The sequence below is a fragment of the Panicum virgatum genome, chromosome 3K, assembly GCF_016808335.1.
Source record: "Panicum virgatum strain AP13 chromosome 3K, P.virgatum_v5, whole genome shotgun sequence".
Classification (NCBI taxonomy): domain Eukaryota; kingdom Viridiplantae; phylum Streptophyta; class Magnoliopsida; order Poales; family Poaceae; genus Panicum; species Panicum virgatum.
This window is the reverse complement of record NC_053138.1, coordinates 32,212,576-32,280,959: the sequence shown is the minus strand read 5'-3', so window position 1 is coordinate 32,280,959 and position 68,384 is coordinate 32,212,576. Positions and strand designations below refer to the sequence as shown.

The following is a 68,384-nucleotide window of genomic DNA, read 5'->3' as shown; positions in this document are numbered from 1 at the left end:
GTTGAAAATATACTGCTTGCCATGTGTAACAGGACACAAGAAGTATCATTGTCTTCGACTGACAGCTTTATCCGTGGTCGTTGCTAAATTGACCTTGTGAAGTGAAGTTTAAAAAAAAAGGCCTTGTGAAGTGATCCACGGCCTCTAGAAGTAGGACTACTTAACTGTTGCTTGTCCTCTGTCATCTCCTCCCCCTCCAGCAATGTTCTAATTGAAGAGTCACACAGCCACCCAACACATGTGTTCTATCACCTTCTCCCCCAAAAACTGCCACACCAACAAACAGCGATTAATCGAAAAGTGTATTCTGCTAATTCAAAAACTGTCGTGTTCTAATTGAAGAGGAATCTATGCTTTTTTTCGTTTGTTTTTGTAATAAAAAAGTGTTCATTTTTAATTATACCTTGATTTTTCAAAAAAAAAAACTCATTGCTTCAAGAAAGAAGATTGATAAAATCAAAAGGCTGAGAGTCATATTAAAGAGTATCTTTCGTCAGAAAAAACATCATATCCAGAGGTATCAATGTCAAGACAACTTTGATAAGCCTACTCCTGCTCTAGCTTCACTGCAAAACAAACCCGAGCACTCTGCCTCAAAAAAAATAAAAATAAAAATAAAAATCCAGCACTCGTGTACTCGACGGGCAAAACAGGGGCAAAATGGGAGGAGCGCCAGCGCCGCACAGCACGAGCAGAGCGCGTGCGCGCTGGTGCCCGGTCACGTGCGTCGTCTTCCCTTTAAAACGGGCAAATCGATATCTCTTCCAATTCAAGTCGCAATCTTCCCCTTCGGGCCTGCGACTCTTCTTCGGCGCCCCCCGTCCCTCCCTCTCCCGCGGAAAGCCACAAACCCTAGCGCCGGGTTGGCCCGGGAACGTTGCAGGTATCCCTCATTCTCTATCGGCTCATAGTGGAGATTATTATGCGTTCGCAATAGGAATTTATTTGTTTCGCTCTTCCATTGATTTTTGTCACTGGAATTCCCTTGCGAATCCTTGTGCTGTTTCCAATCTCTCAGGGGGTTTTGCGAATTCTTGTGCCGTTTCCAATCTCACGTAGGGGCTTTGCGTTTATTTTCGCACGGTTCCGTGGTGAAATTCCTCTTGTATTTTTTTTCCCTGAGACTTCTGTTTCGGGGAATGCTAGCAACTAAAATGTGTAGTCGGCCGCGCTCCGTTTTCCCCTCCGGCGAACCGAAGAGAACAAAGAAGGGAAATGGCGCTGCAGTGTATAATCGTCGCTGCATACTGAAGTAGGCATCGGTGTGGTTTGAGTTGATTCACGGGCGCACTCTGTGGTGCAATGCATTGAATTTTGGGCATGTTATGGTTGAAAAGTCGAGGCTCTAGGTCTTCTATATAAGGGGAGAATATGCAAATGTCGACAATTCCAGTCCAGCCAAAAGAAAAAAAAAGTTCTGCAGCTTGGTTGAAATACAAATACTTCAAGCAAAAATAACATGATGCTGCCTACGTATATGTTTTTCTTGAATGAGGATCACATATCTGCAGTTACCATTTTCTGTTAAATTAATTGAACTCATGCACAATGTGTACATCTCTTAGTTTTCATGGAAAAAGGTTGCATTCATGATGTTTGATTCTGGATTTGTGTGCTATCCTATACAGGCTAACTATGCTTTGATGAAGCATGGGTTGTTTTGAAGAAGTTACGCAGGAAGGTCCTGGAACCAATCAGCACAATGATGAGCGCTCCATATGCTTGCATCCCTTTTATGATCTATCGCACGTTCCTCCAGCCACTTTCATTTATCTCTTAAAGGACTGCTATACATACGGTATGCCTACAAATAAATTACATGTTTCACTTCCATATTTCACTATCTGTATTTCTTCATCTGTTGGAATGTTAGCTGCAGATGGTTTTATTTCGCTTTAATACCAGATCTTCTAAAAGAGCTTGTGAATCATCCTGTTTTATATGTTGCTAACTACTGATTTGCTTGTATCAGTTGCTGTGAAATCTGTAATTGATGAGATAAATGCTAGGAATATCAACTGTTTTTTAGGACTATCACAATATTGTATCAATGTTGGCTGATGGTACACATTCTTGCAGTGTTATTGTTACGCTTATCATACTTCTGAGGTTATGAACTTTTGTTACTTTTTAATTCAGGTACCAACAAAGCAACCTCAAAGTTTAAGATCCTTCTGCAGCTGGTAAAAGTGGCATTGCATAATGCGCCTCAGCCAGGGCCATTCACATATGCTATCCAGTGTATGTATATTGTGCCACTGCTGGGGAAAACTTATTCTGAAGGTTTCAGCCATATGTTGACATCTTCTTTAAAGCACTTGAAATCTGTTGAATCCGTACAGAAAGATTTTTTGGAGGCAAAGTACCTTGCTGCACAACTTGTTCTCAATATCCTTGATTCTGTTGTACCCCATGAGAACCGCATATTGGTTAAGCTTCTTGAGACATTTGAAATTGAGTTGAGAGATATGGCTCATGCTTTGTATGGTTCAGAGTTGGATGATGATCTAGTGAAAGCAAAAGAACATCTAAGACAGTATGTAAAATGCTTTATGGAATCAGAATCCAATGCAATCGCTGTAGCTCTGATAACACGATTTTCTATCCAATGCTGTGATGAGTCCTTTCTCATAAAATTGATTGAAAGCAATCAATTAGATATTGCCGAGGAGTGTGCTACTTTCATGGGCAAGGAAATGATATCTTTGGTCATCCAAAAGTTTCTAGATATGAAAATGCTAAAGAGTGCGAACAAGTTGGTGAAAGAACATGACCTTACAGAAGAGTTCCCAGATGTTAGCTATTTGTACAAAGAGAGGTGATTCCTGTTGCTCAATGCAAAGTCACTACAAATATGCTCTTTATCAAACTTCTAGAATTGTGAAAACATTTTTTTTTTGCAGTTTAGTAAAGAAGTTGGCTGAGAAAGGGTGCTGGGATATTGCTGAAGCCCGGGCCAAGAAGGAAAAAAAACTTGTGGAATATCTGGTAACGTGCATCCACATTATCACAATCAGTGTGTTGCTTTATTTTACTAAAATGGCAGATTCATATGGTCAAGGTGTGGAATGTATATGCCCTTGCATTTTGTTTTGTTGGATGAAGTGACTATTTGTTGGCCATGCATCATAGTTCTTAGAATATTATCCCTATCTATATTCTCTTGCTAATAATCATCAACATCATAAAAAAATAATTTTGCAGATTTTCTTGTGTAGGTATATTTGGCCATGGAAGCTGGTTATATGGAGAAGGTTGATGAGCTTTGCCAGCGGTACTCCCTTGAAGGTTATGTCAATTCTTTGGGTAAGCTAACACCTAGTAATGTAGGAAGTTATGTATCCAGAGACATATTCTGTTAGTAGCCATTTATCTTTGTAGTGGTTAATTAACAATAGTTTATGTTGTAGGACCACCGATTTATTCTTGCATTAGCTGTGAAAAAATTTGCATTTCCTTGGGATTGTATAACATCCACAAGAAAAACCAAGTTACATGACTTTCTGGTTAAAACATCAACTTTAAATATGGGTTATCTAATAAAAACAATTATTATGAAGATGTGTATTATAACCCACTCAAAACAACATTTAACAGTTCATAGAAGATTTCAGTATTTTCCATCCAATTTGCAAGCCTCTCAAAATGACATTTGACACTACTTCTGCATAGATGACTTAGCACCAGAAATCCGGCTTACAGATTGACTATTCGAATCATGCTAACTTCTTTAAAAGGTTGTTTCTTGAACTGAAAACATTTAGAAACAAAAGTTTCACTGCTATGGGGAAATATCACTAGGACTGGAAGAGGAGAGAGAAAAAGCAATAGAGTGTGGATGTAAAATTAACACAAATGTTATCAAAAGGAGGTGGTGATGAAGTGTTTGAATTTTACTCATCTTAACTTATTAACATGCTGTTTAATCCCAGAAGGATTATCTTGTTTATGAATGAACGGATTCAGTCGATCTAACATTCCAATTATGGCTTGTAGTATATTGCATTTTTGTTGGTATCCCCTAGTGTAGTTCACTTTATCTGACCTTAACAATGTTCGAACCCATTATGAGTTATGAAAATCACATTTAGGAAACATTCACATGAATACATGATTTGCTGAAACCTTTTGGTCTATTAGTTACATTTGTATGCTTGATGTGTTTTAATTATGTACGAGGCAGTTCCAGAGAAGGTATTTTGCGGATCTGATTACTTAGATCTGAAGAAATTGGATGTACAAGAAATTGTCTGGGTCGATGAGATCAATGGGCTTCTTAATGCAACAAGTTGTATTGAAGCTTGTAAAATTATTGGCATGGATTGTGAGTGGAGACCAAATTTTGAGAAAAATAGCAAACCTAGTAAGGTAAGGAATACCTTGGTTTCAATTGGTGTAAGTTTCCATGTTTGTTTAGTTTTTTCAGGTATAACTCTGATTTGTGTTATACAAGTTATAGCCAAGTGGCATTGGCCTATGGGTGCGTCAAATCCTCGCTAATTAGTTGTTCCTCAAGAAGTATGGCTGAGTAAATTAGGTTAAATGATCGTTTAGGTGTATCATGTGTCACTGTAGGTGGTCTAGTTGTTACTCACTTTTCCATTTCATTCTTTTGTTGCTGCTAATTGTCTGGAAGCTTTATTCCTTTGGTACCACTGTATATTAGTTCTCTCTTCTGTACTTATTTCACTGCAAATTAGCTCTCCCATTTGCTGATTTTAGCTCGTTGTCAGGTCTCAATCATACAAATTGCATCAGATAAGATAGCCTTCATCTTTGATCTGATTAAGCTGTATGAAGATGACCCAAAAGTATTGGACAGCTGCTTCAGGCGAATTATGTGTTCATCTAATATACTAAAACTGGGTATGTTATATGTACTTTTGTCTTCCCATATGATCTTATTTAGAAAATAGCATTTTCTTCTTGGGCACTTTATTGAACAATAACTTACCTTTTTGTACATTGCACACTAAAGGTTTCGACATTCAATGTGATCTCCATCAGCTAGCTCAATCCTATGGTGAATTGGAATGTTTCCAGTCCTATGAAATGCTGCTTGATATGCAGAAGTTGTTTAAAGGGGTTACTGGTGGTCTCTCTGGATTGTCAAAGGTAGATAAAAATACAATCATCATACAATAAAGTGGTTGTGGTTAACTGTTGTACATCTACTTTTGACATTTTCTTCTTTGGACTCCATCTTTATGTATTCTGATTCTGAAATGCTTTCAGGAAATATTAGGAGCTGGTTTGAACAAGACACGACGAAATAGCAACTGGGAGCAACGGCCACTGAGCCAAAAGCAGGTCTGCTGTCATCATTGTTGAACTCCTTTTCCTTGTTTCCTTAAAACAGTCGTGTGTAGGAGGGATAGAATTGGTGTAATGGATGTATTGTATTAGCTTGAGGCCTCGGCCGGTATATATAAGAGTACAAGACTTGGGGTGCAAGGCAACCCCACCGGATATGTATGGCAGTCCGGATACAATATCTAAACTACAAAATATACTCTAACATCCCCCCGCAGTCACAGCGGGAGCACTGCAGACGGTGAGACTGGAGGAGAAGCCGAAGGTAGGAACCGACGGACTGACATCTCCCCGCAGTTGTAGCGTCGGCGCAATGCGGATGCTGCGACTGGAGAGAACCGGCGAGAAACTCATGCGGATGGTAGCCCTTTGTGCTGATGTTGAGATAGCCGAGCTGAAGGAGCCATGGTCGAAGATGTCGTGCGTAGAGTAGCTGTGGTCGACGTAGAGCTGTCGAAGTTGCCGAAGACGAGGTAGCCGCACATGAAGCCGCGGGCGCATGAGGAGGCGCCATGGTGGTGGCGTAATGGAGAAGACGCCGGAGACGAAGATGGCGACGCGTCGAGGCAGTCGTAGAGGGAGCAATGCCAAAGTCGATGCAGTCAGGCCATCGGGCGACACATGCCCGAGTTTGCCAGGCTCGGGAATGCATCGGGGACGATGGCACGCACCGGTGTTGCCAAGACCAGACGTGCGAGGGAGAGTGCACCACCAAGACGTCGTTGTCTGAGGGACCAGCAGAGAAGGCCTCCACGACGGTCGTAGGCGCAGAAGAACGGCGAGGAAGAAGATGCCGATGCAGCCCGCAGTTGCTGGAGTAGACGAAGGGGTAGAAGTGGACGGCGACGATGGCGACGAGGTGGTGCTGGACGAAGCGACGAGGTAACCCCGGACGATCTAGCGCAAGGCCTGATGATCTGGAGGACGCGGCGGCGGAGCTCCAACAGCTCGGTGAAGACCATGTGCGCGCAAGGCGCGCACTGACGTAGTCGTAGACGATGTCGAAGATGCGGTCGAAGTGGCCGGCATGGACGAAGTCGAGGACGTAGTCAGCGGCGGTGAAGATGCAACGACGAGGAACACCACGGACTGTACCGTTGCTGCCCGAAGAGGCGAAGCAGCGACCACCCTCCATACTCGGGGAAGAGGCGCGCAATACAATGACGGACGTCACGGGAGCCAGGTGGATCGCGCATGTCGGCTGATCAAACCGAGTATGCGCATGGAGGCGTCCCGATCGGTGGAGGCGACGACGAGCCGGCGAAGATCGACGTGCGGACGAGGCGACGAGGTGGGCGGCACAGATGGGCGTCCCCTAGGGCACCGTCCATGTCGCTATGCCGCATAGTCGAAGACGAAGAAGAGGCCGGTGAAGTCGATGCTGATGTCAAAGTAGAGGCGTGCGGTCGACGGGCGGTGGGCGACTCAATCTCGAGCAGTGCTCGAGTAAAAAACAGAGGAATTACTAAAAAAACAAATCAGCAGCAACTCGTGTAGCACCTCTGGGTGCGCGTAGCGCAATCCTCTCAATCTCCTCTTTTTCCTTCTCTCCCGTCACGGTCAACGACCGCATCTGAAGCGGAAGAAACAGAGTGAGAGAGGGATGGCGGACGACGATGAGAGAGGCGAGCGGCCGGCTCCCTGTGGCGGCGCTGGAGGTCCTGCGCCGGGTGGCTCCCCGCCGGGAGGGGCCGCGGAGGGGTGGTTGAAGCCGGGCGGCTCCCTCCCTTGCGGCGGCTGGAGCCCGCGCGGGGAGAGGCGGCTGGAGCCCGCACGGGGAGAGCCGGCGACGAGGTGTAATGGATGGATTATATTAGCTTGAGGCCTCGGCCGGTATATATAAGAGTACAAGACTTGGGGTGCAAGACAACCCCACCGGATATGTATGGCAGTCCGGATACAATATCTAAACTACAAAATATACTCTAACACTGTGATCCATATGAGTGTCACCCAGTTCTAGGTAGGAACAACTGGTTCGTAGTATTTGTACACTATAATATGTTAGCTTGATGATAAATTCTTCTCATACTAAGCTTTCCTCGTAAGCTTTGCTTGAGGAACCACATAAGCTGGGCTAAGAAGGAAAAATAATATTGTTAACTATTACCTTGAAAAAAAAAGTCTGGCACTCGTGGATCGCCCCCTTGTTATCATGTGGTAACCATATTTGCTTTTATTTGATTCTGGGCTATGCATAGCTTCATGCGAACTGGGAAGCATTAGTTTAAATTAGGTCCAACCTGCTCTATTTTTTGTTAACACAAAACGGAGCACATATTTGGTAATTTATCCTGTTTTGAAGCTCCATTGCTAAAAATAGATGTCTGCATGCATCTGTTTTGTAGAAAGAGTATGCTGCTCTTGATGCTGTGGTCCTTGTGCACATATTCCATGAACACATCCGGAGGCAACCACAGTTTGGTGTATCTGAGGGATGCAAAGCCGAATGGAAGTCTCACGTTGTAAGTTCTCATCCTACACACCTGATGAAAATAATCCTGCTCTTTAATGTCATACTTCTGGGCATCTACTGATACAGCTGTCTTTTGCAGGTTTCCCGAGTAAACAGCGCGCGTAGGCCATTGCGTTTCTAGGAGTAGGTTAGGCAAGGTGGCTAAGATGCAGCACCTTCTTAGATAACTTTCAGAGGTTAACAACAATTTGGTTCCGAAAGAAGTTTAAGCTTTGAAGACGGTACATGTAGCTGTTATTAGTACTTCACTCTGTTGCCCTTGTATATAGTACCTCCTTGACTGCTTCAGAGTTTTTCCTTTCCTGTTGTGTCTCATTCAGGCTCAGTACAATCATTTTGGTGTTTCGAATTAGTGATACGGTACACTGACACAATCATGTATGTATTGTACTGAAGCCTAGGGCGACAAAGTCAGACAGTTCTTTTCGCCCTCTGAAGAAATTTGTTTGGCAGGGGCACACATGGACATTGCAATCACCCAAATTCAAATTCTTGCCTGCAAAAGAGTTGGTAAACCTGTCCGGCTAGTTTCCTCAAAAGGGCTGCTGATTTGGATGAATTCACCTGAGTTTGTCTAAAGAAGGAAAGTGATCTCAGCTTACAAAAAGCCAGAATTGTTTAATTAGAGGAGATAGGGACGTGTTATTATTTCTGAGTTATTTCATATCCGTGTTGTCAGCTTTCATCCCTCGTGGCATATCCGTGTTGTCAGCTTTCATCATGGAATCGCTAGAAAAAAGAGTGGTCATTGTTCTTTACCCATCTTTGCATCCAAGAATCCTTTTAGTTTTCGCTTCCAACTTTCTTTACCCCCTCTTTGCATCCAAGAATCAGAATTATTTTTGTTGCCTGTTGCAATTGCAATCTTTGCTTATGAAGGTCAAATCCACTCCATGGTTAAACAAGGATCGCAGTGAGTGCTTGTCCGTAGGGTGGGTTGGGGTGGGGGTAGGGTGCAGCAGCAACCAATCAAATAGGGGTCACGTCTATTTTGCCATGGAAAGAGTCAGTTTCTAGACGGAAATTTAGCCTTGGACAGCGACAATGTCTAAAACATACTCCACTCATAATAGGTGTTCATCTTTTATCACAAATGTCCACCATCATAGTATGAGATCCATCCAATATAACAATAGTACTTGCATTATTTTTTTTTTACACTTCAGAAACATTGATGATCAATAGGATGCGCTAGGTCGTCGTTCGTAATTTTCAAAACTGCACCTTATTCAAAACACGTTTATAGAACTGTACAAACTCTGTGTATATCATAAAACCTATAACATCTGATCATGTAAAGATGATTTCTAAGACAGCACAAAGCAACTGCATGTAGGCTGAAACTTTTGTTGGAAGAGTCCTATTTAGATGAACGAAGGGAAATGAATTGTGTACTTTCAGGGCTAACGAACCTTAACATTCTAAGACACTCTGTGTCATTCAAACGTCAACATGATTGTTGAGGACAAAATCATTAAACATATCAAGATTATAACTTCATTAAAACCTAATTTTTTATGAGGGGTAAAAATCCTTATTGATCAAAAAATTTTAACATTTTTTCGAAGAGTTTAATTTCAACAGATAAGAGACATTTCTATCCAATTTTAACAGTTAGGCCTACATGTAACATGAAATCGCCATTTATTTGTGACAGGGTCTTCTGGTGATTTGTTAGTAAAAATAAGGCATGATGACTGTGCACATCTCTCATAGCGTACAATCCATTTCTTGATCCGAAAAAAAAAATAACACGCGGATGTGAAATCGAAATTGCTTCTTATCCTCTCGCCTCCCGGAGTCATCATCGGGTCGGATCATGGACGTCCATTTCCCGCCGCGCCGTGGTCCCGGGGGCCCATCTCTACCGCCCACTTAATTCCACTCCAGCCTGACCGGCCCATGATCCACCACGCCAGCCCGGTAAGCGGCGACCAGACATCGCCGTGGGCCCTGCCTTCCGAGGAGGAGCTAGTACTCTGCCTCCCGAGAAGTAGCTAGTAGCTGCGACGTCCAACTCTGGGACTCTGGGACAGGGGCGGAGCCAGGACGTCGTTTTTTTCATTGTTAGGGGGGACTAATCATACAAATTTCTATAAAAATTTAATCAAAATTTAAATTTGTAATGGAAATTTGGGGCTCATGGGGGGCTAGGCCCCTGTCCGCCCCCCCTTCTCTCTGCCCCTGCTCTGGGACACTCATGTATGGCCCGCATGGCAGCGACGCGCGGGTAAGGCCTCGGCCCCCGGCTCGGTTTAGAGCTTTTGCCCCAAAGTCTCAACACGCACACGCAATGGGGGAGTTTTCTGCAGCTTCTGCTACTCCAAGTAGCTGGAAAAGCTAGAAGCTCCCCCAAACGGGGTTGCTTCTCCCACCAACGAACAAACGCAGAAGCTCATTTTTGTCTAGCGACGAAAAGCTCGGCGAGAGGAGCTTCTCGAGCTTTTGCTCGTCCCGTCGTCCGCCTCCTTCCCTCCCCTCCGCGCCGACCACCGCCACTCCTCACCTCCCCTCCACGCCGGCCATCGCTGCCCCCTCCTCTCCCTTCTGCTCCGGCCGCCCCCCCTGAGTCCTCTCCTCTGCCCCTTCGCCACCCCGAGCTCCCTCCCTTGACGGCTGACGGTCTCCTTTCCTCCTCCCTCGAGGTCGCCGCCCCCCCAGATCTAGCGCGCGGTGGCGCAGGGGCCGGCAGGGCCTGAGCAGTGCGGCGGTGCTCGGGGCTCGGCGGATCTCGGCGGGGTGCGGAGGGGCTCGACGGGCCTCGTCGGGGTGCGGAGGGGCTTGGTGCGGAGAGGCTGCAGCGCCCGCGTCCTCCCCTCCCCTCAATGGCCATCGCTGCCGCGTCCTGTCCTTCCCTCGACGTCCACCGCCGCCATATCCTCCCCACCCCTCGACGGCCGCCGCCGCGGCATCCTCCCACCCCCTCGAGATCCGCCGCCCAGTCCTCTCCACCCCAGATCTGCCGCTGCCGTGTCCGCCCTCCCCTCGACGGCAGATGCCGTCCCGTCCTCTCCACCCCTCGAGGTTCGCCGCCGCCCCGTCCCAGAAGCTTTGGCTAAAAATGAGGTTGCCAAACAAGCCTCTTTAGCTTCTCCTAAAAACACTTCTTGTACTAACTGGTGGAGTTTTTCCCAATAACAGTTTTTAGAAAAGTTGCAGCTCCCCAAACAGGACCTAATACTTGGTCTCCATGACAACAGGCCCCCGAGCCACACAGCCGCCGCCGTCGAGACCCAGTAGGCGACTGCTCTCCCGGGCCCACACCCAGCCGCGGCGGCCGCACGTGCACGCCGGCGCCGAGGGCGCAGAGGGGGGCGCCACGCAACACTGTGCAACCCTGCCTACACAGGGTCCGGCCAACTGACGGTTGGGCCCCGCTGGAACAGGGCCCCGCGTGCCTGTGTAATGTGACATCTCGCCAGGGCCCCACCCACGGCCCCGAGGAAGAGGGGAAGCAGAAGCGAGGGTGCCGTGACGTCGGGAACGAGAAGCGGCGACGGAGAAGCGAGGCGAGCGAGCTTACAAATACAGCGCCGCCGCCCACCCACAATGCCCGCCCCGCCCGCCTCAGATCCCAAACCCTAACCCTAGGCGGCCGTCCAGGGGCCCCTAACCGCCGCCGGTGGCCGGCGGGCGGCGCGATCGGGACCAGCCGACGCGGGAGCAGCGCCGAGGCGCCGTAAGGAAGGAGAGGAAAAAAGGCGGGGAGCCCGAAGCCCTAGCCGTGCGGCCGAGGCGCGGATCGGGGAAGGGAGTGGAGTGGAGGGGGGCGGAAGGTTGAGGGGTGGGCGAAGCGAGATGCCGGGCGACGCTGCGACCTCGCCGGCGCCGCCGCCTTCGTCAGCGTCCTCGTCCTCGCAGCAGCACCACCACCACCAGGGCCCCGCTTCCGCCCGCGGGCTCCTGTGCCACGCCGTCGCCGGCGCCTCCGCTGGTACCCTTGATGCTGGAACTCTTATCCATTTCGTTCTAGTGTGGGGTTCGGGGCATTTGATGTGATTTCTGGCTTGGGCGCAGGTGTGGTGGCGGCGACGTTCGTGTGCCCGCTCGATGTCATCAAGACGAGGTTCCAGGTGCACGGCTGTCCCAAGCTAGCCACAGGCACAGTTGGAGGTGTGTATTTCCTCTGAGAAATCCGTGTCAACTTTGCTTCAATTCGTTGCTCTACAGTTAACAGCGAGTTGATACTGGATATGTTGAGGAATGCTAAGGATGAAGGAGAATTGGCACAGGGGTGTGTGCGCAGGGAAAAATGGATTGTCTGCAATTCTGCATGGGGGAGTTGGGGGAAATCATAGTACTCCTCTCTGAATTTTGTGCTCTGATTGGTCTGGGATATCCATTGGTTTCTGTCGTCTTGTTGACCCCGTGAGATCCAAGAGGAAGTTTGTTTAGTAATGGAGGACTGCTTAGTTTCCGCTTGTGGTGTCTGATGACCTAAACTGTCCAAATTTGGCGGAATTATTTGGTAACGGATCTACATTTGGGGTTTGTAATGGTTCAAATAGCTTGTTTGGACATATATGTCATCCTTAGGTTCTGTTGGTTGGCTTTGTATACTTGTATAACGGTCATTTGTTAGCATCTTGCATGAGTCAAAGTGCAAGGGTTTCCATGTGTATGGGACAAGGGAGGCATAACGCTTGTGCTGCATCATTGTGAATTTACGAAACCATGCATATTGAGAGTGGAAAAGGCATGCAATCATTCATAGTGGTTGTACTTTTCGCCCATGCACGTGAAAGACTCAGAGAACAGGCAGACATTTGAAAAATGTGTGCAAGACTAGAAGTTTGTCTCTGTGTGGGCATTATGTGTCTATTGTTTGCTTTACATGATGCTATGTCTTGTTTGCCTTATATGGAATTATCTTTGGTTACGTTTATGGGTCAAATAGAGCATAATCAATATTTCAAAGCCTGGTGTTTCTAAGATAATATATTAGAGTTTCGCTGATATTATATTACATAAAACTAAGGCCTAACAGGCATTCTGTGAATGGCTGAATGCAAAAATGTTTAGACTTCGAGAATGCAACCATGAGTGCTGTGATCAGACATGTTCTCATGCTGGCAGATGATCCCTTACACGTGAGAAACGTTCTGGTGGTTAATGGTTGATGTGATCTTGCTTGTTACTACCGAATTTGTATCTATGGAACTGGAATTTTTATGCTTAGCACATTATTTACACTACATCTTTATTCTGGACTAGAATTATTTTTTGTTGTACAGGAAAATGCTTCTACATTACATTTTATATTAGCTTCGAATGCTGAGGTTATATATCCTGTCAATCATTACTAGGTAGTGTAATTATTGGGACCTTACAACAGATTGCTCAACGGGAAGGTTTTCGGGGAATGTATCGTGGCCTCTCCCCTACTATTCTGGCGCTATTACCAAACTGGGCGGTGAGTATTTACGTCTTTTTTTTTATGATTAGTATTTACCTCTGTACTGGCTGCTTTAAGCACATTATACACATGCAAAGTTTCTGAACACCAGAGTACAAATAAGAATCAGACCCTTTTGTGATTTTTCTGCGTGCATGCATATCATTGCAACTACTACCTGCGTACAGGAAGTAAATCAAATGCCTATGTTCTTCTATTAATTTACAGTTTTCTCTTGGGCGCAGGTCTATTTTACTGTATATGAGCAGCTCAAAAGCCTGCTTTCTTCCAATGGTTAGTTCTTTACCCTACATATGGTTTTGTAGTTCTTACCAGCATTGTTTCTAAGTGGTACCTTTATTGGTTTTGTAGATGGAAGTCAACTCTCTTTAGGGGCAAATGTTGTTGCTGCATCATGTGCAGGAGCTGCAACGAGTATTGTAACAAATCCACTTTGGGTTGTCAAAACAAGATTTCAGGTATACTATTCTCTTGTAGAAAATTGTTTTGACATGAAAATTTGGATAATTGGTTGCTTATTAGGTATTCTAAAATCTCTTATGGTTCTATTCACCTTCTGATGTTCTGATGGGTTCAACACTCACTTAATAAATTCAGTTCAAAATTTAACAACCAGTAGCTGAGATGTTCCTAAGATGTGGCTTATGGCCTGCTGGTTCGTGCTGTTTTGTTTATCTTTAATGAGAAGATGTCAGTTCATGAAAAAGAGGATGTATCAGGTGCACAAGAACATTGGTTCTGATGCACATATGCATATAGTCAATCCCACCCACTGGTTCCAATCTGAATTTCCCAAGTGAGGTAGAAATTTCCTCATCCTCTTGCCCAGCTTTTAATTGGACTAAAGCAATTTGGGGCTAAATCAGCTTGAGAGGGATGAGATGTTTTCCATTTCCCACTTCTCACATGGGCCTCTTGTGCTACTGATACTCCATGAAAAAATATGTATAGTTGTGTGAACCTCCATATTTTGTTAAAAGACAAAGGAGACAAAAAAAAAGTCTCTTAGATATTTAAGATATAAAGATTAATGTGTAAACAGATACTATAATTTTAAATGTAGCATGACATATTGTGGATGCACCATGAGAGGTCAATTTCAGAGTTAAGAATTTTTCTGCCTTTCCTGTACCTAATAATCTATTGCGAGGCATCCATACTTGTAGATGACATTTGTTGGCACATCAATATGTTTGTTCCTTTTTATAGACCCAAGGAATAAGAGCCGGGCCAATCCTGTATAAAGGTACTCTTGCTGCCTTGAGAAGAATAGCACATGAGGAGGGCATACGCGGACTATACCGGTAGGTCACATGGAAGTTTGCTTTTCTGAAGAAACTATACTTTATTAAGCAAAAAATCCATATTACCTCCCCAATTATTGTAAACATCAGCTTTTCCTCCCTCAACTACAAAACAAGATACAAGTCCTACCTCACCTCTTAAAACCAGACACATGACCTCCCTCGCTGTTTTCCTCGGTGTTTTTTTCTATTTTTCTTTTATGTTTATTTTGGATGAATTTGAAAAATCGTGGTAAATCACAGAAAAATCATAAAATGGAAAACCCAATTTTGTTGGACTTCATGAGTATATCTATCCAGTGAACATAATATGGTATACTTTAGTACAAAGCTTTTGCTGTAGCTTTAGATATATATACTTTTCTGTAATTAATTCATAGCTACAGTTACGTGGTTCAATTATGGCGAAATTTTTATGGTGGGCTAAACATTATATGCTTGAGCTGCAGTAAAAAAATCCATGCTCATTGGATCATGTATGCCTGAGTTATAGATTTGTCTAGGTTTATCTAGATTAATGTATAACTCAGTCGTACATGATCTAATGAGCATGGAATTATCTTTAGTATAAAGTTTTTGTTGTACTTTTAGATCTATGCTTTTTTGTAATTAATTCATAGCTATTGGGGTCCAATTATGATGAATTTTTTAATTCATAGCTACTGCATAGATCTACTCTACTCATGTGGAGTTCAACAAAATAAACATAAAAGGAAAAGAGAAAAATCACTGAGGGAAAACAGGCAGGGAGGTCATGTGTCCAGTTTTGAAAGATGAGGGAGCAACTATGTCCGATTTTGTAGTCGAGGGATGAAAAGATAACTTTTGCAATTGTTGAGGGAGGTAAAATTGACTTTCCCTTTATTAATTGTTGATTCTGTGGCCTGATATGCTTGCTAATATTTTCTTTCCAAAAGTGGTCTGGTCCCTGCCTTGGTTGGTGTCAGTCATGTTGCTATTCAGTTCCCTGCATATGAGAAGATTAAAGCTTATCTGGCGGAGCGAGGTATTATTCTTAACCCATTTTCTTTTTGCAAGCTTGAACACTTCGGTTTTGTTTGTGTCGAGCAGATCAAGTGGCCTAGTTTGACCAGTGACTGTTGAATGCTTTAACAGATAATACTACTGTTGAAGCATTGAGTTTTGGTGATGTTGCTGTTGCTTCATCTCTGGCTAAAGTAGCTGCATCAACTATGACATATCCTCATGAGGTATTAAGTCAGTCTACAAATTTGATCCCCAATAAATTAATATACAGGTCCAAGCCAGATAAATGTCATGTGTCCATGCTCATCATTATATCTAGGAGTTCATCACTCTGATAATCATTACAGGTTGTTCGTTCAAGGCTGCAAGATCAGGGAGTACACTCGGAGGCTAGATACAAAGGTGTAATAGACTGCATCAGAAAGGTTTATTACAAAGAGGGTGTGGCTGGCTTCTACCGTGGATGTGCCACAAATCTGTTCCGGACAACCCCTGCTGCAGTGATAACTTTCACCAGCTTTGAGATGATCCATCGGTTCCTCCTTGATCTACTCCCTCCTGCACCTGAGCCGCACATCCAACCACTGAAGCATTGACCATACAATAACCGTACCCTGTCCATGCTGCCAATGGAAATTAGGAAGCCCAGTAAGTAACCATCCAGCAATGCTGTTTACCAAGTCCTCTTGCTCGTGTAAAAGAGAGAATTCTTTTTCCCGGATATGCAACAGGTAGCTGCCATTCAAAAGTTGAAACTTATAGTGTAGGGGCGGGGATTAACATCTTTGTATGTAATAGATTCGTTAGCATGCATTTGGGAGGTATATGTGGTGATGTGGGTATGTTGTCTTGATGATGATGAAAAAGAAAAGAATTTTTCCTTCGAATCAATGAATAATTACTATGTTCTCTTTGACTTATAGGAAGTCGTGGTCCTCTCATCCGGGGGTTCATGTTGATTTGTCAGAGTTTGTGTTAGATTTGGTGGTGACCGGCTGGCTGCAGACGAAATGGCGCCCCCCAATCAGTTGTAGAACTGCTAGCAGTATTGCCTGCTGCATACTAGCACCTACTCACTACAGCCTTGGGGTCATGTTGATTTGTCAGAGTTTGTAAGCGCTGCGAGCAGTAAAGAGGCATGTCTTCTCATAATCCCAAGCAACATAATCACTACAGCCTTTCTATGGCAGATTATTTTTTGGTATCTAGATTATTTTTTGGTATCTCCTCCGATCACATGGATAAAAAAACCTCTGCACTGCTGTTTGGTCCCCATGTATTTGACACATGATCAATCAAGTGATTTACTCTACTTAGTCAGCACAAAGAGTAGTGCCACCAATCCGATATGTTACACCACTTTCAGTAATTCCAGCCCATGCTCAACTGCTCACTGCTCACCACTCACCAACAATTACAGTATCCAATAAATTTTCTCGATGGAAATACTTGTGTCCACAACTCAGTGAGATTCTGCGTGCCTATAGCCTGGTTAAGGAGATCTAAACAATCAAATTCAAACGCATTCGTATTCCCTTGCTGATCCAACTATTTCTTCAATTCTAGACTTAATTTTGCTTTTGACCTTAGCCTGTATACACGATTCAGTGAAGGCCTCTTTCCACCAAAATTCAACGTTTTATGGAACACATGAAAGAGTGGCCTGGACCGGTTTACTGGTCAATCTAAACCGGGGATTTTTATTCTGAAGAGGAAAAGAAATACGAAACCGTTGGGTACATGTCACATCGAGAAGGAAACGCGTTGCTGCCAAGTTGCTAACGAATTTCCTTCCGAGACCAAAACCTGCCCCGTTCTTCACGGCCTTCTTTACTCCACTCGCCGCGCGTACTAATTTTGAATGCTTGTTTGTCGTCTGCCATTGTTGACGTCAACAGGTGTACACATCGAATTAAAGGAAGACGACGACCTTGATCAACTGAACTAATTAGGCGCCAACACATTTGGGCAGAGGGGAAAAGGTGCTCTAAACATAATTAATCGAACGCTCTCAGCAGGTAATAATACAGTATCATTAGAACGATGACATTTATTTATACATCTAAAAAGCAAAACCAAGAACAGAGCAAGTAAACGACAGACGACAAACAGTTTGACTGACGCCGCGTTGGTGGTCTCAACACTGAAGAAGAATAGTTGGGTAAATTGTTAGGCAATTTTTGAACAGGGCTGCTCCCCCCCTTCTGGTAGTAGTTTATAATGCTACTTCTCTAAGAAGCTTTAACTCTTTAACCCAAGAACACGTAAGAGACCTCAAGCTTAAGCCCAGCTCGAAGGACGACAGCATCAGCAGCATACAGCATCCATGGCTTCCGTCCTCCTCCTCCACGCAAAGCTTGGAGCTTTCGTCTTCTCCCTGACCCTCCTCCTCTCCTCCGCGCTCGGTAACCATCATTCCATCAATGGCCGTATTGGTATCTCTTAGCAAGGTTCTGATGGCTGGCTGTTGATCCGATCGAACTCCTCCCTGGCAGGGGCGAGGGTGGTGTGCGAGCAGCTGACGGCGGAGCTGTGCGCGTTCGCCGTGTCGTCCACGTCGCGGCGGTGCGTGCTGGAGAACACGCACTGCGCCGGGCGGCCGACGGCGTACCAGTGCCGGACGTCGGAGGTGGTGGTCGAGGACGCGCGGCTGGCGGGGCTGGTGGAGACGGACCGCTGCGTGCGCGCGTGCGGCGTCGACCGCGCCACCGTCGGCATCTCCTCCGACTCCCTCCTCGACCCGCGCGTCGCCGGCGCCGTCTGCTCACCGGCGTGCCTCCAGGGGTGCCCCAACTTCGTCGACCTCTACTCCAACCTCGCCGCCGGAGAGGGTAAGCGCTCGATTCTTACAATTGGGATGCTATTTATGCGGTGGGCTTTTTGTAACGAGCGCATAATTATAACCCAAAAACTTTCTGAATTTGATAAAAGAATAATGGATAAGACCGTTTTTTGTTTATGTATATAATTTTTCATGTTGGTTGAGTGCTCAAAGTAAACGGTCTTAATTTTTATTTTCAAAATTACCTAGGCCAACTGTTTGCTCTATTGGTAATACTATATTTTTTCGAAAAAAAATTGGTAATACTAGACTGATTAGACTTACATTGATTTTTTTTAAAATTACTGTTGGTAAAAGTCTCACAGATCCTAAACTAGAGCCATTTAGCTTACACTAGCAAAATGCCCGTGTGTTGCTACGGGTGAAGTTATACAAATACAACATCTATTTCAAAATAATTGATAACTTTAACTTTTACTATTTATAATTTGACAAACAATATCTCTTTAATTATAAAACTATATGTAAAGGGAAACAAATATCATTGGATTTGTGATAAGAAGTACTATATCGACATAATACACTTTCTATCTATACGTGCAGATATTCATATAATAGATGTACGATTAAACTTTAAACAGTAAAGTCAAAGTTGCTAGTTATTTTGAAAACAAAGGTTGGTATATTGATTAGCTCTACCGCAACAATCTCACTGCCGCCGCTGGGCTCCTCGGCGAGCTCCTCCACGTAAGTGAAGAAGCGCCGATGAACCTACCAAAATTGGAGGATAGGAGTTGTAGGCTTGCAGTTGTAGCCGGTTCCCGGGCCGGGCACCGTGGAAGAGCCCTTCTTTTTCCTACTCCTCTCCATCATCTCTTCTTCCGTGCGCCTCGTGCTGCTCCTTGAGAACTTTGTTTGGCTTCTTTACCATGTTGCGGGCCTTTATATTGATGGGTGATGGGCAGGGAGTCATCGACTTGTATCAGAGTCGTTGTCGTTTTGCTTTGTCTCCACCTACGATGAGCTATGCCGGAACCATCGATGAGGTCTGGTTTGCAGCCGTGTGGGCTCAAATGCAATCCGAATCGAAGAACGTTTTGTAGTTAAGAGAGTGCGATCAAAGACGGCGTGGGACGTGTTGGAGTCTGAATTGGACTCGGCAACGTGCGGCAGGAGTGAGATGCAAGGGAATAGATGGGGACAATGTGATTGATGTCCACATGTCGGTGTCTAACAACGGATCAAAAGTCAAAGCACCGTAGAAACGGTCCGCTCTTTATAAGTGGGTATAGATTAGGATCCTAGTGGAAGATTATGGCTAGCCAAATCGAGTCCTAGACTCAACATATGCGCTCACCTTTATTTACTCTGCAATTAAATTCCATGTAGGAGTGTTAAAAAAAATTCCATGTACTAGGAAACAGTACAGGCATCACCCACAAACAACAATCCACACTCATCATCACTCACAAGTGTGCTCATCATCAACTCTAGCACGACACGACACGACACGACACTTATCTATCGGAACACAAGAAACAGCATTATAATTCATCAACAACCTTTAATTTGTTCGAGGTAACTGGGGCACTATATATCGTCGATCGCCGATTCCTCACCATGAGCCCCTAGCCGACTTTGGGGACCTGTGCCACGTTGCCGATCTTGTTGACGAAGACGCGGACGCGCTTGATGTCGAAATCGGCGGTCACGACGGAGCCGACGGGCAGGACGATGACATGCAGGCCCGGCCGGTCCGCCAGGATCTTCCGCTTGGCCACCTCGCCCGGCAGCCCCTCCACCTCCGGCCACGACGTCTTCGTGTTGTCGGCGGCCATTTTCGACCCGAACCTGCAGCTGCTGATCGATCGGCGAAGATAGATGGCAGCAGTTTCAGGGAGAGCCGGCCGGAGAGGAGCTGAGCACGGTTGGGTTTGTGCCTGGAGCTTGGTGTGTGCTTTATATATAGGAGACCAGGTAGCTAGATCGATGTGGATCGATGGGATCATGGCAGCTGAGACGGGGACTTGCAGCTGCAGGCATCTTTCGATTCGCATCGGATGCTGCTTCAACCATGCGGGGCGTTTGCGTCGTCGTCGTTTGGTTTGAAGCTGACATTTGGTGCGAAGAGAGGAAGCCCTTCGATCTCTTGGCATTCTCCGGGTTCTGCTAGCTCTTTGTGGGCTGTCGGACGCGGCCGTCAGCTTGCTTGGGCCAAGTCTGTGTGGCCGGCCGGCTTTGCAAAACGAGAGCACAGCTCCGATCCACAGTTAACTTCTAGAAGAGAACGATTCTTTGCAAGTCGATTGGCAGACATGGACATTGGGGAATACGATCTCGTATCTGAGCTAGACAGCCCTGGGGTGCCTGTTTGTCTTTTAATGAAGTTTTTTTAGGGCGTCTTTTAATGAAGTTGCTGCTTTGCTTGCTTGGAAGCCTTCATGTTTTTGCTCATGAGAGGGGGGTCGTCGTTCTCATCCTCTCTGTTCCGTCCACAGCGCGCGCATGATATCCATCGCACCGTATAAACATGCTATTACATGCTAAAACATACTAGATGAATGAAGATTGAACTGTTCGCTGTAGCCTCTGTTATTGAAAAACAATACGCAAATTGTCAAATATTAGTGTCCGCTTTTCAGAAAAATATGCAAACTGTTTTTTGGTTGAGTATTTCCCTCTGCTCCGTCCCTGTAACTTCATCCTAAAAAAAAAGCACTCAGCACTCGATCTTTGACCTAATTTTTAGAAAATATGAACAAACACAGAATCAAAACATGTCTTATGATCCTTTTATTAATGGAACTAATTGGATGTTATAAATATTGGTGATTTTTCTATAAACGTGATCAAAGTTTGAAAATTTTGATTTACACCAAGTTAATATAAAGTGAGCTATAATTTGAAACAAATAGAGTACTGTGGTGTATATGTTAAGGTTTGTAATATTCAACTTAAACAAGGAAGTAAACAAATTGGCTTGGTTTTACACATGTGGAACAAACGCTACCCACTGGAGAGTTCCATTTCATGGTTGCCATGTTAATTATCTAAGGAGATTTGGCTTGATGAAAAAACTACTTCTCCAATGCACAATTTTATTTCCCGGCTTCCCTAGCATCTAAGTTTTGCATATGAAACAACTTTATCACGATGGAAGTTTTATTTCATTTCCAAGACATAGCTAGGTAACTGTGTATATATCAAGTTTCATCTCGATGAAACCTAATTCTTCCGCTATTCATAAATCTCTTGCCATGTCATTTCTCATTTGGTATCTCATTTAATGAGATTGAACTCGGATGAAACCACCATTGGGAATGGTCTGAAACTAGAAATTATTTATGGTTGATATCACTTGAGACCATGCATAATATTGGTAAGTACATGCTAAACTAATTGACTCATAAAATATTATTATATTTGAAATGGCAGGCGTAGCTTTCTCAGAAATGTGTGAGGTACACCGCGCGAACCCTCGCCGTGCCATGGCACAGCTCCAGAGCTCCGGTGAGGCAGGCGTGCGGTTGGATGCTGCTGCTCCTTCACCAGCTGCGCCTCCTTCAGAGTCAGCTTAATCTCTAGATACACGTATGATATTAATTCATAGATAAATTTATTACACCATAGCTCGCTGATTGGAGAGCTGTATCATTTTTACGTGAACATGTATTATTAATTTTTGTAATAACTTTAAAATTACTTTCTCGCCTCTCAGATTACACCATAGCTCTTGTTTTCTTTTCTTTTTAATGAAGGTCATTGGGCTGCGAACTATATATGCATCATCTGGTAAGTTTTCTTATGTTGGAACCTCTCCACCTAGGTTCGAGTTCTCAATTCAGTTCGGGTGCTCTTATTTTTCTGGATTTGTTCCGGAATTTAATCAGCACCATTTTTGAGTGGTAGACATTGCGCATGTTGACAATGAGGTGCTTTTATGGTGACTTCATCAATCTTAAGATTTGCCGGTTCAATTTCTCGAAAATACTTATAAGAATATAATGTGTACGTGTATTCATAAGAGTGAGTGTAGATGCATACATTCGCAAACCTAAAGTCATTAGCTGAAGCGTGAAACTCGTCTAGATGGCAAGGCACTAAAAACTAAATTCTCATATACTTCGAGAGTGGTGAGCTGTCAATGATGTGGCGTTGGGATTGGCGGCAGGTTTAGGTTTGGGTTGGTGAAAAATGTTCATCCCAAGTATGTTTCTTGTCATGAAAGTGACTCTAGCCTCTGGATGAGAGCACCTGAGTAGTATCCAGCAGCCAGCAGGCTTGAGTTCAACTTCCATGCGAGCAAATTAAACGGGCCTGAAATAAAAAAAAACAAAAAATAGGTTGGGACTTCCCCTACAGGCTTGGGTAAAAAATAGTATATTTCTCATCCCATTATTCCCTCAGTCAAACAAGGAAGACCGCACCACTAGTGCAAGAATGGTGGAAAGACAGAAGTTAGCCTAATGAAATTTAAACAGGAATGGATCACATGTTAGATTTTGGGAAGATACGTGGTTAGAAAATACAACACTGCACGGGCGGTGTCCTAGTCTATATAATATAGCTCGTCGTAAATAGGATTTGGTGGCATAGGTTTTTGACATTTATCCGTCAAATATATGTTGGTGGAGGGACGTTAGTGGCACTAATTTGGTAATTTGGAATGACTTCATTCCACAAATCTCAAATATTGCTCTAGGTCAGAGTGAAGATGAATTCCTATGGACTCTACATCAGAATGGGGAATTCTTGTGTAAAGTACAAACGGAGAAAATGGTACATATGCAGAGGTGTTATTCTAACCAAGAATAATCTAGCTAAGCAAAATTGGCAGGGCAGTAAAACAATGTTACATTTCCCATAAGGATGAGACGATTCAACACTTATTTCTTGACCGTTGTCTCGCTCGTATGTAGGGATGAAAACAAAGCAGGCAAACGGATATCTACGAATACAGATAATTATTATTTTTGGATCATATTCGGGTACCGATAGTCTAAAAGGTGATGTATATATTATAGATCGCATATTGATTTACATCTAATATATATCAATATAAGATATCCATTTTTTATTATCCAAATTCAGATACGGATTGGATCTTAAATAGCTGGATTCAAACACATATTATCCATTTAGCATGAAAACCCCTTTGGGTCGGATAGTCAGTCAGAAAGTACACGTAGCAACCTTTGGCCTCTCACATCCACGAAGTGTGTCAAATATGTTTGGCTAGTGATTGAAAGGACTCACCAATGAACTAAATCGCTCATGTTACTCGAGGTAGCGGTTGCTTGTTGGTCTTTGTGGAGGCGTTGAAATACAATGGTATTCGAAAACAAACATTCTTCGTTTTTTATGTTATCTACACAAGTTTACAGCGGCTTCATACTTCACATTGTGGCATGCTTTTTTTTAAAAAATTTTGATTGGATAAGATATAAGTTATTAAAATTTGTAGAAGTAACTTTTTTGCAGGTGTAGAAGTAATTAATACATTTTATGAAATTCGCCAATTATTTCATATCCGGCCAACAATTCAATGAACCTTATTGAAGCAAGTTTTAAGCTTTTTACGACAATTTGAAAATGATAGATTTAAGATATTGTATGACAATGGTGATACTCTGATGTACATTCAACATATTCTTAAGCTCTGATTCAACAATATATAAAAGCGGAAATTCAACAGCTTCTATAAGGAAATTCAACATTTCACATGTGAATATTAGATTAGTATATTTAAAATGTTGAATTAGTTTAGTTAAAATGTTGATTTTTAAAAACTATAAGATATGTCAATATTAGAGCTTATTATGTAGGATTAATTCTCAGCAATACATTGGTTAAAATCAATTGAGAAAAGGATTTACCAATACAGTGGTTAAAACTGATTCAGAAAAGGATTCACCGTGTGAGAGGAAAACTACTTGAAGCTCTAGATAATAAAACCATAAAAGCTGTTCGGTCTGCAACCCCATTAACCCCCACATCACACCCAGCCAACCCACGTGCGACACGTGCCAATGCTGGTGCTCCACGCGACATGTAAATAAAAGAATTTTTGGGATATTTTTTTTAAATCAGAAGATACATATAATAGAATTGGCATTTATGATCCGAATTCGCAGTGAACTAGAATAACCAATTGTTATCTGAACAAAAATACTCCGTTTCCAAATACTCCTATCTCAAAATAAATGTAACCGACCAAGCACGCAAATTAATGCTAGATGTAAAATTATAAAAATACATCTTGTCTTTTGTGGAGTGGATGATGTGTTAGTTATCTTTTACGAAAATCTTTCAAAAATTATCTTGTCTTTTGCGGTAGGTAGGTTAAAAGTTAGCAATTTTTCTGGGATATAAATTTTAAACTCTATAGTTGCAATTATTTTAGAATGGAATGACTATTTGACAATTTTGACCAAGACACGAATACCAAGGCAATTCATCTTTTAAGCATGAAATGACCAAAATTACCCTTGTAAAAGTATCTTTTAATATTTCTAGAATATTTTTTTGAAAGGCATTTCTAGAATATTTTTATAATACTCTTGTGAGGAAAAAAATAGAAAATTATATTTCGGAGAACGTGAAATGCCAAATATTTTGAAACAAATAAAATGGTCAAAAGTGGGTTAGTACTAACTCAGTTTCAGGGCCCTCACTTTAAATGGATTGGCCCATTATCACACTGTTACGGCCCATGCATAGAGCCTGACTGATACGGGCACCTTTTTTAAAAAAATCTTTTCAAAAAAACTTTTTCTTTTTTAAAAAAGAAACAAATTCCATTCTGCGCCATGTACCTTTCGCAGTTTCGCGAGTCCAGCCGCCGTCGCTCACCTCAGTCAGCAGTCACCTCCTCTTCCCACTCCGGCGCCGCCGCACCGGCCGCCCTTCTCCTGGCTCCACCATCCATCCCCCCCCCCGCCCTCCTCCTTGTGAATCTAGGGTCCAATGAGCAACCTCGCGTGACGCCCGCTCCACCGGAGTAAGATGGCTTCGCCGGCGGGCCTACGCCCCGCCGCGCCGCCGGCGATACCCGGCGCCGCTGCGGTGGCGGCGTGCGCCGCCATGGCCGCGTCCTACGTCGCTGTCCTCTACGCCCCGACGGTCGTCCTCCGCCTCCCGCCCCCGACCTCGCTTCGTTCCTTCCTCCACCGCCGCTTCGCCTGCGCCGCGGTCGCCTCGACCGCCTCCGCGCTCGCCACCGCGGCGCTCCTACGCGTAAGAGCCCTTCCTCTGCTCCCGTCCAAACCCCTCCCAAAGCCCTGGCTCTGGATCCCCGGACCCAATCTCAAATCCCCATCTTTTCGTCTTCCTCCCCTTTTGCCTCCCAGGTCTGGAGCCTAAGCGACTTCGCTGATATGCTCGCGGTGTTCGGCATTAGGAAGGATCACTTGGTAAGCGAGCTCTCTTTAGCGACAAGTTGCAGTTTGGTAGCTCGCTCGTCAATGTTGAGCTCCTAATGCTTGTTTCTTGAACTGAAACACTGTTTCTTCTGTAGCTTCAGGCAGTGCTGATTCCACTTCTCCTTACATCCCTAGTGTATGCTGGGTCGTTCATCAATAGACTGTGGCTTCTTGCGAGCTTGCGCAGCGGAGATGGTGATGAGGTGGGGATTGGCTGCACCAAGAGGCTTGTGCTGCGGATCCAAGCCGCCCTTGATGATGTAATGGTTTGGCGGAACTATGTAGTGGTCTGTTCCTCTCCCCCTTTGCACTATTGTTCTCTACTTCTTATAATTCTTATATACAAGATCCTGTATACCAGTGATCTAAGATTTCTGAGTGCGTGGCCCAAGATTGGTGTGGCAAATTGTTGACTCTGAGTGTAGGACTATAATTACCAGCTAACAGTTACTACTGATAAACACTTTGATTCCGTCTTTTATAGTAGTGATGTTGTTCAGTGATGATATTTTGATCAGGCACCTATTACCGAGGAGCTTGTGTTTAGGGCATGCATGATACCACTTCTTCTGTGTGGTGGGTTCAAAATGTCTACAATTATTTTTTTTAGCCCAGTCTTCTTCAGTCTAGGTAAATTTCTTTACATTTCTGTAATGTCATACTAATTTTATGTTTGGAAAGGACCAACCTTACATGTTTCATAATTAACCTGCTGTTCATGTTGTTGGATTCCTTTATATTAGTAACTGAACCTTTGTGTTGACAGCACACTTGAACCATTTGTTCGAACTACAACAGCAGGGATGCAATTTTATGAGATCTCTACTGATTGTAGGTATTTTTCATTGCATCTTGTTTTTCCATCAGTATCTTCCAGCCATGGTATGAGAAGAAATTTTTTGAGCTAGATTAACATAGCACATAGCAGTGGTGTCAGAATCTCAGTTTTGGACCTGTATTTCGCTAATTTTATTGTTCCTGAAATCAAAGAGAACTATAACATGTTAGTTTATTTTGATTGTTCTTCAGTGATACAAGTTGACCTTTAAATGAGTTGCAATATGGTCTCAAATTTTCACTACTACTGTACTGCATGCCTGAAGAGTGAAGAGTCATGTTATTTGGTTCGCACTATGTAATGGGTTACCATGGCACTAAGCCTATGATCCTCGCTTGTTTCACAAATAGTAACTTCTCGTTTGAGATTGTTTAGAATTCAGTCTTCGGGACTGATTGTACTGTCTAAAACTAGAAACCTACTTGTTCAGAAAAAAAAAACTAGAAACCTGTACTTTGACCTTTTAGTATGCTTGGAGAGCAAATTGGAATCTTCCAATACATTAGTCTTTAGTTCTCCACATCTTTTCTCAAACCTTGTCATCAAGTTTTATGGTTACTTCTGTTTCATCAGTTGTTGACACCTGTTTGCTGCACTTTCTGAGCTTGATTTAACTTCTTACCTTCCTTCTCAGGTGTCCAGTTAGGCTACACAGTAATCTTTGGGTGGTATGCAGCATTTTTGTTCATTCGAACAGGTCCCACTCATTCCCCTTTTTTGTGTTTTTGAAGATGGAAGATTGGTCATATGTATGTTGTTTGCTACATTATGAACTTGCTATCGCTTCTGGAATTGCTTTTCCAGTTGCAGAATTGAAGTTTCCATGTTTTATGGTAGACATTTTCATTCTTGGTCCATCCTAGTTCATGCTGGATCAATCATTGAATAACCATATTTGCACTGTACTTGTCATGATTACCAGCGATGTTTTAGTATGATATTTCAAATTCCAGAAGATTGAAAAGCAACACCCATATCATATCAAAATATTGATTTCCTCATTGTTTTTTGAACCATATCTTGGTACATTCGACTAAGCTTATGGATTGTAACCTGAAAAGTTTAATTGTGCTTGTAGTCCAATTTTGATTTGTATTTATGACGTGATGGATGGTTAACTACAGATAATTGTGTTTTTGAACCATATTATGATTGTAACCTGAAAAGTTTAAAAAATGAACTACAGGGAATCTGTTATCTCCTATTGTTGCTCACGTCTTTTGCAATATGATGGGTTTGCCTGTTTTCTCATCACCACGAACAAAAGGTGTGTATATGTATATACTCCTGTTTTCTTTCATAAAATGAAATAATGTTAATGTTTGTAAAGTTGCGTTCAACTTCTTATGTTGTTTGGTTGTTTTTTCTGTCACAGGAGTGGCATCGGTAGCATTTCTGGCTGGTTCAATATGCTTCTTTTGGCTCCTTTTCCCTGTAACAAGTCCTGAACTGTACAACACTAGGTTAGATCGATGCAGATGCTGGCATGGTTTTTGCAATTGGAAATAGCGCAGAACTAGATGGAGAACAATGGATTCTGAGCCTAACTTGAAGGTACTAACCATTGAAATCCTCAGCTTACAGCAGCCACTGCCGTCAGATTTCCCATTTCATAATTCCATATGGGTGTTGTAAAACATTTTTGTAGATATTTTTCCCTTGTGGGCTAAGAATTTAGACTTGTAAAAAAATTGCATCTCATCACTTGTTAAATACGTACTGACCAGGAAGTCCCCGAGTCAGACCCCTTTTCAGAGTGGAAATTCACCCTGTTGAGCTGCTTTGATTTCTGTCGCTTCATGCTGCGGTGACTAGAGTTTGTAGATGCTTTATGCTGGATCCATCTAGAGTTTGTAAACAAGGAACATGTTTCTTAGTTACTACAGTGTTAATTTTAAAGAAACACTACATCCATACGGCATGAGGGTGGAGACGCACGGTAGAGTCGAAAAAGGGTTCAGACTTAGTAGGACTAAGATCGAGTACATGATGTGTGATTTTAGTGTGATTAGGCATGAGGGTGGAGATGTTAGCCTCGATGGGCAATGGTGGCTTAGAAGGATACTTTCCGGTATTTAGGATAGATGTTACAAAAGGATGGTGACATTGATGAAGATGTTAGCCATAGAATTTCAGCTGAATGGTTGAAATGGTGTCAAGCTTCGGGCATCCTCTGTGACAGGAGGGTGCCACAAAAGCTAAAAGATAAGTTCTATAGGACAGAGATTCGCTCCAAAATGTTATACAGTGCTGAATGTTGACTTACAAAAAGGCGACATGACTAGCAACTGAGTGTAGCAGAGATGCGGAGGTTTTGCGGGCACACAAGGAAGAAATAGAGTCTGGAACAAAGTTATTCGAGATAGGGTCGGGTGGCACTAATTGAGGAGAAGCTTACCCAACATCAGTTGAGCTGGTTTGGACATGTCCAACAGAGGCCTCCTAATGCGCACTAGTGGGGTTCTAAAGCGTGCTGATAGTGTAAAGGGGTGTAGACCTAAACTGACTTGGGACGAGTTGGTTAAGAGAGACCTTAAGGATTGAAATATATCGAAAGAGGTAGCTTTGGATAGAAGGGCCTGGAGACTAGCTATCAACATGCTTGAACCGTGACCTTCGTGTCTTTTGAGTTCGTGCCAAGTCCATACGGCAAAACTTTCAATTGTTATAACTGGGAATGGACGTTCTATGATTCCTACTTTGGGTACTGAAAAGCATGGTTGCTTTCATGACGTTCAGGTTATTGTGTTGAAATTATAAATCATGCTGATGCTGAATATATTATTCAACGTTCCAGCATTAACTAGGTTAATGTCTTTGTTAATGGCTAACTGCACTTCAGTTTCCGAGTTGGCAAAAAGAGGCATATCTTTAGGGCATATTAACGGTTTGAAGAAAATTTGAAGTCTTGCAATTCTACTTAGAAACCGAAGTAATTTATCACGTTCCCGATCTTTGTTGGCACCTAGGTCTCATTTCTCAACCAGTGCTTTTCCTTTTCTTGAGTTTTATGTCTCAGTTGCCAACGCTCTTCATGTACAGGGATGTATTTGCAAGAAGATGAAAATATGCAAACAAACTTGTGTGATGAAAAGAGGTAGGAAACAAAGCCAAGTGAAAAAAAGATTGTTTTTTTAGGTTAATATAATTGTTGTAAGCAAGTTGGTTGAATTGGGTGAAGTGATTAACGGATGATAATAGTGTTATCCTACACGTTAAACAGTTATTATATAGACTAAACGGCAATTTAAACAGTTTAAATGGTCATGATACGGCTAAAGGGATGATTAAACGAACATAGTGTGCATGTAAATGTGCTAAAATGGCCGTGTAGGCGAACACTACGCCAGGTAGAAGATTACACGCAGTTCGGTTTTGGCACTACGCCATGTAGAATTTACACGCGGTTGGTTTAATTTTGGTGCTTTCCCCGTGGTACTTCATGGTAAGTTCTATGTCCATGAGATAGACAAAGCAGGTGAATGTCCTGTCAAGGGTAGTGGTGGCTTTGTGGTTTCATAGACGTGAGACATGGCTGCTTGACCTAGAAACTTGTAAGCCGTGCTCCATGGCTTAGGGCCTGTTTGGAACCGCGAGCCACAAAATCGCTGCGCTTATAAGCGAGAAGCGGCCGGGGACTCGCTTCTGCGTTTTAGGTGCGCGCAGTTCACTTTTCGCTTTTTGCTGTTGCCGGCGGTGGGTTGAAGCGCGTCCAACGCAAAGCGTTTGGTGGGATTTTTTTGTGTCTTCTGCTTATAAGCTGAGCAAACTCGGTTCCAAACAGAGCCTTAACTGCCACGTATAACTATAATGAAAATATTCCATCGAAGAAAGTTAAATTAATTTTTGACGATCCTGCTAGAATGTTTATGTTAATTTGCATTTTGTTGGTGGCCGTGACCATAGATGGGCGGATCACCTTTTTTAAGTAAGAGGCAGCCTCGCCCAGCCCCATTCATTAGAACAAAGCATAAACCGTTTGTATAGAATTATAGGTTCAGAAAGCAAGCGGGTTCAGTCTACTAGAGCCACCAGCCCGAGCAGAGAGCAGGCCCACAGCCACAGAAAGGAAAACAAAAAGTGAATCAAGTACTGGAACACAAGCTTAATGCAGGAGCAGGTGCTACAACCGGAAAAACTACCAGCTCTCCAGCTTCGGCAGACGCAACTTGAGTTTCTTCATGAATAGTTGAGTTCCAGAAAGTTGCACCATTGGGCCATTTTGTATCATGGGCATTTCTGGTCGAATCACCTCTCGGGAACATTGGCTCCAGGCCTCCAGCTCCACAGATCACAATGGCAAGGCTGCAGGACCTACTTGGGGCAGAAGATTTGTGTCTCAGAAGGGCTCTCAGAAGGGCACACGACTCACTTCCTCTTTGGAGTTTGAAAACAGGTTCTCTTTCTCCTCCTGCGGTGATCGAAAGAAACAGGTGGTTTGCTTTTCGGCGGCATCGGTACATGGTACGTGTTCAGTTGAAGCTGGTTGTAGTTTCTGGGTTGAAGCTGGTTTGCGGTTTCAACTAGACAGAACCCCACAGGTGCGGCAGCTACTGAATTGACATGAAACTCAGCCAATCATGACAAATCAAGTGCCAGCTTTCCATAGCAACTGAAAAGGCGCGTCAAATACAGATGATGAGTTCTCAAACTCATCATGCACTTACAGTTCTAAATCAGGATGGAAATGGATCAGGCCTAGAGAATTTGCCAGTGCTCAACACAATAAAACCCCATAGGTGGTGCGAGAACCTCTGAAGATGGCAAACAGGCTTGCAACCTGGTAGCCCATCACATCACATTGGCGATACCTCAGTTGTGCCCAATTGATCGCTATCCATGTTGGCCTATGTACTGTAAGATTCAGCTGGACTGCATTTGCTGCTTTTGGCTTTAGAATGTGTCTACTGTCAAATCCCCAGCATCACTGGTGCACTACCAAGGTTGTTTCAGCACACATGGCGGAACTGCACTTTGCAGATCGATCTCTGTTCGGTTAGATAGCATATTGACAACCTGCTTTATGGATGGCCTCTGCTGGGGCGTGGCTTGTGTACAGAGCAGTGCCTTCTTCCCACAACTTCCATGTCTGCAATTTAACCCACGTAATAAATTCAATATTTTTTCAGAGGAACAGAAACTCGTATATGCTGAAAGTAATGTGTAAAGTGTGAACACTGTTATCAACACGTAAAGAGAAAAGTTAGTACTTATTAGCCTATTAGGTTTGTGATACTTTAGTCCATCAAGAGTTGATGCAAGCATGGCAAATGCTACAAGGTTTGCAGTTTCACATTTTACGGGAGGCAAGAAGGAAAAATGAGTTACTCATTCCAAAAGAACATGCATATCGGGCCCCCAAATCGACTTGCTGCTGCTTTGACCGCTTACCACTTCAAGAAGCAGCACTCCAAAACTATATATGTCTGCTTTCTTGGTTAATTGTCCCCGTATGGCATACTCTGGTGCCAAATAGTTACTGAAGGAAAATTATACATTGGAGTGTTCAATACAAGTATATGTATATTAGTAAACTGGCTGCAAAAAATGATAAAGTGGCTGACTAACATGTCTTTCCTTTCATCACTAAACACTCGATTAAGATCAGCATAGCACAATGACAGAAATTGACATGAAATACACATAGCTTTCATTGTAGAAGGCTAGGAGCAAGTAAATACAGCAAAATGTTTTCTTTCCGTGAGGAAGACAGCAAAAGATCCAGAGAGGCACTAACATTGTTCCTGCAACATGCGTCGTAATGTGAGCAATGCTATCAGGAAAAAGCTTGGCCAGTCCAAAATCTCCAATTTTAGGTAGCAGATTTTTATCAAGTAAAATGTTGCTAGCCTTGATATCACGGTGGACAATGCATGGTTGTGCTTCCTCATGAAGATATGCAAGGCCAGAAGCAGTTCCAATACAGATAGCAGCTCTTTTCTTCCAGTCCAACGGAATACATTTATTCTTTGGTCCTAGTCACAATTCACCAAAGTAAACTTAATTAATATGGATTTGCTGATTTAGAATGTAAGATTTCAATATTGAACTTACCAAGCAAAGCATTTGCCAAACTATAATTCTCCACATACTCATATACCAATAGTCTATTATTCCCTTCAACGCAGCAACCAAGTACCTTGACAAGGTTTGGGTGCCTGACGTTTGATATGACATTAATCTCTGTCAAGAATTCACTAATTCCTTGTTTTGACTCAGCTGAAAGCTTTTTTATTGCAATTTGAGTGCCATCTTTCAAGTTTCCCTAAGTGAGGAAGAACCATCGTTAGTTGTTCCAAATTTGCAGTTGCAGGTTAGTTGACTACAATATTTGCAAAGTTCTTCAAAAAAGGTCTTTTGAGTAGAAGCAACAGATACAACAACAACAACAACAACATAGCCTTTTTTTCCCAAGCAAGTTGGGGTAGGCTAGAGATGAAACCCGAAAGAAATAAGTTCAAGGTTCAGGCACATTGATAGCTAGTCTCCAAGCGCTCCTATCCAAAACTATCTCTTTAGAGATATTCCAATCCTTAAGGTCTCTCTTAACCAACTCATCCCACGTCAGTTTAGGTCTACCTCTACCCCTCTTTACATTATCGACCCGCTCAAGAACCCCATTACGCACCGGCGCCTCAGGAGACCTTCGTTGGACATGTCCAAACCATCTCAGCCGATGCTGAGTAAGTTTCTCCTCAATTGGTGCCACCCCGACCCTATCCCGAATAACTTCGTTCCGGACTCTATCCCTCCTTGTGTGCCCGCAAAACCACCGCAACATCCGCATCTCTGCTACACTCAGTTGCTGCACATGTCGCCTTTTTGTAGACCAACATTCAGCACCGTATAACATCGCCGGACGAATTGCTGTCCTATAGAATTTGCCTTTTAGCTTTTGTGGCACCCTCTTGTCACAAAGGATGCCAGAAGCTTGCCGCCATTTCAACCAGCCAGCTGGAATTCTATGCCTAACATCTTCATCAATGTCGCCATCCTTTTGTAGCACCGATCCTAAATACCGAAAAGTATCCTTCTAGACCACCACTTGCCCATCTAGACTAACGTCTCCCCCCTCATGCCTAGTCGCACTGAAATCGCACATCATGTACTCGGTCTTGGTCCTACTAAGTCTGAACCCTTTCGACTCTAACGTGCGTCTCCACAGCTCTAACTTCCTATTAACCCCTGCCCTACTCTCGTCAACTAGCACCACATCATCAGCAAAGAGCATACACCAAGGGATCTCACCTTGTATATCCCTTGTGACCTCATCCATCACTAAAGCAGTAGAAGCAACAGATAAAGCAAGAATTTTTAAACAATGCATAAGTCCTGGGTCTCACCTTATACACTGCTCCGTAACCTCCACGGCCAATGCAATTCAACATGTGAAAGTTTCGTGTGGCAGCCCTCAACTCATTTAGAGAAAACATTTTCACATTATTTCCAGCTCTTGATAATACACGACCTGCAGTTTTATGAGAATTGCACCATCATTTTCTATTAAGCAAAAGAACACTAATAATAAAGAAATGTCAGCACAGAAGTGCACTGAAATAGGACGATAGTCACTAGTCACTTTGGTTAATGTTATTACATTTATGACTAAAATCCTCAATGATGAGTCATCAATTACAAAACACATCTGTTAGATGTATATGCATCTTATGCATTTAGTCACTAGTACAAGGTGCTCTTTGCACATTGTACATGACCTTATCAGCCCCATTGGGCATGTCAATACAACTTCTTTCCTCGGTCTAGCCCTCTCCAACTTCAGGCATACTCTGATGCGACCTGCTCATTGTGTCTTCCTTGGATCCTCCTTGATTGCTTGGAAAACCAAGAAGCAAACAACAATTTCCCATTCAAGTACTGAGGCTGAATTGAGGGCTATGGCGACTGTGGCAGATGAGGTCACCTGGCTCCGGTGGCTCCTTGAGGACTTTGGTGTGACGATTTCTACACCAACTCTATATTCTGACAACACTGGTGTGATCAATATTGATCGTGATCCGGTCAAGAATGAACTCACCAAGCACATCAGGGTTGATGCTTCCTACATGCGATCGCAGATGCATGATGCGGTTGTGCCCCTTCGCTATGTCCCTTCGGAATTCCAGTTGGCTGATTTCTTCACGAAGGCTCAAATAAGGGCGCAGCATGATTATTTCCTCCCCAAAGTCAGTGTTGTAGACCCACCATGAGTTTGAGGGGGGTGTTAGATGTATATGAATCTTATGTATTTAGTCACAAGTATAGGGTGCTCTTTGCACATTTATCAGCCCGTTGGGCATTGCGATACACTGAGTTGCTCATTTGTAACAACATCTTTATATGTTAGCTTGAATGCTTAGGAATAAAAAAGTTTATCTTTGTGCATGAGATATAGAAAAGTTTATCTTTGTGCATGAGATATAGAAAAGTTTATCTTTGTTCTCATATTCCCTAATGTCTTAAGCCACAATATAGTTAGAAATATTGAATACGAAATTGATCGTGGAGATATAAATTGCACGAAAAGTGCTTAAGTATAAGTGAATTGCCAACATCGTCCCATCAGCTTAAGCTTTTGGGTTGAGCTGGCTGGTCCATGCAACTCAATATGGTATCAGGGCTAGAGTTCTGGAGTTCGAATCCTGGCGGGCGCGGTTAAATAAAATATTTGCAGCTGACTTCTAATTTCCACGTTTGAGGCCTGAGGGAGCCTCTGTACGTGAGAGGGAGTGTTGAAGTATAAGTGTTGGAGTATATTGAGCCCTTGTGTATATAGAGGCCCATCTAGAGGCCCATGTATAGGTATTATATATACCCACCCTTCTAGAGTTAGAGGAATACAAGCATTATTCTCTCATACATGGTATCTAGCCATCTGTTCCCTCTCCCTCCCTCCCTCTAGTAGCCGCCGCCGGGCCCAACCGCCGCCGGCGCCATGGCCGGCCGGCCGCCTGCGCCCCCTCCCCTCTCCTCCTTCCCTCCCTCCCCTCTCCTCTGCTACCGGCTGTCGATCTCCTCTGCTCTGGGCGCGAGGCCCGCGGTGCCCTGGTCACCTACCGCTGCTTGGCCTGCGGCGCCCTGGCTTCCCGCCGCGGCCCTCGCCGTCGTCGAGACCCTCCCCAACCCACTCCTCCCGCCGCCGGCCTTGGAGGCACCGGATCCGCCTGCCTTGGGCACGGATCCGGGCGCGGGCCTGGCAGCCGCCGCCGCCGATTCGACTGCCCTGGGTGCCGAGGGCGCCGCCACGGGAGGTCCTGCTACCGCCGCCGCCGCCCGGGGAGTGAATCCGACGCCCCAGGACGCCGCCGCCGCCGCCCTTGCCGCAGCCCTCGGCGCGGATCCGGGCGCAGGCCTGGCTGGCGCCACCACCGCCGCCGATTCCACCGCCCGGGCGTCCCTGGCCTCCGCCGCCACCGCCCCTGGTGCTGCCTCCCACGCCGCCGAGCACGCCGCGCAAGCCGTCGCGCCCGCCGCGCAGGCCGCCGCCTCCCTCGCCGCCGCGCAGGCCGCCCAGGCTGTCGCGCCCAGAGACCCCGCGCGGGCCGCTGCCTCTCTCGCCGCTGCGCATGCTGTCGCGCCCGCCGCGCACACCGCGCCGGTCCAGGCCGTCGCGGGCCCTCGTCCTCGGCCCCAGCCGGCGGCCATGCTCGCCGCTACTGCTCCCCTGTTCGCGCCGTTCCGGACACCGCCCGCTCCACCCAGCCAGCAGCCGACCTGGCCTGGGGGGTGGGACCAGGCCGCACTGGCGCAGTCCTTCAGCGCCATGGGGCGGACGCCGCCGGTCTGCACCGAGTGGATCGCCGACTCGGGTGCCTCCTTCCACACCACCCCACATGCCGGTATCCTCTCTTCTGTCCGACCCCCACACCCCTCTTGTCCTTCTTCCATCATGGTTGGTGACGGGTCTTGTCTTCCTGTCACCGTCGTGGGTTCTGCTCCTAGCTCTTTTTGTCTTCCCAATATCCTTGTTGCACCTCAGATGGTTCATAACCTTCTTTCCATTCGTCAGTTTACAGCTGACAATTCTTATTCCATCGAGTTTGATTCTTCTGGCCTCACTGTAAAGGATTCGGCCTCCCGGCGTCCGCTACTCCGGTGTGACAGCACGGGGCCCCTTTACACCCTTCGTCTTCCTTCTTCCGCTGCACCACTCTCGTTTTCTTCTTCGCCCTGGCCGTCTTGGTCTGCCGCTTTTGCCACGACGCCGTCTTCCACCACCTGGCACCGCCGTCTTGGTCACCCTGGCCGCGACGTTCTGGCCCAGCTCAGTCGTAGTACCGATGTTCCTGGTACTAGGGCTCCTGCTGAGCCCCTCTGCCATGCGTGCCAGCTCGGTCATCATGTTCGGCTCCCTTTTTTCATCTTCTTCGCATGCGACGCATGCATTTGACCTTGTTCACTGTGACCTGTGGACCTCTCCTGTACTTAGCCTTTCTGGTTATAAGTACTATCTGGTGGTGGTCGACGACTTCTCGCACTACTCTTGGACGTTTCCTTTGCGCGCCAAGTCTGAGACTTTCCCCACCCTCCTCCACTTCTTTGCCTGCGTGTCCACTCAGTTCGGCCTCACCGTTAAGGCCGTCCAGTGTGACAACGAGCGGGAGTTTGACAACTCCACCTCCCGTTCCTTCTTCCTGTCTCGGGGTGTTCAGCTGCGTATGTCTTGTCCGTATACCTCTCCTCAGAACGGCAAGGTTAAGCGGATGATTCGCACGACGAACGACGTCGTGTGCACCCTTCTGATCCAGGCTTCTCTGCCCCCGCGCTTCTGGGCTGAGAGCCTCCACACCGCCACCTACCTGCTCAACCGCCTTCCATCCACTGCTTCTTCTGCTCCCACTCCACACCACGCTCTCTTCGGTACCCCTCCTCGCTACGACCACTTTCGGGTCTTCGGGTGTGCGTGTTACCCTAACACCTCCGCCACCGCTTCTCACAAGCTGGCGCCCCGCTCGACTCGTTGTGTGTTCCTCGGGTACTCCCCTGACCACAAGGGGTACCGATACTTTGACCTCATCTCTCGCCGCATTCTGATCTCCCGACACGTCGTCTTTGACGAGTCGGATTTCCCCTACTCTACCTCCTCTACACCTTCTCCTGACCCCGAGCTGGAGTCTCTGTTTCCGACTGACTCGGTGGTTCAGACACAGTTACCTGTCTGTCCTTTTCCTGCAGGTTTTCCCGACACGCCGGCACCGTTTCCGGTGATCCCTGCTGCGCCGAGCGCGGCCCCGGTGCCCGCGGTCGCGCCACGCGCGGTCCCCGGACCTCCGGTCGTGCCGCGCGCGGACCCGGTGTCTCCCGCTGCGCCACGCGCGGCCCCGGTGCCTTCACCTGCACCTGCGCGGTACGCTCAGCCGGTGCAGGTGTACCAGCGTCGCTTGGTGCCGACCCCGACACCGTAGCGGTACGCTGAGCCGGTGCAGGTGTACTGGCGTCGTTCGGCGCCGCCTCCTGCTCCGGAGGCTCCTGCGACGCCGACGCCGGAGCCGTCGCCGCCGCCGCCTCCTCCGGCTCGCTCTCGAGCCGAGCCGGTGGTATACCACCCGTCAGTCATCCATCGGGATCCTCGGCATATCCATCCCATGGTGACTCGGCGGATGGCGTCTCAGGCCGCGACTCTCTCCGCCACCGAGGGAGAGCCGCGGGTATCTCCGGTACCCTCCTCTGTCCGCGACGCCTTGGCGGATCCTCACTGGCGTCGCGCGATGGAAAAGGAGTACGCGGCTCTTCTTGCCAACCAGACGTGGGACCTCGTGCTGCGTCCGTCTGGTTGCAATGTGGTGACTGGCAAGTGGATCTGGACGCATAAGCGTCGGGCTGATGGCACACTGGAGCGCTAGATGGCACACTGGAGCGCTACAAGTCTCGCTGGGTTCTCCGGGGGTTCACTCAGCGGCCTGGTGTGGACTATGATGAGACCTTCAGCCCAGTCGTGAAGCCCGCTACGGTGCGCACGGTCCTCTCGCTTGGACTCTCGCGCTCTTGGCCTGTGCACCAACTGGACGTGAAGAATGCGTTTCTTCACGGCACTCTGTCAGAGACTGTCTACTGCTCTCAGCCAGCGGGATTTGTGGATTCGAGTCGTCCGGATATGGTCTGTCGGCTCAACAAGTCTCTCTATGGACTGAAGCAGGCTCCTTGGACTTGGTACTCTCGGTTCGCCACGTTCTTGCTGACATTGGGGTTCACCGAGGCCAAGTCTGACACGTCTCTCTTCGTCTTCCGCCGTGGGGATGAGACTTCCTATCTGCTGCTCTACGTTGATGACATTGTGCTCACAGCCTCTAGTCAGCGGTTGCTTCAGAGTGTCATCTCCTCTCTGCAGCAGGAGTTTGCTATGAAGGATCTCGGCCAACTCCGCCACTTCTTGGGCGTCACTGTTGAGCCTCGCCTGTCTGGTCTTCTCCTGCATCAGCTGCAGTACGCACTCAATATCCTAGAGCGGGCTGGGATGACTGATTGCAAGCCCTGCTCCACTCCTGTCGACACTCAGGCGAAGCTGTCTGCTGATCTGGGTGATCCGGTGGCTGATTCTACTGCCTACCGGAGTCTGGATGGTGCTTTGCAGTACCTCACCTTCACCAGGCCGGACCTCACCTACGCTGTCCAGCAGGTCTGTCTCCATATGCATGATCCCCGGGAGTCACACCTTGCTGCGCTGAAGCGTCTCCTCCGCTACGTACGTGGCACTGTGGACCTCAGCCTGGTGCTTCACCGCTCGTCCTCTGCTGAGCTGGTGGTCTACACCGACGCTGACTGGGCTGGCTGCTCGGACACTCGTCGCTCCACTTCCGGATACGCCGTCTTCCTGGGCGGCAACCTGGTCTCCTGGTCGTCCAAGCGGCAGCCGGTTGTCTCCCGCTCCAGTGCCGAGGCGAAGTACCGGGCTGTCGCTAACGGCGTAGCGGAGGCGTCCTGGCTACGACAGCTCTTGGCGGAGCTCCACAGCCCGCTCGCCAAGAGCACGCTCGTCTACTGCGACAACGTCAGCGCCGTGTATCTCTCCACCAACCCCGTCCAGCATCAGCGGACGAAGCACGTGGAGATCGAACTACACTCGATATTGAAGAATAATAAGAAGAAAGCCATATGTTCTCTTTTTTTGAGACAAGTACATACCCAGTACCATGTTTTTTGCTTGTGGCTTCCATTGGGCCCATTTCTTTTATTTCTTGTTGTTCAACTGAGGACTCAACTCCGCCTATGCTGACTGGAAGTCTCTCTCTCCTGAGTCGTCTCAACATAGCCGGTCCCAAGCCCGAGTAAAGGAGGAGGGTTGCGTTAGGTTTTGGCAAACCATCATAAAAAATGCCACTCTAATGGATTTGAAACCCACAAGAATCTCGTTGGGGCGTAACCCTCTTAGCGACGCGCTACATCGGAACCCGGGTGTGGTGATAAATGGGCAAGGGCCGGGTCGCCATCCCCCCAAGGGCGCGTCGTATCATGACCTGTGTACGATGATAAGTGAGCAAGGGTCGGGTCGTCACCTGTATGGCACGCTACATCTACGCCCGGGTGTAGTGAAAAATGAGCAAGGGTCTTCGCACTTCCCTCGACGGGTGCGAAGGGTAAGGAAGCTAGCCGAGCCAACTAGGATTCGTATAGATAGCTGGAACGTAGGGTCCCTAACGGGTAAGTTGCGAGAGCTAGTTGATGTAGCAATTAGGAGGCGTGTAAATATTCTATGCGTTCAGGAGACTAAATGGAAGGGCCAGAAGGCGAAGGAGGTTGAGGATACTGGCTTCAAGCTTTGGTACACGGGAGCAACTTCGGGTAGAAATGGTGTAGGCATCTTGATTGATAGGAGCCTTAAGGATAGAGTCGTAGAGGTTAGAAGGCAAGGCGACAGGATTATCCTAATCCGGTTGGTAGTTGGAGATTCGGTTTTGAATGTGATCAGTGCCTATGCCCCTCAGGTAGGCCTTAGTGAGAGCACCAAGATGCAGTTCTGGGAAGATCTAGATAGCATGGTTAGTACCGTGCCTACCAGCGAGAAACTCTTCATAGGAGGAGATCTCAACGGCCATGTGGGTGCGACTAATATAGGGTTCGAGCGAGTGCATGGGGGTTTTGGGTATGGTAGCAGGAGTCAAGAGGGGGAGGATGTGTTGAACTTCGCGTTAGCCTACGACTTGTTGATAGCGAATACCGTGTTTAAGAAGAGGGAATCCCATCTTGTGACGTTTCGTAGTGGACAACACTCGAGCCAGATCGACTTTATCCTTACTAGGAGGGAGGATAGACGTGATTGCTTAGATTGTAAGGTGATACCTGGGGAGTGTGTTGTCCCTCAACACAAGCTTGTGGTGGCGGATTTTCGTCTTCGGGTACGTGTCCACCGGGACAAATGTGCCAAGATTGCGAGAACAAAGTGGTGGAAGCTTAGAGGGGAAGCGGCACAAGCGTTTAAGGAAAGGATGCTAGGTGAGGTGCCTTGGGAAGAAGGAGAAGACGCATATGACATGTGGCTAAAGATGGCAACATGTGTTCGGAAGGTGGCCTCAGAGGTGTTTGGCGTGAGTAGGGGAGGCAAACAGGAGGGGAAAGACACCTGGTGGTGGAACGACGAGGTGCAAAGGGCTATTAAGGAGAAGAAGGAGTGTTTCAAGCGCCTCCATCTTGACAAGAGTGCAGCCAACATCGAGGGCTATAAATTAGCGAAGAGAGTTGCAAAGCGAGCTGTGAGTGTAGCAAAGGGTAAGGCGTATGATGACCTGTATCAGCGGTTAGGCACGAAAGAAGTGGAGAAGGACATTTATAGGATGGCTAGGATCCGCGAGCGGAAGACAAGGGACATCAACCAAATCAAATGCATTAAGGATGGGACAGATCGACTGCTAGTGAAGGATGAGGAGATCATGGATAGATGGAGAGAGTACTTCGACAAGTTGTTTAATGGAGAGAGTGAGAGCCCTACCCTTGAGTTAGATGACTCTTTTGACGATACCAACAGACGTTTTGTGAGGAGAATTCAGGAGGCAGAGATCGGGGAGGCTTTGAAGAGGATGAAGAGAGGTAAAGCGATGGGCCCTGATGGTATTCCCATTGAGGTGTGGAGATGACTAGGAGATAGAGCAATAGTATGGTTAACTAAGCTTTTTAATCTCATTTTTCGGTCAAACAAGATGCCTGAAGAATGGAGGAGAAGTATATTAGTACCTATCTTCAAAAACAAGGGCGATGTTCAAAGTTGTACTAACTACCGTGGAATTAAGCTGATGAGCCATACGATGAAGCTTTGGGAGAGGGTTATCGAGCATCGCCTAAGAAGAGTAACAAGTGTGACCCAAAATCAATTTGGGTTCATGCCTGGAAGGTCAACCATGGAGGCGATTTTCTTAATACGACAATTGATGGAGAGATATAGGGAGCAGAAGAAGGACTTGCACATGGTCTTCATTGACCTTGAGAAGGCATATGACAAGGTACCGAGAAATGTCATGTGGTGGGCTTTGGAGAAGCACAAAGTCACAACTAAGTACATTACCCTCATTAAGGATATGTATAAGGATGCGACGACGTTTGTCCGAACATGTGATGGCAACACCACTGACTTTCCTATTAACATAGGCCTACACCAGGGGTCAGCATTGAGTCCTTATTTATTTGCTTTAGTGATGGATGAGGTCACAAGGGATATACAAGGTGAGATCCTTGGTGTATGCTCTTTGCTGATGATGTGGTGCTAGTTGACGAGAGTAGGGCAGGGGTTAATAGAAAGTTAGAGCTGTGGAGACGCACGTTAGAGTCGAAAGGATTCAGACTTAGTAGGACCAAGACCGAGTACATGATGTGCGATTTCAGCGCGACTAGGCATGAGGGGGGAGACGTTAGTCTAGATGGGCAAGTGGTGGTCCAGAAGGATACTTTTCGGTATTTAGGATCGGTGCTACAAAAGGATGGCGACATTGATGAAGATGTTAGGCATAGAATTTCAACTGGCTGGTTGAAATGGCGGCAAGCTTCTGGCATCCTTTGTGACAAGAGGGTGCCACAAAAGCTAAAAGGCAAATTCTATAGGACAGCAATTCGTCCGGCGATGTTATACGGTGCTGAATGTTGGCCTACAAAAAGGCGACATGTGCAGCAACTGAGTGTAGCAGAGATGCGGATGTTGCGGTGGTTTTGCGGGCACATAAGGAGAGATAGAGTCCGGAACGAAGTTATTCGAGATAGGGTCGGGGTGGCACCAATTGAGGAGAAACTTACTCAGCATCGGCTGAGATGGTTTGGACATGTCCAGCGAAGGCCTCCTGAGGCGCCGGTGCGTAATGGGGTTCTTGAGCGGGTCGATAATGTAAAGAGGGGTAGAGGTAGACCTAAACTGACGTGGGAGGAGTTGGTTAAAAGAGACCTTAAGGATTGGAATATCTCTAAAGAGATAGCTTTGGATAGGAGCGCTTGGAGACTAGCTATCAATGTGCCTGAACCTTGAACTTATTTATTTCGGGTTTCATCTCTAGCCTACCCCAACTTGCTTGGGAAAAAAGGCTATGTTGTTGTTGTTGTTGTTCAACTGAGGACTCCAACAAAACAGTAATCCTAGTGGCAGCAACCATTTGGAACTTAGAACTCATATGGTCAGAATAAAGGGTATAGAACGAGCAATGAAATTGAAGAATAATAAGAAGGAAGACATACGTTCTCTTTATTTGAGACAAATACGTACCCACACTGTTTGCTTGTGGCTTCCACTGAGCCCATTTCTTGTATTTCCTGTTGTTCATCTGAGGATTCCAACGACAGAGTAATCCTAATGGTAGCAACCATTTAGCACTCAGAAGTCATATGGGTAGAATAAAGGGTATGGAATGAGCAATGATATTGAAGAATAATAAAAACGAAGTCATATATTCTCTTTACTTGAGACAAATACATACACAGTATGATGTTGTGTGGCTTCCACTGAGCCCATTTCTTGTATTTCTTGTTGTTCATGGAACACAGTAATCCTAGCAGCAACCATTTAGCATTCATAGCTCATATGGGCAGAATAAAGAGTACCAAACAAGCAGTGATAAGAGGAGGCTAGAGTAAAGTCTGCACCTGCTATCAAATCGCTTGTTTGTTTTTTGCTTTGAGCCCTTTTCTCTAATTCCATATCGTTCCTCAGAGCCTTCTTTTATGATCAAATCTGAAATTAGATTGCTATTTTCTAGAGTCTGGTGTTTTTCTTTTTGGGCCGATGTACTCCTTTCTTTTTCACCATAAAAGGTTCAATCCACAAATTTTATGCTGACCCTATGAGGGCTAAAGGCGGCCTCCAATGCAGATTGTGCAGCCATTCTACTGGATTCATTAGCACCAGCATTTCCTACTTTAGCAGAGATCTCTTCAAGGCCTGTCAAGTGTTCAAAGCCAACATCTACTGGACTGTGTTGCAGCAACGTGTTAGCATTGAAGCCTAGCTTGAGCCTTCGAACATTGGGCATTGCTCCTTTCACAAAGGCTATGCAAAGTGCCGAACAGATGAACTTGAAGTGTTTGAGAACTGGGAATCCCTTCTTGTCAAAAAGGATCCTTCTTGTTGAGGCAGTCTGGACATACAGCAAGAGAGCAGAGAGTGCAGGCAGTCCTTCAAGGATATCAACATCATTACTCGATAGGCCCATGACTTGAATCTTTAAAATGGCAAGTAGTCGTAGTTCACCGATCCACTTGGGAAGGATGGAAAAGATGCAAATCTGCGGCAGAAACTCAAGCTTCTGGAGAAGAGCTGGTGGAGAGGACACACTGCTCAAGCTATCACAGTAAATATTAATGCTTGAAGCACTGGCCCTCAGAGTAGCATTTGAGGAGCCTGCAGGTAATATGGTTAGAGACTTGAGATTGCTGAGTTTCGAGAGAATTGAGCCGAAGCACTGCAACTTCTTCTCAAGATTGTCAGAAGGCATTGTAGAACAGATGAGACGAAGATCTTGTAGATTGATCAGCTCGCCTAGGTTCAGTACATTGTCTGCTGAATTGCTACTGAGATCGAAGTACCCCAGGTTTTCTAGAAAACCATATGGTTCTTTATAAGCCTAACTGAGCAACTACTCTGAGTAAAAGATATGCCAATATGTTCATAGAAACTTACTTCTTATCTTGCAGGTGTGCCCTGATCGTGCCAATGAGATTACCCAGCTCTGCATCATCGGGCAACTGTTGTCGACGAACTTGTAAGAGTATGCTGGTGAGAATGCCAATGAGATTACCCAGCTCTGCATCATCGGGCAACTGTTGTCGACGAACTTGTAAGAGTATGCTGGTGAGAAGCCTTCTCATGTCAGGCTTCTGGGATGACCGCGCAAAAGCCCGACACTGGAATCGCCTTCCGAGCTTGCAGTACAGCTCATTTGCAAGAGCTGTCTTGCCAACTCCCCCAGGTCCAACAATGGACATTACTCTCAATTGCTGCTCTCCATCTCCAGTCAACCAATCACCAAGCTTTTCCATGGAGCTGTCCATACCAACAAGGCGCATCGCCTTCAATCCGTACAGCGGTGGTATTGGGAGTTCATCCGAATCAATCCTGGTTGCCCGGCTCTGGTGCATGTCAAGATTGTACCTCTTGTGCCGCTGAATCGCCTCCTCCAATCGGGCCCTGAATCGTGCCGTCTCGTGGGCGACCCACCGGCTCCGACTCAGGCCCTCCCGGAGCTTAGCGACCCTGCCACGGAGATTCTTCTCGGCGGCGGCCGAGCGGAGCCCCTGGGCGAGCTCATCAAGAAAGTCGTCGATGTCGTACGACAGCTCGCGCACCTCCTTCACCCAGCACCTGGCCGTCGAGGCCGGGGCCTCCACGTTCGACGGCTCCACCAGGTACTTGTCCATCAGTTCCTGGAGGCGGTCCTTGAGGAGGCGAATCTTGTTCCTCTCCCCCTTGCGCAGGCGCCATTGGTCGGCTTCCGGCGACAGCAACCGCTCAAGCTTGGCAGGGAGGGAGGGGATGACCCCGAGCGAAACAGTCACCGGAGCCTCTATCATTTCTCAGAATAGATCAGAGAAAGTCCCTCGGGAGTGTCTTATACTGATGAAGGGATGCCTTGAAGAACACAGGTTCTTTTTTTTACATGGTGATTTTGTAACCAGCAATACTTTCAAACAAGAATGATCCAGATATCGATTAGCAGATATCAAAATGTAACATTATTTGGAGGGGGATATACACATGTTAGATTTATAATTAGTGCAATAATGGAGTGCGTCTGACTAAGACTACTCGTAAGGTGTGCCGGCCATGCTTGAGCTTCATCGTCCTCCCTCCATTCACAGATGACAGACTTATTTAGAATAGACACAATAACTAAGACAAAAAAACATTGCTTATCAATCCTACTTATCTGCCATTATATTCAATATTCAATTTATCTAGTGAAAAGAAGCAATCTTGAATGTTTAAACCTCGTCAGCCGGTTTTTATCCACAACACGCGAAATCGAAATATTGCGTCATTTTTCAAGGCACGAATTTACTCCTATGAGGTTAACAGGCATTGGGCCCGAGAGGGTGGGCTCAAATAGTTTTGATATTTTCAAATTTCGAAATAATATTATCATCTGTGAATGGAGGGAGTATGTCATTATATTCATATGACATGACAACATGGAGAAAGTGATAAAAACCAACCAGAAGCAACTTATGTTATTGTATGCACATTAATTGTTTCCTAATTTCCTTGGAAAAATTTGATGGAGTAGTCCCTCTATCTCTATATTTAGTTGTGTCCTAAATCTAACATTTTTTCAATTAATAATATTTCTTAATTTAATTTAAATAAAATAAATTACATGTTTCCTTCATACAAAACTGAAATCCTACCCAGGATGCAGTTCGGACCAGAATGTATTTGTGGATGGGGACTTTACAACATAGTATGAAGTTCTTGGCAAATATCTCAAGACTGGAGTTGGCTGTATATCCACAGGGTAGATGTAGAGGCCGGTTTAATCCTTTATGTAATAAAGTATCAAAAAAATCCTTTATGTAATAAAATCTCAAAACTGGAGTGGCTTCTGATAGTGTTGATTCAATTTTCACATTACTAATGCACCGCATGGAGACCTCAAGCTCACAGCAAAACGTGGCTTCTGATGGTGTTGATTCAATTTTCACATTGCTAATGGACCGCATGGAAACCATGGAAAAAGGTACACCACATGTCCAACTGCATATCCTAAGAGCACCCGCAGTGTGTTCCAAAATCAGGTAGTAAGCAATAAATGCTTCCTTACTACATGGTAGCAAACACTGTGAAAGTCGGTAGTAACAACTGGTAGGGTATAGCACTACTGCCGGGTAGCAAGAGAATATAAAACAATATCTCTGCAAGTTCACTGTTCACACAAGTTAAAGGCTGTGTTCACTTCCCTCTAATTCTTCCAAATTTTCCAAACTTTTCATCACATCGAAATCGCATCAAAACATTAAATATAGCAAATGACCCATACATGGAGTACTAAATGTAGATAAATAAAAAAACTAATTGCATAGTTTTGATGTACGTTGCGAGACGAATCTTTTGAGCCTAGTTAGCCTATAATAGGACAATATTTACCACAAACAAACGAAAAATGTCATAGTGTCCGATGTGACCTTTTCTACCAGATTTTCGCGGATCTAAACACACCAAAAAAAATGAAATGGCAGTTGGCTGTTGCTCCTCTTCACTCGTTCCTTCACAGGCGCAGTTGCTCGTTGCTCCTCCAGTCTTGTGGCTGCTTGTAGCCGTTGCCGCTACAGTTCTTCCAGGTTGCTAGGTAGCCGTTGCTTTTCTTCCAGCCGTTGCCGTTACAGTTCTTCCAGGTTGCTAGGTAGACGTTGCTTCTCTTCCAGCCGTTGCTTCTCTTCCTTGTCTACAAAAACAGAGACATGGCAAAGCTTAAGTCAGTCCCAAACCTCATCCAATTGTGCTAGATGAAATGGATCCCTCCAACAGAGATTTCACGAATTTTTTCCCAAATCAACACCCAGCAAATGCTAGTGAAAACTCCCCTCCTCAACAATTCCTCATAGGTTTCCCCCAATCCGCATTTCCCCAATACCCAGCTCCAAATTTTCAAAACTTCCCCCCTTTTGGCTCTGCTCCAGGCAACTATCCACCATATGTTGGTTCTTCTCCAAGCTTCCATGGCATTCAGCAACATGCAAATTGGTTGCAATCGAGTTCAGGTTTTCGACCCCAACAAAGTTTTGTACACTTACCAAATCCAGTTTCTGGAGCTGCAGCCAATAGTTCTTCTCATGGATCCGAATCAGCCTCTCCATGCCCTACAAGAGAAGAAGTGAATAATATTGTTAACCTTGAAGAGTCAAGTGGCAATAGGGATGATGGAGGGAGGAGAGGTACAAGGATGAATTGGACAGAAGATGAAAACATAAAACTCCTTAGTTCTTGGTTGAACAACTCAGTGGATCCCATAGATGGCAATGACAAAAAGTCAGAATATTATTGGAAGGCTGTAGTTGCAGAGTTTAACAGCAATACAGCAAGTAATCGCAAAAGGACAGTTGTGCAGTGCAAGACACATTGGGGTGGTTGTAAGAGGGACATTTCAAAATTCTGTGGAGTTTATTCTCGAGTTAGAAGCACTTGGAGCAGCGGACACTCTGATGACACATGGAGAAGGCCCACAAGGGATCTACCGATGTTCAACTCCAAACACATGGTGATCTGCAGAAGGCCGCCGGACCGCCGGACCGCGAGCCGGCCGCGTACCTCGCCGGACCAGCCACCCCGCCGGTTGCGGGCGCGCGGCTTCGCCAGTCGTCGCTGCGTATTGCTCCGTCTAGGTGCGGCGCCGGCCGCATCGACCACGAGCCAGGGGCGGCGCGGCCACCGGCCATGAGCCGCGGGCGGGCGGCCGAGCGGGCGGGGGCACGCGCGCCGCGCTATCGCGAGACACGGGAGGCCGGGATCTGGGATGGAGAGGAAGGATTCGCCGCAAGATGAAGATGGATCTCGTCTCGCAGAGGAGGAATTTTTCCTGCGCTGTGGAACATTCTTGGTTCTCGCGGGCAGGAATCACGGGGAGGTTGGGGGCGATCCAGGGGCCGCGTTCGGCTACGGGTAAAATCAAGATTTCAAAAAGACGAACTTACTGGTAGTACTAAATGTAAATGTAGTCTATTTGTAAAATTTTTTTAGAGACGGATGTAATTTTTTGAGATGAATTTAATGACGATAATTAATGGTCAAAGATCTTATTAGATTCGTCTCGCGATTTACACGAGGGTCGTGAAGGTGGTTTTGTAATTAGAGTTCATTTAATACTCTAAATTAGTGGTCAAAGAGCCAAAAAAAATTCGCGAAACTTTTTTCAGCCTTAACCAAACACGGCCAGGAGTAGTTTTTTTATTCAGTGGGTCCCACCTTATTCTCGACCCCAGATATAACCATTGTGCTATTTGACATAGTTGCTTACTATTTGATTGGGTCCCACTCTTACTTACCGGTCGAAGAACATACACTGCGGGTGGCCTAAGGCTGCCTACTTTATCTTTGATCGAGGCCCTTAAATTCAAAAGTGGCCCTGGGTCAAAAAAAAATGTAAATCTCGCATCTTAAAGAGTCAAACAATCTTAAATTTGACCAAATTTATAAAAAAATAGTACTAATACTTATGTTACAAAATAAGTATTATTAGATTAATCATGTATTATATTTTCATACTAAATTTAATTAGAGATATAAATGTTAGTAATTTTGTTTATAACTTTGATCAAATGTAAAATTGTTTGACTTCTCGAGAAATAAGATTTATATTCTTTTTGGGACAGAGGGAGTATGTATTTAGCAACTTTTTAGGCACAATCCAACCGAAGACCAATGCAACATTGTATCTGACAAAGCACATGAGAGTTTAGAGGAAAAAACACAAAAAATACATACCAGGAATGCATAATTCTTGGGGCTTTGTTTGGCGAGCTAAACTTGTAACAAATATCTAGAGACAGAAATATTATAGGGAAAAGAAATAAAGCATATTTTCAGGCTATTGCTAATCAAAGAAAAAAAAAAGGAAGAGTATCTCTCTGGTCCTGATGAGGAAGTTATAGAAACTAAAGGCATGCTATTGATGGCAACTAACTTTTACAAAAACCTCTTTGGTTATGAAGAAAAGTTAGGTTTCCAATGAAGAAACGGATATGTTAAGTGCTCCATTTTCAGAAGAAGTCAGGCAGGCTATTTTTTGTTCCTACGCTTATGGGGCTAAAGGATAAGATGGCTTCCCTTTTTTATTTTACCTAAAATTGTGGGACTTAATTAAGAAAGACTTTATAGCTTTGGTTAGGGCTTTTGAAAGAAATGAGTTAGACATTGCTAGAGTGAACTATGTAATGTTGACTTTTGAAGAAATTCAGACTTGTAGCTCTATTTAATTGTAGCTTCAAAATTTTTAGCAAACTTTGAACAATATATTGATCACTATCATTGATAGATTGATCTCACCAAATCTGATGGCCTTTAGAAAAGGTAGATACATATTACAGAGCGTGGTTGCAGCTCATGAGATTATTCATAAAGTTGCTAGGAAAAAGAAAGCTGGTATCATTTTGAAGTTGGACTATGAAAAGGCTTAGGATAGGGTTGATTGGGACCTCTTTGAGGAAGTGCTCAAATCTAGAGATTTTAGTGGGACCTGGATAAACTAGATTACTAAATAACGATTGGCTGAGGGTACGAAAGAGATTTGAAAAACGTCTCAATAGTTGGAAAGGGAAAATCTTTCAACTGGAGGCCGTTTAACTTTAATCAATTCGGTTCTTAGCAGTCTGTCCATGTACATGATGTCCTTCTTTGAGATACCAAAGGGTGTTCGTAAAAAGTTGGACTATTTCCATTCCAGATTCTTTTGGCAGAGCGATGAGCACAAGAGAAAATATCGCTTAGCAAAGTGGGATATCTTGTGTCAACCGAAAGAACAAGGAAGACTAGGGATACATAATCTTGAATTAAAGAATATAGCGCTGCTAAGCAAATGGCTGTATCGACTGTTGACAACGGAAGGTACTTGGCAACAGATCATTAAAAATAAATATCTAGGGAGTAAACCCATTGTTCAAGCCCAATGGAAGAGTGGTGATTCTCATTTCTGCGCTAGCCTCATGAAAGTTAAAAACGACTTCCTAAAGTTCAGATCTTTCATCATCAAAGATGGGTCTCAAATAAGATTCTGGAAAGATGTTGTAGCGAAAATGGCCTCTCATGCCATATTTCAATATAATGTTTTGGCGATTGATGACACACACAACACTTGGACTAATATGATTGTTAAGATAAACATTCCCAGGCTTTTAGGTTCAAGTGATGACAAAGAGAAGATAGGCGCAGCTAGGCAAAGAATTGAAGAGACCGTGAAGAAATTCAAGTCAAAACGAACAAAACAGAGACAATTTGCTATCACCGGTTAAACCGATGTTATGCACCGGTTTAACCGACGTTAGGCAAATTGTACTCATCGGTGCAATGGACCCAGAAAGCTGAGACTAGGGTTTTGCGCCGGATGAACCGACGATGCCTGAAGACAACTCGTCGGTGCAATGACTTGAAGTGAAGACAGACTCAGAGACACCGGTTAAACCGACGATAAAGAAAAAGTGAGCGTCGGTGCAGTTGTCCAGAGACTCCATTTTTCGGGGGTTCTGAACTTTGCACTCACCGGTTAAACCGACGTTAGTTTTGAGAGCGTTGGTCGATTGATCAAATAGCCGTTGGAAGTTTGTAATGGCTAGTTGCTGGGAAAATACACTCACCGGTTAAACCGGTGATGACAAGAACTGAGCGTTGGTTTAACCGGCGTTAAGGGTTTTTTGTCAGCCTTTTCCCAACGGCTAGTTTGGGGTGTGTGGGCTATATATATGCCACCCCACGGCTCATTGGATAGTGCTGGAGACCAAGGAAGTATACAAGAGCCAAAGATCATCTCAACCACCATAGAGCTTCATTGTACATCATATAGGCTTAAGCACACTTGTGAGAGTGCTTAGTGCTTGTAATAGGGATTAGTTCTTGCGAGAGCTCCCTTGAGAGAAACCTTGCTGCGGCAAGCAACTTGTGATCCGTCGTGTGACCCTCCGTCTTGGTGTGGAGTGGCAATGACACTTTGTGCGGGGGAAGAGGAGGCCCCCTCCTTGGTGGAGAAGCTCCGTAGTGGATTTCGGCCGAGTGACCGAGAGAGACGGTGGCGGTGCACGAGACTTAGTGTCTTGTGGGCACTTGCCTTTGCTTGCCGGCATCGCCTTGGTGGCGTAGTGCAAGACGTGATCGGAAGAGTCTCGGTGTCCCGTGGACGTAGGCGTTTGTGCCGAACCACGTTACATGACCGTGTCTACTCGGGAGTTTGCATCCCTCTTGCACTTACCTCTTTACTTATCGTATTACGCTTCCGCATTTACTCTATCTTGCATGCCTTTACTTTCCTAGGTAGTTTGATTAGGATTGGCTATAGGTTGCAAGTTTTTAAGGGTAAGTAGAGAGTAGTATAGATAAACCTTAGTCATAACTAGCATGTGTAGGACGTGTTAGGTTTATTTTATGCAAGTAGTTTGAGCCCTAGGACAAAAAGTGATTAGCGACCCTATTCACCCCTTCCCCTCTAGAGTCGGACACCCCGGTGATCCTTACAGACGTATGGCTAGAAAACGGATCTCTACGTGAACAATATCCTCAACTCTATAATATCACTCGGAAAAAATAAGACAAGGTTGCTGATGTACTCAGCACACCTTTACTCAATGTTTCCTGGCGTAGAGACTTAATTGGCAACAAACTTGTGATGTGGAATAACCTTATTTCACGTCTTGCAACTGTTGAACTAAGTCAAGAGGAGGAGGATGAGTTCATAGACTGGTCAGGTGTTTTTTCTGTAAAATCACATTACTTAGGTCTAATCAAACAGAATACTCCTAGCTTAAATAAGGATGTGTGGAAAATAAAAATCCCTCTCAAGATAAAAATCTTTCTCTGGTACCTTAGGCGTGGAGTTGTATTAATAAAAGATAACTTAGCCAAACGAAACTGGCATGGAAATCAACAGTGCTGTTTCTGTCATGAGAATGAAATGATACAATATCTGTTTTTTGACTGTCGATTTACAAGGCTGGTATGGGCTACTGTGGTTGCGGCATGGCGTCTCTCTCAACCTCGCAATGTATCAAATATGTTTGGGAATTAGACGATTGGTGTACCTAAAGAGTATAAACAATTAGTCCGTGTGGGCGTGGCAGCCTTGCGTTGGTCTGTTTGGTGCTGCAGAAACTCTGTGATTTTTTATAATAAACAACCATCCTTTTTGCAGGTAATCTACTCTATAACCCACTGGCTATGCACGTGGGCTATCCTTCAGCCGTCTACCTCGCAGGACGTACTTGTAGCGGCGTCTTATTTTTTGGAGCAGGTGGCCAAGAAATTTTTTACCCGGACACATGGGTGGCGGTCTAGTCTTAGGATTGACTGTCATTAGTTTGTCCAGTTTTGTAAGACTTTTATAGGCTGTGTGTCTTTTTGGCGGAGGTCGAAAAAAATTTAAAATGATGTATCATCTTGATGTATCACTTTAAAATTAATAAAAATTCCTTTTTCAAAAAAAAAAGCTCCAGTGCTCAATCCGACCGATGAGTTCACACCAGACGAACCAAACTTCAATTCGATAGATAGAGCGTACGCATCGATTTGTGGGTCCTGCAGGTATATCAAAAAAATATCTGCCTTCTTGGCGTGTGTCCTCTTCGCGCTAGATATACAGGCAGTTGGGAACCGTTCGTGCCCTCTAGGCGAATTTTTTATTCGCTTGAGTCGAACCGAGTTTAGGGTTCAATTTCCAGTTCAGTGTGCATGGTTCGGTCGGAAGCTCACAAGTCGATTTTCAACAACACACTAGAGCTGGCCTAAGATGAAAAGAGGAGTTTCGATTTGTTCTAGACTTAGATGATGAAAATGGTAGCTATTTACCGGCTGGGAAGGGACTGTGACAATGAGACCACATATCTCCTCTTCTTTTCAACTTTGTGGTTAATGTTTTTAAAAACAACTCTTAGTAGAGCGGCAGGCAGGGCTGATTCAAGGTCTTCTGACAGATATGTGCGAATGTGGTATTGTCGGTCAGCAATATGCGGAAGACACTTTTATTTTTTCTTAAAAATGACTAGGCAATTATGCCCATGCGTTGCTACGGACAAAGTTGCTCTCGTTGGTGATCCGGAGGCGCCTCGCGCCGCCGCCCACCACCCCATCCCGGGCCGTCTTCGGTGGCCGCCACCGCCGCCGGCAACTGTCTGAGCGGTGGCCCCAAAGCTGGCTCTGCTCGTGCCTTCCCCCCTTCCTCTCTCTTCCCTCCCGCCTCTCTCCTCAGCGCCTTCAACCTTGCTCGTCGGCGCTCCACTGCCGATCGTCGGGCCAGATCCAGCACCCTCCTCACCGGATGAGGGTCCCACGGGCCAGATCTGTCTTCGCCCCTCTCTCTCGACCGGCTAGCGTGTTGTGCCCCCAAGGGTTCGGTTGGACAGGGGCATGCGGCCGCGTTGCCGTCGCCGGCGCTTCCTCTGGTCGCGCCGCCCTTCCTGACAGGCCCTGCTCCGGTCATGCGGTGGCTTGTCCTGCCTCGGTGGACAGGGGCCCATCACCGCCATTACTCGCCCCGAGGAGGGTTGCCAGGCGCTTGCGCCGCCTCCAGGAGGGCGCTCCTCCTCGTAGGGGCTGGTGCTGGTGCTCTAGCCCTGGGTCGTCGAGCGCCGACGCTCCCTCGGCCCGGTTCTTGGCGGCATCTAGGGGCGTGTTTGATAGGGTGGCTCGTGGGCTCGGCTGCGCTCCCGGGAGCCCAGTCCAGTGTTTGGCTCCACTTTTGTCTCCCCCAGCCCGGCCTGAGGGGGCCAAAACCACCCCTCCGCCTGGCTGCTCGCGTACACGAGAAATTGGCGTAGCTGGGGAGCTCGGCTCCGCGCGGCGCAAGGCGGGCGATTTCGGCCGGCGGTGAGTGGCTCGCGCGGGCTCGAGCGAGAACGGTGAAACTTCTTGCGCCATCCCTCCTCCGCGAAATCCATGGCCTATAAAGGGAAGCTTTCTCCCTCTCGCTGATTTCCCCCGTTCCCTCTCCCTCACTCCAGTAACGTGAGACACCAGCTAGGGTTTGGCGGTGGTGTGCGGCGAGCACGCCTTCGTCCCCGGCGGCTTCCTCTCTATTCCCCCACCGCGGTCGTGCTTGTACTCGGCGACACACCTCCTTCCTCGCTGGCACTCCGGGCGACACGTTTCTTCCTCGGTGATGGTGTTCACCTAGGTTTGGTGCGGGCCGGATCTGCTTCCTCTTCTTCCTGTTCTTCAGGTTCCTTTGCCTCCTCCGAGCACCCCAAGGTGAAATCGACCCCCAATCCTCCTCCTTTCTTTGTTGGCATGCTGCTGGGGTTCAGTTGTTGTGATTAACCCGATGTTTTTAGTTTCGCTGCTTTATGGATTTGCTGTGGTCGATGATGTTGTCCATGCTGCAGTGGGAGGCTTGTTCAATCAAGCAGGCGTGCACAATATTTTGTTTAAAGCTTACATTTCCATGCTGAAATTTAGATGTTCTTTGAATTAACATGCATGTAGATGTATCTTTATGATGTGCCTTGATGGTCAGGCAAGCTACTGGGATGATAGTTTCCATGGTATCTGTTGTTGTTCCTACTCTCAAGAGAGTGAGGGATGAACCTAAAACTGAGCCTAACTTAGATCCTAACCCTTTCCTGTATGACCTTAGAAGTGATGCTGAGCCTATGATGCAAAAATAATCATTGAATCACAATTGCAATCGGTGCTTTGTTTGAATCACAAACCGTAACCGTGAGCATGCACCTATTGTGATTGTGACTGTGAACCTTGGTATTGTGACTGTGAATTGTGACTGTGAACCATGGTATTGTGACCGTGAACCTTGGTATTGTGATTGTGAATTGTCACCTGTGACCATGAACCTTGGTATTATGACTGAATTGTGACGGTGAAAACCTTGGTAGAAATGATCAACTCTTGGAGATGCTCTTACTAATGAATGATGTAAATCTGTTAGAAATAATGTTTTATTCCATATATAAACATTGTGCTATTGTACTTGTCATCATTGATTCTATATATAAACATTGTGGAAATTTGTCCACAAGTACCTGTGGTATTGTACTTGTCATCATTAATTCCATATATAAACATTGTGCTATTGTTTGATTATATTTGTTCATGGCAATGGCAATGTGTTGTTGTGTGAGAACTGGTGTGGTTGCCCAGCCTGGCTCGGCGCCAAACACTACCCCGAACTGGCAGTTGGTGGTGGTTGGGCTGCCATCCCGGCTCCCAGGTGCTACCCAAAAAACACCTGGGAGCGCCCAGGCCGGGTTGGGTCACTGCGCCAAACAAGGATGGGTGGCCCGTTGCCATGGCAATGGCCTGGTCGCTGAGCCGGGCTGGCCACAGCCACCCTTCCAAACACACCGTAGGCGGCTAGCTTTGCCCTCGCTGGCTGCCCTGCCTTGGTGGCCTGCCATGGTGGGGTGCCAAATGGAGGGCTCTTCGGTTTCGTGGTGGCATCGACTTTGGGGAGGGATTTGGGTGGAGGTGAAAGCCTTAGGTCCGCTCGTGGGCAGATGACGGCGACACTCTCGGGTGCCGCTAGCCTTGTTGAAGGCATCATCTTTCCCCCTTCCCTCATCTCCGGTGAGGTCTATAGTTGAAAACCTTGACCATGGTGGTCGAACGACGATGGCGCCTATGGCATCGCTCCCTTCCTTGAGGCATCATCCTGAAAGCTCTGGTGGTGGTGTTCGTTTGCTTTCTTCGGAGAGTTTCCGCTTCTACGCCTGCCTTCGCTCGGTTACATCTACATCGTTCGGGCTATGTCGGTCATCGTCTGGCAGATGTTTTGCTGCCCCTCTCTTCACTGGCAGATGCTTTGCCTCCGTTCTACTCTGGCGGATGCTTTGCCGTAGCTGTAATGTTGGTTGGGAATCACCTCGGACGGATGCTTTGCCGCCATGGTTTGCTGGTTGGGTGTATGCTTTGCCACCTCTGTTGTGCTATCAATCTTTGCACCCTTTATGTTGTAGTTTTCTTAAGCAGGTTCAGTTGTTTGGTTGTGGCTAGGTTTGTAGGTTTGGGTGAGTCTCCTCCTCTATTGTTCTTAGTGTTCATGTTTGTTGCGAGGTTGTCCGCCACTTGCGGAGTGGTGTTTGTATCTACCTTAATAGCCTCTATCTATTAAAGTTTATATTGGTCGTATTGCTTTCCTCTTAATGAAATACGTGCTCAGGCACGTTCACGAAAAAGGTAGCATCAGCTGTAGAACACGTCCATGTTTGATGGGAGGCAATTGCACGATGTCAATCGGTGGTTCGCCGACAAACTTCTTCAAGAACACCATGTGGAAGACGTGGTGAATACGCACACGAGGCGACAACGCTAGACAATAGGCGAGCGGCCTGACACATTCCTCCACCTTGAACGGCCTGTAGAACCTCGGGGTGAACATGCCCGCCAACTTGTTGGTGATGGCTGCAGCGAGGCGCTGGTGCAGGTGAAGCCACACCCAATCCCCCACCACAAACTTAACGTAGCAGTGCTTGCCGTCGTACTGAGTCTTCATGATCTCCTGGGCGTGCATCAGGTCCCGGATGTCCGCAATGAACTCATCGCGATCCTAAAGCTGATGATCCACTGCAAGCACCTTGGCGACCCCTGGTTGGTACGGCGTGATGGAAGGTAAGTCCCGGCCGTACACCACTTTGAACGGTGTCATCTTGAGTGCTATCGGAAAGGGGATATTGTAGCAATATTCGGCCCACGGCAGCCCACACAGCCAGCTCTTGGGACGGTCGCCGGTGAGACAGCGCAAGTACATGCCGAGGATCAGATTTGTCACCTCCAGCACCAAACCCACCCGCAGCACCACCTTCTAATCCACTGCCACCACCAAGTCCTCCTCCGCCGCCGCTTCCAAGTCCCGAACCACCACCAACTTTGCTTCCTACACCAGCTTCTATTTCAAAAGAAGCGCCACCACCCACACCGAATCCTCTGATGGCTCCTACTCCCCTGCTGCCACCAAATCCGCCGCCACCACCACCAGCTCCAACACCGTATCTGCCTCGAAGCCCCTGCCATCACCAAGACCACGTCCACCACCCGCTCCTGCACCTAACCCACTTCCGCCTATGAGTCCTCCCGCCACCAACAAGACCTTCGGTGGCTATCCGTCAAGAAGGGAGAGAAAGTGAGAAGACAAGAGGTGGGTAATGATAGGAGGGGACCATATGTAAATGAGAGAAAGGGAAGCTAAATCAGAAAAAACCACTTCATAAACCATTTTAAGTCATTCTAGAGTGTAATTTATCCAGTTTTGTAAAGTTAGAAAGTGTGGATTTCCAAACTCGGTCATCTTACCTTTCATCTCCAGGAGCGAGCTTCAGACCAAGTTGCATAGGGCAGCAGGCCAGAAGGGAGCCTTGGACGGAGTTGCAGAGAAGGATGGAAGGTGAGAAGCGGGAGCGATCGGCCTCTGTAGAAACTTAGTCATGCCGCCATGTCAATGGCTGGAAGGTGAGAGAGGATGCTGGTGTGGAGCTCAATTGAGGCAGGGATGGTGGCGGGAACATCATGGACCTTAAGCAGGCACAAGCTCGGACACAGATGGTATGGAGCTAGAGGAGGCGAAGAGAAACAATGATCAAACGACACGACAACTGGATGACACGCAGTGGTCTGGATTTGGTCCAAGAGGATCAATAGCATGAATTGGCGGTATAAATGTTGTGTGATGATTTCGTCAAACTCGAGGATTTGCTGGCTCAGTATGTACAATGGCATTAATTAAGCTGTTTATATCTGTTTTTTTCATCAAATCCAACATGGTTTATCCAGTGACGGCACCGGCTCGTGCTCCAATGGCAAATCGACCTGAGCTTGCCCGTTGTATGCTCGGTTGCGACTCACAGACGGCAACAAGAGATCCAGTGTGGGCTGCTTCAATTTGGGGCGCCATTCCGTTTGTGGGCACGCTCCTAGGCGCGCATGTCGGGAAGGCACTGACCGACGACGAGCTGTTTCGCTCCGCTGCATCGGCGTGCGGAGGGACGCGCAGAGTGCCGCTTCTTGCCGCCCGCTCCTGGCCGTGGTGCCGCCGCTCGCGCCGGCCATGATTTTTGCCCAGGCGCGCACGATTCCGGCCGCCACGCCCTGGAACTTCATGGCCGGCAAGCCCAAAGCTGCCCCCGACCGCCATGGCTAGTGGATAGCTGAGCTCTACATTCCTGCTCCCGTTCCTTCGAAATAACCTCGAAGATGGGATCTCCATAACTTAAGGATGTGTATGCTTCCGCTAACTCCTCGTGTTCTCCTCTAGATTGTCGGGAATGCGAGTGTTGCTGCCGTGGCGCCATGGCCGCCGCCGTCCTGTCCGTCGCCAGATACAGAGGATCCCAAAGACTCCGGGCATACGTCCGGATACTCTGGACAAACGTTCGGACATCCGGTCGTCGACCCGGATACTTCGGACATAGTGTCCGGACATTCCAGACGGAGATCCGGAGACTATGGGCCGGGTTTGGCAAAGACACTCTCAAGAAAACATTATTGAGTGGTTTTTATGGCTCACAAGTATTTGTATAGGTTCTCTTGAGCACTAGTTCCAAATCAAAAATCTGCAGATCAAAGTCTTTTGATAGTACGACATTTCTATACTTAAATTCAAAATAAAATTCTAATCTTTGAGTCAAATCCAAATACCGCTTTTCATTTCCTTTTTAGTGGACCTGCAGATTTAGTGGAGCACATATGGCTGCGCAAAGGGAATAGGGAAAATTAGTTCTCATGATGCAATTGAACTATATTCAAATACTATCATGTATTCTATTTGTTGAAATAAATATACTAGATTCTTTTGGGCACAAATGATTTATTTGCATATAAATATACTATCATCTCTTAAAATATCTATGTGATTTATTTGCATCCACAAATGATTTTTTTATGTATGCCAGAAAACAATACACAAAGATCTCTTTCACATGTTTGATCACCATGTTTTATGTGTCTAGCCATGTATTTAATAGCTTGCATACATACATACAGACACACCATTGTAGCCCTATCATCTGCGTGCCATTCAGACACATACAGACTGCAGCCATCTAACCATAGTACATACTCTCAGTCTTTGAAGATACTCATAGAGGCATGGTTTGAATGCGTGCATTCATAGAGATAGTATGCGTGTGATGTGAGTATCTGAATTGTACTGTATAATCAAGAAAAATACTAAAAAATATTTACAATACACTTCAATATTCACCTTCACGGATCTTATTTTAAACGTTAAAATAGCGATCAGCTTCAATAACATTATTAAAGTAGTGACCAATGTTACACCATATTGAGCTGTACTCCCTCCATTCTAAAATAAGTATTTGTTTAGAAAATTTTAGACATATTACTAGTAGTGAGAAATGATCATATTACCACTAATTAGCTATAGCAGTTGTGATTGAAAATCATATTGTTTATTTGGTCCCCTAGATCCTCAATAAATACAAATGCATTATAACCACAAAAGTAGCATCTGTTTAAACATTTGACTGGCTCTAAACCTTTGTTTATGTAATTTTTTCTTGGTATTTGATATTGCTTTAATTATTTCTCTTAAATCTAAAAGAATACTATTCCTGGGATTAAATTTGAATGCTAAACAAATACTTATTTAGTTATTTTGGAATGGAGGGATTACACAGCAACGCATTCAATCTAAATTTTTATGTTGAGGAGAAAATATGGATGATTAGTTAGGATGGACATGTAGTCAACCTCTGAGTAATAAATATATACACTCGGATAATAAATACACTCAGTGCACTAGGAAGAAAATTAGTCGTCGACGTCGTGTCCTCTCGCAGATCCGTGCCAATAGCCCCCTTCTTCAAAAACATCAAAGATGTTCTTGGGGTTTTTTTACATTTTTACTATTATAAGGAAGGACACTCTCGTTTAGCACTTTTAAAAGAGCTCCTACAGATTTAGCACTACTGTAGGTGCAGCTCCTACATTTTTACCACTTTGGCTGATGTGGCATGCCACAGAGGCATGACACGTTGGCGCACAGTCAGGCGAAATGTCCTTCCTACCCCTAACCAGCTCCTCTCTTGTCCCCCTCCGACAGCTGGGTCCCACAGATCCTCTCCCTGTCAGGTGGGGTCCTTTGTCAGTTTCATCTCCTACCTCCAGTTCCTGCCCCTTCCCTGCACCCTCGCCTACCAGGGCCTCCTCCTCGGTCGGGCTGGGCATTCGGTTCGGTTCCTCGGTTCCTACAGAACTTCGGTTCCTAGATAATAGGTACCGATCGGTTCTTTTTAGAGGCAGGAACCGAGCAACTTCGGTTTCGGGTAGTTCGGTTCGGTTCCGGTACTTACCGAAGGAACCGAAGTTTCGAGATGCATCAACAACAGCTCATTCAATAGCAAATTTTGACAGCACCTCCTCTAATTTTAGCACCAATCCAAACATCAATTCAAACAAGCAACAGTAGCATTATAGTAGCAACATTACATCAATTCAAACAAGCAAAAGCAACGGTAGCATTATAGTAGCATTACAGTACAACACATAGATGTTTTTGTTGTCTCAAATTCAAATGACCAACTCAGTAGCAAGCAATCAAGCATTACACAGCAACTAAGCAAGCACCAGCAGTCCAGCATTACACAGCAACTCAGCAAGCACCAAGCACCAGCAGTCCAGCAAGCACCAAGAACCAGCACCTTCAGACTTCAGTAGTTCAGTCAGTCCTTCACAATCACAAGCTGAAATATTATTTGCAAACTGAAACGAGTAAGAAAAAATAGAATTGATGATGAGTATATGAATCGAAGAAATGATATACATTTATTTAACTCACATGGTCATTTATCTTTAGATAAGCTCTTGTTCTTGGAGCTTTTGCTTGGCTGTGAGCTTTTGCTTGGCTGTGAGCTGATGTTGGTGGATGTAACCATCTTTTTTTTGCTGCCTTGGATTTGTGACGGCGCAGCATGTGCATCAACAATGGCCTTGTCCTTGAATTCTTGAATAATTTCTACAAATAGAAAACAGCAAACAAAGGATACATTAAATAATTGTTGAAAATGGAAAACAGAAAACAAATGGTAAAATAGAGCTACCTTCTTCTAGTTTGGCCAACTCTTCTGTATTTTCTTCAATATTGATAGGAGTTGCTCTTCTAAGCCAATCTTGAGTGCAAACAAGAGCTTCAACCATAAATGGAGTTAGTGAAGTCCTAAAATCATCTAGAATCCTCCCAGATGTGCTAAAGGCAGATTCACTAGCAACTGTGGAAATTGGTATGGCGAGCACATCACGAGCCATTGTGGACAATATGGGAAATCTAGTAGACTGCCCCTTCCACCAAGCAAGAATATCAAACTTTTTTGTATCTTCTTCACACTCTTCAGCCAAGTATCTATCAAGTTCAGTCCTGTTGCCCTTTGCTGCATGTCCCTGCTGTTCCACTAGCTAGCTTCATCTTCTTAGCAATTCTAGTCCTCAACTTTCTAGCACTCTCTCCACCTTGCTTAGATGGGGGCGAATCACTTGGTTGGGACTGCACTTCACTTGAAAAAGAATTATTGTTCCTATATTCTTCAAAAAGTTCATGCAAACATTTGGTAATTGCAGCCCAAACTTTCTATCCAACACCGTCACCATACATCTCATCTATTGCAATTTCTGTATATTGTGAAAGCTTGTATCTAGGATCAAGTACAACAACAATAAAAATCAGCAAATTAATATTTTCCTTCTCCTTTTCTTTTCCCTTTCCCTTCTCACTTTGCAACTCTAAATTGTCATGCCAATGCCCCCAATACTTGTCATACTTGTCTTTCATTCTTAACCCCATTTCTTGCTGCATAAAATCAGAACTACTCATCCATTCTTTCACCAATTCATTGACCTCTCCAATCTCATGAAAATAAGTATGATCAGTCACACTTAACGATGTTGAAACACGGTTTGTAACATCAGCAAAATGCCCTAAAAACTCAGCTAGTTTTTTTGCATTATCAAAGTCATGCTCATCAGGAACTCCTGGACCAGGAACACCGGGCTTAATGTCACTAAGCAACTCAATTGTATAGTATGGATCTTCCTCTGGATACCTTGCAAACACCTTTTCATATGTGCAAGCAGCTTTTAGCATATCATATGTGGAATTCCATCTAGTGCACACATCAAGGTTTAAGAATGCTTTGCTGTCCACTTTCTCCCATTGAGCAATCTCTTTAAATTTTTCCAATCTTGATGTACCACCCCTAATGAATTTAACCGCAGCCCGCACACGCTTGATAGATTGGTCTACTTCTTTCAAACCATCTTGGACAATCAAGTTAAGTATATGTGCAGCACATCTCATGTGAAGGTACTTGCCCTCTGCTATGCTAGTTTTCAAACTATTCATTTGTCTTCTCAAATAAGAAACACCACTATCATTTGCACTTGCATTATCTACCGTTACTGTCATTACTTTGTCTACCCCCCATTCAAGTAAGACTTTATGCAAGTGTTTCCCAATATCATCTCCCTTTTTGCCTTTTACCTTGAAAAAACTAATTATCTTTTTATGCAAGCACCAATCTTTGTCAATAAAGTGAGCTGTCATAGTCATATAACTCTCTTGTTGCTGTGATGTCCAACCATCGGTTGTGAGGCAAACTCTATTGCATTGTTCTTGAAAGAAAATTTTCAATTTTGCTTTCTGCTCAAAGTACAATTGCACACAGTCCCTAGTGCATGTCCTTCTAGATGGCAAAGTGAACCTAGGGCAAGCAACAGACATGAACTTCCTAAAACCAGATTTTTCACCTTTAGCAAATGGTTCCTCATCTTCTATGATCATTTCAGCAAAAGCAGACCTAAGCAATTCAGGATCAAACTTCCAAGTACCAACACTAGTGCCTTGAGTTATTGACAAAATACCTTGTTTAGACTCTACATGAGGATTACTCTTGCAAGCATTATAATGTTTACGCATACCAGATGTACCATTTAGAACCGGATGTGCTGCAATTTGACTGCTGCAATACTTGCGTTGTGCCTTGACCAACTGACCTTCATCAAAAATTTTGGTGTAGTGATCCCACATTTCTGATCTGGATGCGATCTGCTTTCTCTTCTTCCCCTCTTCAGCTTCTAGATCAATGATATCCTTCTCTGCAGCACCATCGGCCTCGTCATCCTTTATGTTCCCTTCGGGCCCAGCATGCATCTCTGTCCAATTACTCACCTCTTGCTGCAAATCCTCCTCAGACATCTAGCAAAAATATACAAATTATCAGTTATCACCACTACAAATCCCTAGTTGCTCACATCTAAAATCAGTGAGGCACTTACATTGCAAGATGCAATTGATGTAGCCGTTGTGGACTTCAAGCAGGACCTGGCCTCGCCGGGGCACTGGGGCGGGCGCTGGCGGTATTACAGGCACAGAGTCTGCTGGAGAAGGAACAAACGGAAGTTAATGAAGTAAACTGGTAAAGGTTTCTCCACCCCACGACCACTTAACAAAGTACCCAAAATTACTACCCTAAAATCACCAAATTATACACGATCCTATTGATTCTTCGAGCACAATTACTACACGGTACTCCGTAAGGAACAAGAACTACGCAGCTACTGAGTGTAAGATAAAGTAACCAGTCAGATCCGCACGCCGTGGAAGGAGACGCACCTGCGGAGCGCCGATCTGTCCTCCCGTGCGGCGGCGCGCGGATCTGCGGAGTCGCCGGGGCAGCACTGGGGCGGGCGCTGCTGCGCTGGCGGTCTTGCGGGGCCTGGCGTCGGCGGGCGCTCGCTCGGTCGCCGCCTGGCCGCCTGGGTCGGGTCGCTCGGTGCCTCGGTCGCCTGGTGATTTGCGCAGCGCAGGCCGCAGGGTCTCGGTCCGGGCCGTCGCGCGTCGCGGTGGGTGGCCCGTGGCCGACCGCGGACGCCGCACGCCGGACGGGGGTTGGGGGCTTGGGGCCTTGGGGGGGGCGTCGCCGCGCCGGGCGGCCGGGGGGGGGAGGTCAGGTGGGGGGCGCCGCCGCCGGGGGTGTCCGCCTGGGAGAGTGGGAGGAGCTGGGAGCCTGTGAATCTGCGATAGTGGGATGGGTCGCGTACTCGCGTGCGTGACGTTAGGGTTGGGAACTGGGGAACGGATGATACTAGGGTTTTACTTGGGCCGAACTTACATTGGGCCTAGCTAATGGGCTGAATTTCGGTTCTTCGGGAGAACCGAGACCAAATACCGAATATCCCGAGGAACTTCGGTTCCTTAGATCATGGAACCGAACAGGAACCGAATTTCTTCGGTTCCGGTTCCTTCGGTATCGGTTCTCGGTAACTTCGGTTCGGTTCTCGGTTCTCGGGTTTTTTTGCCCAGCCCGACTCCTCGGCGCCGGCGCCGCCGGGTGTCAGGTTGATTGAAGGGGCCACTGCACCGCAGCGCGCCTGCTGTCCGCCACTCGCCTCGGCTCGCCTGCACCACGCCGCCCCGCCCCGACGCGATGCGGCACCGCCCGTGGCGGGCGTGCGTTGCGGCCGACCCTGCAGCCGGCTCACCGCGTCGCTCCGCGACTGCACTGCCGCTGGGGCCGCCGGAGCCGAGCGCCAGGCACTGTTCCCCTTCCTCTTCCTAATCGCGCCAAGCGCATGGTTAGTTGGCTAATGCTAGTAGGAGGATTCGGTGGGTGGTGCTCCTCCCGAGCCCCAAAAGCCAAATTCCATTCCCCAATGGCATCGGCATGAGGGCATAAGATTGGATCTTTTATTTGCCTCCACCACAGTGAAACCATTTGAGCCGCAAACGATCCGATGAATCAGAACTGGTTCTTGAAACAAGATGCATGCGTCATAATCACGGTGATGTGATGGAAGGAACATCGCGTCGCCGAGGCATCGGAGGTAGAAACCAAGCACAAGGAAGATGAATCGGGGGCAATGCAGTGCAGGCACCAACTTACCTTGTTTCCGCGGAGCCACTTGTTCTGCTTCTTGGGGGGAGCCCGCGGCGGCGCCGGCGCCGAGGAGGAGGCCCTGGTAGGCGCGGGTGCAGGGAAGGGTAGGAACCGGAGGTAGGAGATAAAACTGACAAATGGACCCCACCTGACAGTGAGAGAATCTGTGGGACTGTCTGAGGGGGAGAAGAGAGTAGGAAAAACATTTCGCGGAGCGCTGCTGACTATGCGCCAATGTGTCATTCCTCTGTGGCGTGCCACATCAGCCAAAGTGGTAAAAATATAGGAACTACAGCTATAATAGTGTTAAATCTGTAGGAGCTTTTTTAAGAGTGTTAAACGAGTGAGTGCCCTTCCTTATAATGATAAAAACTTAAAAAAACCCATGTTCTTGAGCTATGAGCAAAAGAAGAAGTATCACTGACCATGGTGCTACCACTGGAGCAAGCGGCGGCGGCCGCTGTCTTGAACAACGTCATGGGGAGGCTCTTCGAAGCTCTCGGCTTGGGGCAGGCATACAAGATGCTGAAGGACCTGGAGCCCGAGAGCGAGTCCCTGCTGCAGGACCTCCGCATGCTCGCCGCCGCCGTGGACGACGAGCTCACCGGCTCGAGGGGCGCCCGCCGCAGCGCCGTCGCGCGGGCCTACAGCAGGGAGATGCGTGCCTTGACGCACGACGTGGAGGACTGCATCGAGCGGTTCGTGCACCGCGTCACCGGCGGCAGGCCGGAGGGCGCGTCGTGGCTCCGCCGCGCCGCGCACAGGGTGCGCACGCTCCGCACCTGCCACCGGTTCGCGGGGGAGATCAAGAGGCTCAAGAAGCGCGTGCAGGAGGCGAGCGCCCGGGTGCTCAAGCCTCCTGAGGGCCAGATCCCCGGGTCCAGGCGGCGTGCCGCCCCGTGGGCATGGACAAGCCTATGGAGGAGCTCCTCGCGCTCCTGGACCTGGACCAAGTGGAGGGCCAACCCAGGGTTATCGCCGTCGTTGGATTTGGTGGCATGGGGAAAACTACCCTCGCCAGGGCAGTCTATCACACCGCACCTGTCGTCGATGCATTCCCTTGTCGCGCTTGGGTCGCCGTGCACTCGCCGGAGGACGGCGAAGCCGTCGGGATTCTGGAGAACGTACACCAGCTGCTTCTCCCGGGGCAGCGATACTCCGAATCCTCGCTCACCAAATACCTAAGGATAAGAGGTATTTTTCTAGGGATATTTAACTTTTTGCCATCGTTGCGAATGCCACCTCTTCAAATGGCAGATTTAGAATGGCACCTACATTTTTGTCACTGGTGAGAGAATGTTAGACTAACTTTTGCCATTTCTGCTGATGTGGCAATCCACGTCCGCCAGCCAGCACGGACGAAGGACAGGAAAAGACGCTACTGCCCCTATATTATCCTTTCGTGCTGCTGCGCCGTCTTCTTCCTCCTTGCCGGTGGTTCACCCGTAGCTGGCAACGGGGCTCCAAGCCGTCGCCGCACCCGCTCTGCCAGGCCTCGTCGCCGTGGTCGAGGACCACACGGCGGCTCTCCTCGTGTAGCGCGGCGCCGGGCTGGGCGAGACCGTGTCGCTCCCGAACCTGGCCAGGGATGGCCATTCCACCCGTATCCGCGGGTATCCGCGGATTTTAAACTCGATGGATCCGGGTGCGGGTCTGATATTTCACCCGTGGGTGGATCCGCATCCGCACCCGTATATTGCGTGTGCGGGTGCGGATTTGAGATTCCACCCTCGGGTGGACCCGCATCTGTCCGGGAAAAAAAACCCACAACCCAACCTATTTAGATAAGGTCCATCCCAACTACAAAATGAGCACATAACTTATGAATTTATTGTTAGTTTGTCCTTATTAATTTGAACTAATGTATTTGTTGCTAGTTTGCTCTTATTACTTATAGAAATGTGTTATTTGACTGTTTAAATTGATGAATTTGTATATTTTTATTATATCTGTTGTTATACCCGCGGGCACCCGAAATCCGCCCGAAATCCGCGGGTGCGGGTGCGGGTGCAAAAATGCACCTGCGGGTTTGCTCGCGGACGGGTTTTTTCCAATCCCGCGGGTTTGTCTGCGGGCGGGTTTTCGCCAAACCCGCACCCGCACCCGCGGGTGCCATCCCTAAACCTGGCAAACCCGAGCCCGTACCACGACGCCAAGGTGCCGCCCAAGGGCAATCCCGCCGACCTCGACGTTGCAGTGCTCTCCCGGCCGCCGGCTTAATTCGCTTGGGCGCCTTGTGCTACCGGCCATCATCTCCCAGCATCTCTCCTCACCCTCTGCTCAGGAACCACGACCAAGACACGATTGGAGCTCTGGACCTCTGGTTGCACGTGCGTTGGTCTTGTGCTGCGTTGCATTTGGAGGAAACATGGATACGCGGAGGAAAGGAGATCGGCGTAGTTGATACTTGGTGGCAGGCCCGTCCCTGTGGGTGTGCAGCAGGTTCGACCGAACAGGGCCCCCAATTCCAAGGGGCCCCAAATTCTCGGGCAACAGCTCATTAGGCCTATTAGAATTAGGCAATCAGCCTATGTTTCCTTGTTGCTAGTGCTCGATTTGCCTTTTCTGTGGCCGCAGCGCACGTCTCGCCTTCGATCACGCAGTTCGCACATCGTCGCGATTATGGCCGGCCGCCGGCGGCTCCGCAGCGCAGGCCGTAGGGTAATAGCCTAATAGGGCATCGCCGCGACGCAACGACGGCACACCATCTCGACGACTTGACTGGCTGACTCCGCAGTCCGCACGCCTGCAGGCTCTACCTCTACGTGTTGATTGCCTGAACCTGAACTTCAACAACAGTAAGTCACTGCTACTTGCTGGTTACTGCTACTAATGCTAGTCTTCCACAACCACAAGTCATTATAC

General features: G+C 46.3%; 7 protein-coding genes across 12 annotated transcripts; 4 read left to right on the top strand and 3 right to left on the bottom strand.

Moving 5' to 3' along the window:
* The first annotated feature begins 727 nt into the window (after window positions 1–727).
* LOC120699008 (exonuclease mut-7 homolog) lies at window positions 728–8,272 on the top strand. Its single transcript, XM_039982838.1, has 11 exons — window positions 728–883; window positions 1,629–1,798; window positions 2,140–2,818; window positions 2,904–2,988; window positions 3,219–3,306; window positions 4,184–4,368; window positions 4,734–4,866; window positions 4,979–5,115; window positions 5,236–5,310; window positions 7,662–7,778; window positions 7,869–8,272. The coding sequence occupies exons 2-11, from the start codon at window positions 1,651–1,653 to the stop codon at window positions 7,908–7,910; spliced, it is 1,689 nt and encodes a 562-aa protein (XP_039838772.1). The 5' UTR covers window positions 728–883; window positions 1,629–1,650; the 3' UTR covers window positions 7,911–8,272.
* A 2,836-nt stretch (window positions 8,273–11,108) lies between these two features.
* Window positions 11,109–16,416, top strand: LOC120699004 (nicotinamide adenine dinucleotide transporter 1, chloroplastic-like). Its single transcript, XM_039982834.1, has 9 exons — window positions 11,109–11,723; window positions 11,807–11,902; window positions 13,096–13,202; window positions 13,430–13,478; window positions 13,557–13,663; window positions 14,415–14,509; window positions 15,427–15,515; window positions 15,626–15,720; window positions 15,844–16,416. Exons 1-9 carry the CDS (start codon window positions 11,588–11,590, stop codon window positions 16,090–16,092), a joined length of 1,023 nt encoding a protein of 340 aa, XP_039838768.1. The 5' UTR covers window positions 11,109–11,587; the 3' UTR covers window positions 16,093–16,416.
* A 1,162-nt stretch (window positions 16,417–17,578) lies between these two features.
* LOC120699006 lies at window positions 17,579–22,066 on the top strand. The gene is made up of 3 exons (XM_039982836.1): window positions 17,579–17,901; window positions 17,992–18,327; window positions 21,714–22,066. The coding sequence occupies exons 1-3, from the start codon at window positions 17,823–17,825 to the stop codon at window positions 21,854–21,856; spliced, it is 558 nt and encodes a 185-aa protein (XP_039838770.1). The 5' UTR covers window positions 17,579–17,822; the 3' UTR covers window positions 21,857–22,066.
* LOC120699007 lies at window positions 19,653–20,415 on the bottom strand. Its single transcript, XM_039982837.1, has one exon. The coding sequence runs from the start codon at window positions 20,333–20,335 to the stop codon at window positions 19,907–19,909; it is 429 nt and encodes a 142-aa protein (XP_039838771.1). The 5' UTR covers window positions 20,336–20,415; the 3' UTR covers window positions 19,653–19,906.
* Window positions 22,067–25,075: 3,009 nt separating the features above from the next.
* LOC120699005 (CAAX prenyl protease 2-like) lies at window positions 25,076–28,320 on the top strand. Its single transcript, XM_039982835.1, has 8 exons — window positions 25,076–25,514; window positions 25,628–25,690; window positions 25,795–25,986; window positions 26,218–26,329; window positions 26,466–26,534; window positions 27,172–27,234; window positions 27,724–27,804; window positions 27,913–28,320. The coding sequence occupies exons 1-8, from the start codon at window positions 25,284–25,286 to the stop codon at window positions 28,044–28,046; spliced, it is 945 nt and encodes a 314-aa protein (XP_039838769.1). The 5' UTR covers window positions 25,076–25,283; the 3' UTR covers window positions 28,047–28,320.
* Window positions 28,321–30,495: 2,175 nt separating this feature from the next.
* On the bottom strand, window positions 30,496–45,701 carry LOC120699003 (disease resistance protein RGA5-like). Of its 5 annotated transcripts, none has more exons than XM_039982831.1 (8): window positions 44,738–45,697; window positions 44,620–44,662; window positions 43,421–43,492; window positions 43,182–43,293; window positions 43,058–43,082; window positions 39,657–39,720; window positions 33,881–34,005; window positions 30,496–31,626 (listed from the first exon to the last, which is right to left on the bottom strand). In XM_039982831.1, exons 1-7 carry the CDS (start codon window positions 45,507–45,509, stop codon window positions 33,978–33,980), a joined length of 1,116 nt encoding a protein of 371 aa, XP_039838765.1. In that variant the 5' UTR covers window positions 45,510–45,697; the 3' UTR covers window positions 30,496–31,626; window positions 33,881–33,977. The 5 variants fall into 5 exon arrangements, with proteins under 5 accessions (XP_039838765.1, XP_039838763.1, XP_039838764.1 ...); XM_039982829.1 differs by lacking the exon at window positions 30,496–31,626 and adding an exon at window positions 32,372–32,512; XM_039982830.1 differs by lacking the exon at window positions 30,496–31,626 and adding an exon at window positions 32,654–32,802 and having other exon boundaries at window positions 44,620–44,698; window positions 44,774–45,701.
* Window positions 45,702–61,285: 15,584 nt separating this feature from the next.
* LOC120701414 (zinc finger BED domain-containing protein RICESLEEPER 3-like) lies at window positions 61,286–62,007 on the bottom strand. 2 transcript variants are annotated; one of them, XR_005686092.1, is made up of 3 exons: window positions 61,692–62,007; window positions 61,430–61,606; window positions 61,286–61,334 (listed from the first exon to the last, which is right to left on the bottom strand). XR_005686092.1 is itself a non-coding variant. In XM_039985467.1 (2 exons), exons 1-2 carry the CDS (start codon window positions 61,894–61,896, stop codon window positions 61,434–61,436), a joined length of 378 nt encoding a protein of 125 aa, XP_039841401.1. In that variant the 5' UTR covers window positions 61,897–62,007; the 3' UTR covers window positions 61,406–61,433. The 2 variants fall into 2 exon arrangements, 1 of the variants encoding a protein (XP_039841401.1); XM_039985467.1 differs by lacking the exon at window positions 61,286–61,334 and having other exon boundaries at window positions 61,406–61,606.
* Window positions 62,008–68,384: the final 6,377 nt, after the last annotated feature.

Coding starts and splice junctions, on each gene's coding strand:
- LOC120699008 (XM_039982838.1), top strand. CDS start 1,651: ATGGGTTGTTTTGAAGAAGTTACGCAGGAAGGTCCTGGAACCAATCAG. Junction 2,989..3,218: donor AAAAACTTGTGGAATATCTG/GTAACGTGCATC, acceptor TTTCTTGTGTAG/GTATATTTGGCCATGGAAGC. Junction 7,779..7,868: donor CCGAATGGAAGTCTCACGTT/GTAAGTTCTCAT, acceptor TGTCTTTTGCAG/GTTTCCCGAGTAAACAGCGC.
- LOC120699004 (XM_039982834.1), top strand. CDS start 11,588: ATGCCGGGCGACGCTGCGACCTCGCCGGCGCCGCCGCCTTCGTCAGCG. Junction 11,903..13,095: donor AGCCACAGGCACAGTTGGAG/GTGTGTATTTCC, acceptor AATCATTACTAG/GTAGTGTAATTATTGGGACC. Junction 13,203..13,429: donor CGCTATTACCAAACTGGGCG/GTGAGTATTTAC, acceptor TCTTGGGCGCAG/GTCTATTTTACTGTATATGA.
- LOC120699006 (XM_039982836.1), top strand. CDS start 17,823: ATGGCTTCCGTCCTCCTCCTCCACGCAAAGCTTGGAGCTTTCGTCTTC. Junction 17,902..17,991: donor CCTCCTCTCCTCCGCGCTCG/GTAACCATCATT, acceptor CCTCCCTGGCAG/GGGCGAGGGTGGTGTGCGAG. Junction 18,328..21,713: donor CAACCTCGCCGCCGGAGAGG/GTAAGCGCTCGA, acceptor TTGAAATGGCAG/GCGTAGCTTTCTCAGAAATG.
- LOC120699007 (XM_039982837.1), bottom strand. CDS start 20,335: ATGCGAATCGAAAGATGCCTGCAGCTGCAAGTCCCCGTCTCAGCTGCC.
- LOC120699005 (XM_039982835.1), top strand. CDS start 25,284: ATGGCTTCGCCGGCGGGCCTACGCCCCGCCGCGCCGCCGGCGATACCC. Junction 25,987..26,217: donor TTTGGCGGAACTATGTAGTG/GTCTGTTCCTCT, acceptor TATTTTGATCAG/GCACCTATTACCGAGGAGCT. Junction 27,235..27,723: donor ATTTTTGTTCATTCGAACAG/GTCCCACTCATT, acceptor AATGAACTACAG/GGAATCTGTTATCTCCTATT.
- LOC120699003 (XM_039982830.1), bottom strand. CDS start 45,509: ATGATAGAGGCTCCGGTGACTGTTTCGCTCGGGGTCATCCCCTCCCTC. Junction 43,294..43,420: donor GCCACACAACATCATACTGT/GTATGTATTTGT, acceptor TGCTACCATTAG/GATTACTCTGTCGTTGGAAT. Junction 43,083..43,181: donor TTGTCTCAAATAAAGAGAAC/GTATGTCTTCCT, acceptor TGCTGCCACTAG/GATTACTGTTTTGTTGGAGT.
- LOC120701414 (XM_039985467.1), bottom strand. CDS start 61,896: ATGGCTCGTGATGTGCTCGCCATACCAATTTCCACAGTTGCTAGTGAA. Junction 61,607..61,691: donor GTTGGCCAAACTAGAAGAAG/GTAGCTCTATTT, acceptor TTCTATTTGTAG/AAATTATTCAAGAATTCAAG.